Source organism: Gracilinanus agilis, chromosome 2 (genome assembly GCF_016433145.1).
Source record: "Gracilinanus agilis isolate LMUSP501 chromosome 2, AgileGrace, whole genome shotgun sequence".
In the NCBI taxonomy this organism is placed as follows: Eukaryota; Metazoa; Chordata; class Mammalia; order Didelphimorphia; family Didelphidae; genus Gracilinanus; species Gracilinanus agilis.
The window spans coordinates 529,417,536-529,489,211 of record NC_058131.1 but is presented as its reverse complement, the minus strand read 5'-3'; the positions used below and the strand labels follow the sequence as shown (position 1 = coordinate 529,489,211).

Below are 71,676 nucleotides of genomic sequence, written 5' to 3'. Positions count from 1 at the left end.
GAACACTAAAAGTTTGTAGGTCCACACCTGTCCCTGAGATCCTAGAATAACACAACACTCAATATCCCAAGAAAATAATACCAGCAGAAGCCTAGACCTTCCCTCTGGAAGTGTGTAGAGCCTAGCCTTAGCATCTAAAATTAGAAAGTAGGCTAGAAGAATTAGCAAACAAAAGGAATTCCCTCATAAAGAGCTATTATGGTGGCAAAGTCACTCAAACCAAACACAGAAGAAGAAATTTACTCTAAAATATATACAAACAAAGCCTCAGAGAAAAACAAAGGTTGGGCACAAATTTAACTAGAATTCCTAGAAGAAATGAAACAAGTTTAAAATTTTCTTCCCTAAATGAAATGAGAATACTTGAGGCTAAAAAATTAGAAAGGAAATGAGAGCTATGGAAGAAAGAATGGGGAGGGAAATAGCATTTTGTCACAAAAGGGACAAAACCTTGTACAAGCAACAAACTTCCTGAAAATTAGAATATGCCAAATAGAAGCCAATGACTCTATAAGGCAATACAAAATATCAAAATGAAGCAAAAAGACTGAGAGAATAGAAGAAAATGTAAGGTATCTCATAACAAAAATAACATGGGAAATAGATCAAGGAGAAAAAAAAATTAAGAATCATTTGTGGGGCAGAGCACCAGGCTGGAATGAGGCAATACATAGTAAGCAACAGGGGGATGCTCAAAAGGAAAGATAATTGATTTGGTGATGGAGCAGAGTGGAAGATTTGGGTTCAAATCTGGTCTCAGACACTTCCTAACTGTGTGGCCATAGAGAAGTCAATTACCCTAGCTGCTTAGCCCTTGACCTTCTGTCTTAAATTTGTTACTGAGATAGAAGGTAAGGATTTTTAAGAATTATATACTTAGTAACTACCACTACCACAAATCATTTAACTAAACAAATGCTTAAAAAATATTACATGCAAGACCAAAACTCTAAATTGTTTACAAGTTGTTTAATAATATGTAAATTGTATACGTATGTTAATAGAAATATCCTCTGCTTTTGAGTTCCCTTTGGATTTGTTTTATTTGGATGTTTTTTCTCTTGATTTTGTGGCTATTTTTTTTAATGTAATCATGGTATGTATTATTCTTATTGTCTTTTCATATCCATGTATTTCCCTTATTTTCTTTATATTTCCAATATTTGTCATTTCAATAACATAATATAATCCATTACATTCAAATATTATGATCTTTTTGGCCATTTCTCCCATTCACTGCATTTATGTTATTTCCAGTTACACTGTAATAATAAACAAAGTTTCCATTAATATTTTCATACAAACATAGCTTTTTACCTTCTCAACAATGACCTTAAGGCCTACCACTAGTAATGGAATCTCTAGGTCAATGAGTATGAAAGTTTTATAGCTTTTAATGTATAATCCCATCTTGCTTAAAAAAAAATTTCACAGTTACTCAAGCAATGTAACATTAGGTCTGTTTCTCCATGTTCCTATCAGCATTTAATCTGATAACTTTAGACTGTCTGGTTTTCAGTTAGCATATATCACCAGAACCATATTTTGCTAAATTGGCCCATAGGCAGCAGACACAATCTGTTGCCAGGACCACACTCTTTCAAAAACAAGTCTTTCCAGTTTGGTCACACCCAGTAGAACTTTTATTTCAGTGCCATAGCCTCTCGGGGATGCAGGGTTATATCCATAACATGATGAGTGTTAAGATAAGACTTTCACAGAATATTTATACCCTGTACTCTGTAAGCCATTGTTGTCCCACCAGAAACTATGTTTGGATTATGTCTGCTCATTCTTAGCTCTCCTACCAATCTCATGCAGGTGTAAGAGGGCTCTTCAGATATCTGTCTTATTTCTCTTATCTACAGTTCTATTCTTCTTGATTTCTTTCTTATTTATTTTTTGGTTAGATTTATCTAGTTCTGAGTGAGAAAAAAATAAAGTCCACTGCTATTATTATTTTGCTATTTTGAGAATTTATTTTTTTATATACTGTATAATTTTTATATCAGGGCCCTAGATTATAATGGCTATATTAGGGAGAATTCCTGACCTAGGTCTCAGGATTTGGTTCCATTAAAAAATCTATAGATTTTCGCATTCTCTTTGTCCTAAGGTTTATGTTCCTTTCACAGACTTAGGCTGACCAGAAAGGCCTATATAATAATATCTTTAATAATAAAGGACTATATAATAATACCTTTCCTGCAGATATGCAAATCCTCACCTGTCAGTTTGGGGAAGGGCTGAGAGTCTGATGGCCTACCTCTTAATTAGCAATCACTAATTAAAGATATCTTGGGATGTTCAAAGGAAAAGCTGAATAATGAGCTCCCAAAAATGTATATATGTACCTGGACCAGGTTTTTCCATTTGCCTTATGATGATTGAGTCATTTGACCATAATTAGGGTATCTTGACCAATCAATTAATAAATTATCTTGAAATTAAGAAAATTGGCCTCTTGAGATCATTTTAATCACTAAATTATCTGTTTCTATCTGTATCTCATTTAGTTTTTTTTTCCTTTTAAAATCTGGGTGTTATCTAACTATTGATAATGCTTCATTTTCCATAGTAAATCCCCACCCAAACCCCACCATAATATATGTTCATCCCTTCCAATTATATCTATTTTAACCCCAATCTGTCAGTGATCATGACTACCACCCCTGCCTTATCTGGATCAGCTGAGGCATGGTATATTCTACTCCAGCTGTTTGTCCCTCATTTTCAGAGAGACAAACTCATTTTCAGAGAGACATTGGCACATCTTGTTTTTTTTTATCCTTTCTACTATACATTTTCTTCACATGTTTGAATTCATCCCATTACATTCGATATCAAAGTTACTAGTTGTGCATTTCCCTGTACTCCATTCCTCCTCACTGTTTGTCCCCCTCTTCCTTTCTTTCTGCTGTATCCCTCCTCAGGTGTCCAGTTTCCTTTGACCATTACCTCTACTATTCACATCCCTTCCCCAAAATCCTCCCTTATCCTCTCTCCTTGTCCTCCTACTTCCAAACTGGTCCACCTTTCCAAAAATCACTCTCATCCCTTGCCCCTCATCTTTTATTTCTTTCCACCTTTCCAAAAATCTTTTCCTTATCCCCCAACTGTACCATCCTGTGGGAAGCCAATAAGAGAATAGATAAAAATCTGAGACTCCTCTTTTGACCCCTTTTGTGATCCTTGTGATTTCTTGTTGAAAAGTATTGTGGCCTTATTGAAGAGCTTTAGGTTCCTAGAGGGCCAGCATTTAAAAGGTTAACACTCTCCCCCTTTGGCCAGGAATGCAGCTCTGCCTGGTATAGCCAAGGCCAAAACCTTAGCAGGGGCAATTCAACCCTGAGAAAAATATTCCCTGACTTGGCTTTCTGATAAGAACCCAGTCAAAATTCAGCCTTGGCCTTGGTCTGTTCTGAAGCCAATGAGACCTTTTGTGTTTTGATATGACATAATTTATAACTTCTGTGCATCTGCAAAGTTTGGGGTGGGGTTCTTTTGTGTGAAATGAGTCTTGAAATATATATAATAAATCCCATGCTCCTGGAGACAGAGCTAGAAGCATGAGCTAAAAGATGTTCAGTGTCCGTTATTTCCTTATCAACTAAACCAGGGGTCGGCAACATATGGCTCTTTCTGCAGGAGCTATAAAGTCAATTTTTTTTTTCAGGCGCTGTTACAGGAGCACACACTGTTACAGGAGTGGCACTGTGAGCACTGTACGGCTCTCACGAAACCACATTTTTAAAAATGTGGCGTTTATGGCTCTCACGGCCAAAAAGGTTGCCGACCCCTGAACTAAACTGTCCTTATCAGATTATCAGAGATGATAAAGAGATCTCAAGACCATCCTACTTCTTATTCCCTCACCTTACCCCCCTACCTCTTGATACTCACCTCCTTTCCTTCCCTCCCCTTTCTTATCTCTTTGTCCTTTTTCTCCAGTCCTTCCTTTATCCCATCCTCATTCCTTCCCATTTCTCTATACATTAAGAAAATTTTTACTGTCCTAATTGTGTATGTTGTTCTCCCTTTACCTCAGGTCTGATGAGAGTTGGGTTCTAGTACTCCCAGTCCTCCACTCCTTCATCCCCTTTTTCATAGCAAATCCTCCACTCTTTTCTCCTCCATATGAGATAGTCAATCCACCTTTACTCCTCCTGATTTAGTCCATTACTATTTTGGCTCATTCTATTACTTTCCCTCAACCTTAAGTCTTCTCTCCATATCTGCCCCTTCAAACTACCCAGGCAATGGTGCCATCCCCTAGATAACATTTTCCCATACCAAAATAAAAAAACTTGACCTTTTGGGTTGCTTATGATTAGTTTTTCATTATCATTATTTGTTTCTTGTAGATCAAGTTCTCTGCTGATTTCTGGGTTTTTCTCTGGGAATAGTTGAAATTTCTTTAATTCATTAAATATCTATTTTTTTCCTTTTGTAATTATGCTCATTTTTACTGAGTATGTTATTCTTGGTTTAAGTCCAGTTCTTTTGCTCTGTGAAATCCTGTGTTCCAAGCCCTGTGTTCTTTTAATGTTATGGTTACTAAGTATTGTATTATTCTGACTAGATCCCCAGGATTTTTTTTTCTTGTGGTTTGTAGTATTTTCTCCTTAACCTGATGACTATGGAACTTAGCAATGATATTCCTATGCATTTTCATCTTTGGCCTCTTTGAAGTGGTGATAGGTGGATTCTTTTGATTTTTATTTTACCCTCTTATTCTAGAATTTTGGGTCAGTTTTCCTTGACGATTTCTTGAAGTATGGTATCTAAACTGTTTTGTTTTTTTTATTGTAACTTCCCAACAGAACAATTATTCTTATATCATCTCTCCTTGATCTATTTTCCAGGTCAGGTGTTTTTATAATAAGATATTTCATATTCTCTTATATTATGTCATTCTTTTGATTTTGCTTTATTATTTCTTGTTGTCTTAGGAAATCATTAGCTTCTCTTTGTCCAATTCTAGTTCTTAATACATTATTTTCTTCCAGAAATGTCTGGATCTCTGTTCCCATTTGGGTGATCTTTCATGAGTTTCTTGATTTTCTTGGCATTGCTCCTATATTTTTTTCTAGTTTTTTCCTCCACTTCTCTCATTCCAAGTGAGAAGATAGGATTAACTCTCCCCTTATCTATTTTTAGCTAATCAGATCAAGAACTTAAAGTACCCTTACTTGCCATTAAGTATGAGAGTTCACAAGTCACTTACTAGAGTAAGCTCACGCCTCCTAAGGCCCCTGTACCCCCACCTCCTCCCTCTTCCCCGCCCCCCCCCAACAGTGCCAGGCAAATTGAAAGATGGCCATTGGTTTTTGGGAAGAAGAGGGAGTGACAGGAAGGACATGGGGAAAAAAAGCATAAAAGAAGAAACCAGCATGGTCTAGCATGCATTCCTTTCCTAGCTTTTGGAGAGATTGGTTCCAGAGATTCCTGGTGTCTGGAGTGGCTGAGTTTCCTGCCTTAGTGTTCGTTTTTTTTTTTTTTTGATTTTGACTATTTCCCCATAGTTACGTTTCATGTTCTTTCCCTCTCCCCCAAGTCCCCCTAACCTCCCTTAACCAACACACAATTCCACTGGGTTTTACATGTATCATTGATTAAGACCTAATTCCATATTATTGATAGTTGGACTAGAGTCATCATTTAGTGTCTACATCCCCAATAATATCCCCATCAGTCTATGTGTTCAAGCAGTTGTTTTCTTCTTTGTTTCTCCTCCCTCATTCTTTCTCTGAATGTGGTTAGTTTTCTTTCTCATAAGTCCCTCAGCCTTGTTCTAGATTCTTGCATTGCTGCTAGCAGAGAAGTTCGTTATGTTCAATTGTACAACTGTGTATCAGTCTCTGTGTACAATGTTCTCCTGGATATGCTCCTTTCACTCTGCATCAATTCCTGGAGGTCATTACAGTTCACATGGAATTCTTCAGTTCATTATTCCTTTGAGCACAATAGTATTCCATCACCAACAGATACCACAATTTGTTCAGCCATTCCCCAATCGAAGGACATTCTCTCATTTTCCAATTTTTTGCCACCACAAAGAGCACAGCTATAAATATTTTTGCACAAGTCTTTTTCCTTATTATCTCTTTGGGTTTAAACCAAGCAGTGCTATGGCTGGATCAAAATCCTGCCTTAGTTTTGGAGGAGGCTGGGTTGGTGGAACTCTGGCTGAGGATTACCCAGAAATCCACGTGGAGATCAGACTTGAGGGAGCCCCACCATGACTGAGCCAGACACTAGAGCAGCACTTAGGGTGGTAGACTAGCTCTACCTTCTTCTTACATTTTTTCCACTTTCATTCTTTCCACCTCTTTGTAAATAAAGCTGCTAAAAGTCATTTTGACTTAAGCTATAGTATTTTTAAATCAGCGACCACAATATTACTTTATAATTCTCATGTTTAGCATGAAACCTAAATTTAAACTCTTACACATGTATACAACAAAACAAATTTTTGCACTGACCTTGTTAAAAAAAAAAAAGATAATTTAAAAACTGCAAAAATAGGGAGACTATCAGTGTATAACACTGTGCTATACTGTCAAACACAGTAGATGGAGCTAGGTAGTACAGTGTGAATAAAACACTAGGCCTGGAGTGAGGAAGACCTGAATTCAAATCTGATCTGAGATACTAGCTATTACCTTGGAGAAGTCACTTAACCTTGTTTGTCTCAGTTTACTCATCTGTAAAATGAGTTGGAGAAGGAAATGGCAAACCACTTCAGAATCTTTGCCAAGAAAACCCAAAAAGGGGTCACAACAACATACACATATATATATATATGATATAATATTATTCATGTAGTCTATAAAAATATGCTTAGCTTTATTATTTAGTGAGATAACTGGTTTACATCTGGATTCTGGAATATCTTTTAACCTGAACTCTTCACCTCCTTAATTTTCCACCCTTTCCTAATCTTAAGAAATTTGACTTTATGCCAAAATTCTAAAAGGATTTGATTAATAATAACAACACAAGATTTTTGAAACAGAATATTGTACACAGTAACAACAATAATGTATGATGATCAGCTGTGAATGACTTAACTAACAAGGCAAGGATCCAGAACTACTCCAAGGGACTCATAACAACAAAAAAAATATCCATCACCATAGAAGGAATAAATAGAGTCCAAATGTAGATTGAAACATATCAATCATTTTCTCCATGAATTTTCCTCTAGCAGATGCAAAATGTGTCTTATTTCTCAACATTGCAAACAGGGAAATACATATTATATGATAATATATGTACAACCTATATCATATTACCTGCCATCAGGAGATTTTTGTACAAAGCTAATGTGAGAATTTCTTTTGAATAAGCACATTTATTATAATTTGTTACATATAACAAATCACATGTATTATGTATTATATATGTGTTATATATTCTATTGTTATAAATAAAACAAATGGAAATTTTAAAAATAAAACAATTGAAGAAATGCTCAAGTATGGTTAGAAGTTAATAAAAATAAAGGTGTATTTTTTTCCCCTTTTAAGTTCATGAGCCTCATCAAATCTATCCTTGTACCAACACACAAACACCAATTGGGGGCGGTCTATAGAGCCAGAGTGAAGAACTGTTTGTTGTTTGCTTGAGATCATATACCTGAGAAATGACTAGGCTTGGACATACCTAGGTATATCTTATTCATTATTAAATAAGATACTTTATTAAACCCACTTTCATGTTATCAAATGGAACACTGGACTTGGGAGTCAGGAAGCCCCGGCTACAAATCCTATCTTTAGATACTTAATAGCTCTGTGTCCCTCAAAAAAACAACGAATAGCCCAGTGACTCAGTTTCTTCATCTGTAAAATGAGGACTTAGTCTTTCATGCTCCTTCCAGATCTAAATCTACAACCCCCGTAATATTGAAAATAACTTCAACTACATGACTTCTGAAGGTGGCTATGACCGCACCTCAAGGTCTCCTCCAGCTCTTAATCTCTAAATCTACAACGCTATTATAATCCCTTCCAAAGCGAATTTCTACAGTCTCATCCCTAGGCTTTCCCAAACCTACCTCTGACAATGTTGTCGAGACCACGCCTGACGTACAACATGGAGACGCCCAGCTCTAGCGTTCCGTACACTATGGCTGCCGCCTAGACTCAGAGCCCGCCCCCTCACTCCTTCCACCGGAAGTTTCTGTTTGAAATAGTGGAGGCACACGCGGCTGGCGGTTTTTGTCACTATTTGAGTAGTGATGGAGAGCGGGTCCAGATTAGGAGCTGGGGACCCAGCCCCTGCCATTGAGCGTCCCGGGTAAGAGTCAGGTTGGACAGAGGCGGAGGCCCGGAGTCTTGGGGGGAGGGGAGGAAAGGCGGCTTCAGGGGGTTGACGGGGTGGACGGGTCAACTCCCGGGAGGTCCCGGGGACCAACCCTGTGGGAGAGCCGCCCTCCGCACAGCTTCCCGCCAGCTGGCCGGGGCTCTCGCCGGAGCGCTGCACCGTTTCCAATGAATCCTTTTTCACTGCAGGATCCAGCCCGGCCCCACTGCGAGAGTCAGCACGGCCAGGTCCTCGTTCGCTAGCTCGGGCCCCGCGGCAGCGTTGGGCGGTGGTCAGCCCGTGGGTGAGTGATGGGCGCAGCAGGGTCTTGGCTTTGCAGACTAGCGTGGGATAGCAGACACGACTCTGCGTACGGCCTCTGCACTGACATTCAGACTACTATGCTGTGCCTTAGGAGCTGGGAATACTAACACGTGAAGGAAATCCCTGCTCTCCATGAGCTTACATTTAAGCATCTTGTTCTAGGTCTTCGATAGACCATGGATAACACAAAGGAAAAAAAAAAAAAAGATCTGTAATGGGGTGGAGGGTGGGAGGGGCTGCGGGATATAGGTAATAATAACAATAACTAGGGGCAACTAATGGTTCAGTGGATAGAGCCAGCGCCAGAGCCGGGAAATCCTGGATTCAAATGGGGTCTCAGACATTTCCTAGCTGTGTGACCGTGGGCAAGTCTCTTAACTCCCATTGCCTAGCCTAAGATGTTAGTTAATGGTGGTTTTTTTAAATAATCATAACAATAACATATAACCCTTACTATGTGCCAGGTTCTTTCCAATTACTTCACTTGATCCTCCCAGCAACTCTATTATTATCCCCATTTTACAGATGAGGAAATTGAGGCAAATGACTTGCCCAGAAAGTGGCTGAGGTCAGATTTTAATTCAAGCCTCCCTGGCTCCAGAAGGACCTGCAAAATATAGTAATTAGGAAAAGGCTCTTGGGCTCCTTTATTCTCCCTTTATTACAATTTCACTACACAGTCTCATCTCTCAAGTATTTAGTTAAATGTCTCAGATCTGCGTATCTAACCCTGATCTCTGCTTATCTCCAGCCTCACTTTTCCCACTACCTATACTAGATTCAACATGTCCAAAAATGAACTCATTAGCTTTTCTCCCAAATCTTCCCAATTACTCTTGGATGAGAGCCTCCTAGCTAATCCTCACTCACTAACCCCTCCCCTCCCACATGTAAACTATTGCCAAGACCAGTTTTTGCCTTTGCCCACCTGGCATCTCTTACTTATGTCTTCACTCCTCTGATGCTGCCATTAGCCAGGTGCAGGCCTGGACTCACAAATTTCTTCTGCTCTAGTCCAACCTCCACTCAATTGGCAAATTGCTCTTTCTAAACATAAATCTAATCACATCACCTAATTTACCCAGTAAACTTCAGTGACTCCCTATCACTTCTAAGATAAAATATGAAAACATCTTTGGCATCAGTGTTCTTTATAACCAGTTTCCCTGCCCCCAATTCCTCACCCCAACCTGGACAACAAGAACAGTTTGTCCTTTTTGTCTTCATACCTAGAGCCCAGTACAGTACTTTGCAAAGTGCCAGAAAAAGAGAGTCAGTGTAGATACTCTGAGAACTTTCTGACTTAGACTTTATTTTTGTAACTCTTACCTTCCATCTCAAAATCAATACTCTGTATTGGTCCCATAACAAAAAAGCAGTAAGTAAGGCAATGGTGGTTAAGTGACTTGCTGGGGGTTAAACAGCTAGAAAATGTCTGAGATCAAATTTGAACCAAGGACCTCCTGTCTCTAGACCTGTTGATTTTGATTTTTTTTTTTTAAAAAAAACTCTAGGGGGCAGCTGGGTAGCTCAGTGGAGTGAGAGTCAGGCCTAGAGACAGGAGGTCCTAGGTTCAAACCCGGCCTCAGCCACTTCCTAGCTGTGTGACCCTGGGCAAGTCACTTGACCCCCATTGCCCACCCTTACCAATCTTCCACCTATGAGACAATACACCGGAGTACAAGGGTAAAAAAAACAAAAACTCTTACCTTTCTTCATAGAATCAATACCGTGTATTGGTTCCAAGGCAGAAGAATGGTAAGGGCTAAGGCAATGGGGGTTAAGTGACTTGCCCAGGGTCACACAGCTAGGAAGTATCTGAGGCCAGATTTGAACCTAGGACCTTCCCTTTCTAGTCCTGGCTCTCAATCCCCTGAGCCACTAGCTGACCCCAGCTTAGATTTTTAAAAGATATATGTTGAAGATAAGATACAAGAGAAGACAGACGTTAGAGGATGAATCCAGAAGAGTGGCAGCTACCAAGCTGTACAAATATAGATGAGGCAGAATGGAACTAACATGGTTAATATGGAGTTGAAATTGAAAATAAGTAAGGTTTTGAGTATAAGAAAGTATCTGGCTGTCCTCAAATCCCCTGGCCAGGACTACTACTACTGAAAAAATTGGTAGTTGTAATGGCTAAATTGATGTAAAGAATCTTGGGGAAATTGTAGAGAATGGGTGGGGTAACATATAATCAGAGGCAGCAATTGGCCTGATTTTGAAAAAGGGGAAGAAACAAGAACCTTCCAATTACAGGCTAGAGAGCATTAAAAGGAGAGGGACTGGATGCTGGGAGACAAATTGGGAATCTTTTGTTACAATGCAAGTGAAAAATGACATGAGTTTCAGTGAGAGAGGTGGTCATGTGAATAGAAAGATTCAAATCCCACCTCTGACACCCAGACTTATATGAACTTGATACAAAGTAAAGTGAGCAGAATCTAGGGAATAATCTATACAGTAACAGCAATTTTATAAGAATAATTAATTTTGAAAGACTTAGCAATTTTGACAGTAACCCACTACAATTCCAAGGGACTCATCATAAAAAAAGACTATCCACCTCCAGAAAGATAACTGATCAGAGTACAGATTAATATTTTTCCTTCTTTCTTTTTTTTGCTTATTTTAGAACAAGATTAATGTGGAAATTTGTTTTGCATGACTGCATTTGTAATGGTTTTTGTTTTTCTTGTCTCATTGGTGAGGGAGTGGGTAGAGAAGAGGTAGAGAATTTGTAACTAAAAAAAGAATTTTTTAAATCTCTGCTTTAAAAATAAATTTTAAAAAGTTGTATTAATAAAATTCATTTTAAAAAAGAATGAAAGAAAGTGGTTAAAATGAAATGACCCAGCAAGTTCTGAGATATTGCTATTGTAGGTTTAGGGAGTTTAAGCCTATTCTCTGCCTTCCTGTCTCCATTCCTTTTTTTCCATCTTAGTCCTTTTACAAGTGTCAACTACTTAGTTACTTATATCCCATTTTCCAGTCTTGGAGATCCTCAAATGAGCACTCATAGAGCCCATGTACTATCTCGAGAAGTATTACTTAGATGTGGCCTTTTTTATCTCAAGGAGATAAAATTTGGTGACTCAAAGTTCCTCTTCGTAGGACAAGGGTGACTAGAATAGAACGTTGCAATGGAGTAAAATACTGACCCTGATGATTTGAGTTAAAATTGGGTCAGTTGATCGAGTGTTCACCCTCTTTAATTTTCCTTCACAGAAACACAATCTCGGGCTGCTTTTAAGAGTCAGATACCCCAGAGGTCCAAAGAGATAGAATTCCACAAGGCTCTCAACTCAACAGACCCAGAAAATGAATTGAATAAAACCACCAAGCAGAGGTCAGAACATAGAAATAGACCAATTGCATTCAAATGGATAATTTTTTTAGAAATGATTCAAATGATCCAAACTTGAAAAGGGGGGTTTTCATGGCATAACAAATGAATTGTTGTACACTATTGTTGAACTGTCAGTTCTTATTCAGTCCCCTAACTCTTTTTTTTGGACCTTTCTAGAAAAGCCAAATGGAAAATTGTAACAGATGTTTCAAAGCCTTCCTTTTCTATTTCATCACAACCTTTTATATGTCCTTACCAAAAAGTCTTTGTAGTATAGTATAAGTGGTACTGGAAACAAACTATTTAGTAAGCCTCGTTTGTTTTAATGGAATCATAATTTCGAAGTTAAACTGATCTTTTTGCAGTAGGATGTTAGCCCATTTCCTTTACAGTAGAAAATGGAGAATTCCTACCAAAAAAGGCCTTCTAACAGTTTGAAGTGAAACAAATGACTCTTTACTTCAGCCCTGATTTTTGGAACTGGTTAGAAATAAGTTTGGGGGATCTCAGAGAAAACTCCCTTTATTGACTGGTGTGGCTTGAAGTCCCCAATCTTGCCTACTGACTTGTGAGGGTCCCTGTGTTTGTTTCCATTATATTCACAGTAAGGAAGAGTTAAATGACTGCTAAGGGCCCTTCCAGCTTTTTAACAGTCAGTGGTTCTCAGTTCAAATGACTCGAGTTGTTCACTGGTTTATTTCTGTATTGTTGACTCCCTAGGCAGATGAAGACTATGGATCCTGCTATTAAGAAGAACATTAGAAAGAGGTGATTCTTGAAGCAAATGAAACTGTTTTTCTTTTCTAGTTTAGTGTCCTTTTATTCTGGGCCTATTTATTATTAAGTAGTGCTGTCATCTCTAACACCTGAAGAGTGGTTTTATGTTTTTTTCCTTTTGGGAGGGAAGGGGTTACTTTTTAAAAAAGAAAATGCAATCTAGATTCAAATTATCATTGTAGCTACAGACCATTAAATCGACAGAAAGCTGAGGAAGAGCTCAAAGAGAAGAACCAGCTGTTAGAAGCAGTTAACAAGCAGTTGTACCTGAAGCTGACTGAAAGCCAGGTAAGAAGCCAGTCATGTGCAACAGAAATTATCTGGAATTCTAAGGGATGGCCCTCCGAGTGGCCTGAAGACACAGGGTTACCCAGAGAGAGCAGAGATGGAGAAAATCAGACTTGTGCCCCAGCTACCCAGAAAGGAGAGGTCATAGAGACCAAGTTGGACAGGCAGGATTGATTTGAAATTATGATCTCACAGGAAGAGCTGAAGGTGCTGACTCAAAAGGTGGAACTGCTGGAGGAATCTCAGGATAGCTACTTGGCAATTTTGGAGAGTGGCAATATTGACCCAGGTGAGAGGCCTATACCTAAACCTTTCCACGAAAGGTTTCAGGGTTATCATCTATAGCTCTAACCATGAAAGGGTTGGGCTCCACATTGTTAATTCTTATAATGAGTATTGGAAGTGGGTTGGGATAAAGGGGAAGATGGAGAACTTCAGTATCAATCAGTTCACTGGAGACATGTTTATCAGTTACAGGCAAACAGATCCTGGAAAACCATCAAGAAACAATGAAATGTCAAAAGGACTCTATGGTGAGGAACTAGTTTTAGAAGGATAGGGAAGCAAATAGAACATTTTCATATATAACACACGAAAAGAGGGCTTTGGGGGAATAACACACACACACACACACACACACAGTCAAAATAGTTCAATTGATCAGGCTTGCATCTTGTTAAACTTAGTAAGTATAATTGACATTTTGATTATTCATGTTAACAGAAGGGAACATTAGTGTCTAGTCCAAAATAATTTCTCTTTAAAATCAGAAAGTGGTTATTTATTGATTTTTTTTTTATCAGTGAGTAAGTCTGAATCCCATCATCTAGTTTCCATTCAGGTTCCTTAATCAATTCTCTGACACAAGGATTGGCCTTTATTTTATTTTCTTTTAGTTGCTCTTGGAAAGTCTGAAAGATGAACTGAAGCTTTTTAACCAGACAGCTACAAAGCAGATGGAGGAGTTACAGGTAAAAGAGCTCTCTTGAGGTTTTGAGTTCCCTATCTTCTCTTCCTTTTATCCCAATGCCATGATTTGTCAAGAACTCTATCCCAACAACTGTGGGATGAGAGATTGTATGCAGCTCACTGGACTGACAAAAGATGATCTTTTGACAACACATTTGAACCCCCTCTGCTTTAAAGCTTGAATATACATTTAAATTTTTCAAGGAAGAGGTCTTACAGGGAGAAACCTAGAATTCTGGATTATCCAAGGGATTCCTTCTGACATTATAGCAAAACTACATTGAGTTTACAGTGTTTTGTGTTCTATGTATTTTAGTTTTAAGAATTTGGCCATCTTGGTTACTGCCATACTGACTTTGTAGAACCCAGATGGTCAATCATAAAAGTGAAAATTTTTCTAATGACTCCTTTTTTGTAGGCATTAAAAGTGAAGTTGAAGGTGGAAGAAGAGAAGAGATCTCATTTCCTAGAAAAACGGGCAGCATTTAACAACAAAAAAGATGATCTCACAGCCATCCTTAAACAAATGGAACAATTACTAGCACTTTGAGCAGAAAGAGGGTTCATTCCTTCAGCTAAGGCCAAACTAAGAACATTCTCTTAAGTTTTCCTAGAACAGGACTTCTCTTTACTCTCCCAACTAAAATATCTTCAAAAGCAAAGTTGGGATCTCCCAGATTTGTATTGAGGGGCATTCCTGCCTTTTAAGCATGTGTTGGCCAAGCAGGCAGATAGTTGAATCTTGCATAAGTGGACAACCTTAAGATCCAACAAGGAAAGCTAGCCCTTGAGCTACCTTGCTGTAGTTATTAAGTAGCTCAGGGACAAAATCAGAAAGTTAAATGTTTGAGTGCCAGAAAGATCAAGAAGGATCATTCTCAGACTGAGGATTAGAAATCTAAAATGTTAAAAATTAGGCAAACGAAAGAGGCCTGAGTCCCATGTTGTCATATTCTAATTCAAGCCATATTTTGTTGGTTAGACCCACCTAGGTGGGACTTAAGTAGACCTTCTGGCATAAACTCTGACCTTAATGTTCTTTTCTGTTCCCCAGCCAAATTTCTGGACTTGAAATGGGTTAGTATAGATTTCCCTAAACAAAGAGGGTAGATATATGGATGGATGGTTAACATCTTCCTGAAATAACTGAATAGAATAATGGACTTGGAATGAAGTCATTACTGGGATCCTCTTGTTCCAAATCACCTGCTGTTTGTTCTTTTTTATTTTTTTAAACTAAGATAAACTTCTATAAATAAATATTTTTTAGACTGGAATAGAATATAAAAGGATCATTTATTGAAACACTTAATGTATGCCACTTTCTGTGCTACACTGGATATATAATTAGAAAACTGCTTTCAAAGAGCTCCCATTCTACTTGAGAGAAACATTATATATTAGAGGGTTCAGTTTTAGGGCTGACGGAAAGGTCCTTAGGGCTCAGTGACAGGCCAGATGGTAAGACTTAATGGGCTTCCACCTTGCCAGAAGGATTATAATTGGTAACTACATGCTATGAAAGTAATGTCTGAAGATGTGAAGAGACTACGCTCAGATCCTTGGGAAAGGGATATCCTTGCAGGAGACAGGATAGATTAAGTATCCCTCCAGGTTGGTACACTCAAGAGAGGACTTGGGATTGGGCTGTGTAATGATAATTGTGATGTAGGAGTAATTAGCTTAGTTAGAAATGCAGTGTAGTCAAATAGAGAGTTAAAGAAGAACATTTGAGATACTAGGGTACTTTAGGAGATTTCTATGGAACTGATGAGGTCAGAGATAGAGAATGTTTTCAGTTAAGTAACAGCAGCTCTACTTCTGGGAGAGAGACTTGAGAGGGTGGTTGTTCTTAACTTTCCTCTTAAATCAACCTTGGAGAGTTTGTGGAAGATTTACAACATCTAAATCTGATCTAAAATTGTTCCTCTGGGTTCTCCAGAGAACAGTTGCTTAGACAAACAACTTCCAGCTCAGATTATCAGAGCTGATCTTTGGCCAGAGGGAAAGGAAGATCTCTATGATATTTTGTTTTTGGAAACCCTTACTATCTTAGAATCAATACTGCATATTGGTTCCAAGGCAGAAGAGCAGTAAGGGCTAGGCAGTGGGGGTTAAATGACTTGCCCAGGGTCACATAGCTAGGAAGTGTCTGAGCCCAGATTTGAACTCAGGACCTCCCATCTCTAGGCCTGGCTCTCAATCCACTGAGCCACCCAGCTGCCTTGATAGAATTTTATATATATATATATTTACATAATTTAGTTAGTCAGTGTAGATATAAGGAGGATTACCATTTGGTAATTATCAAAGAATTCCTGTGAGGGAAAGATTTGGTGGGGAATTTATACAGAATTATTAATTAATAGGGAATCTTTTATAAATAACATTCTTTCCTTTACTTCCTTTTACTTTCCCTTTATATAATTATTTAATAGTTACAATAAATAAGTTTTTTTTGATAACTGGCCTGAAAAAGATTTTTCTACAACTGTCTGGAAGCCATATTTTTTCCAACAAATTTGAGAACCTGTTCACACCTGATAAAACTTTTGGTATCGTCAATATACCAATAACCAATAAGGGTCAATGACCCTTTACAATAGCTAGGATGCCTGGGGAGACAGTAGCATCCATTCATAAAGGAATGTCAACAATCTTTTAAAAACCTAACGTCCCTCTCCACAAAGTTGACCTTACTAGACTATTTTTCTTTTTTTTATTCTTCTTAAACCCTTAGCTTCTGTCTTAGAATTGACACGAAGTATCCATTTGTAAGGACTAGGTGGTTAGGGTTAAGTGACTTGCCTAGGATATCACAGCTAGGAAGTATGTGAGGCCAAATTTGAACCCAGGACCTCCTATCTCCAGGCATGACTATCTATCCATTGAGCCACTTAGTTGCCCTATCTGACTATTTTTCCCTGAGTCATTAATAGTCTATTAATCTAACCAAGAATTTTTGTTTTGTCTTGAGTCTCTGTGACCAGCTCGGTAGCATCTGGTGTTTCCCTCTCTTCTCCAGAGCTATTGACACTTACTACCAACATTCTGCTTAAGCTCTGTGTGTAAACCTTGCTGTCCCTATCAAAAACACCCCCTTCCAGCTGATTAGCAGCAGCACGGCACGGGTCCTGGAGAGGCCAAAGGGCCATGCGCCTAGGCTAAAGTCACTTCAGGTTTTCTATAGTCTATAGGACAGTACTCAGGGCAACAGAGTCTCTGAGACTCTTTTTACAAATACTTTTTATCAATAACGGGTGTGAGAGAAAAATCCCCTTCCCCCCCTTATAGGAGGACTAGATTTAATGTTGGCAGTAGTCTTGAGATAATCATAATTGTAATTCTAAAAGAGTTAAATAATGTTAGTGTTAAGGGAGGCCTTTTGTAATCGTTTTAGCATGATGTATTAAGGGTTTGAATTAAGTAAATAACTGCTTTAACATAAGCCTTAACCTTCAGTTTTGGCCATCAGGCACTCTGGGCAGTCTTGGCCTTGAACTTGTGGCATGGCCTTCAGGCTCTCCCCTCCCTCCACTTCTATCACATGCCTCCTACGTCATTGTCAAATGACTTCTACCTAGGAGAAGTATTTCCTGCTTGCTTCAGCCAATCCACATCTCTGTTTTTATCACTGTCCTGAATGATTTTTGTACCAGTAGGTAAGTTGTGTTATTCTTTGGGGCATAGAAGGTCTGTCACAGTGCTCGGGGTCTTTTGGTCTTGACCAGAAGTCCGGCTTTATTGTTAGACTGGCCCTCTTACAATAAACCTGATTTCTTTATGGCTTGGAGACTCGGCTTCTCTTCATTGCAATTCTGTGGTTAGAAATACACAATACCGGGAAGAAGGGAATACAGCATTTCAAAATAGACCAAAACACACAGAGACTGTCCCCTCTTTATCCAAACTGGATAGCTTGACAAACTGCATATCAACCTAAGAAAAAAAGGGAAATCTTTGAAATTTTGATCTTGTGATCCAAAGTTAACTCAAAGACATAATGTTGATATATACTAGTTGTATCATAATTTATCCAGTGAACTTCCACAGATTTCATAACAAATATCATTTCTATACTCAACAAGCAAACTTTTAATCCTTCCCCTTAGGCTGAAAATGTTAAGAGGAAGGGATTTTTGATGTTTAAGAAGAGGAACTAACTTCCAAATTATCTCTAGTCTCAGAAAATAATTTAATATACCTTCATTTTATATATTCTTCCCAGGAGCTTCTTTCACAGAGTGGATAAGGGCTTACTAAAGGGCTTACTTTAGAGATCTGGCAATCTTTTCAATGACAATGAACAACCCTGAGTGCACACATTTTAAATTCTTGAGTCAATCTTTAAACAGAAGGTCACCCTGCCTCAGATTATAAAATCGCAGCATTCAGCTATACACCTCCAGAAAAAGAACTTTGAGAGTCAGAATGCAAATGAAAGCATACAATTTTTCAGTTGTTTTTGTTTTGGTTTTTATAAGATTACTCACAAAAATGAACAATATGGAAATTAAAAAAAATAAGATAGCACAGAGCTGATACAGTGTCTCTTGACATGGTAGGGAAAGATAGAGTACAGGAGGAAGATCTTTTACTTTAAAATCAAAAGGTTGTCTCAGGGTAAATACAGGCTAGTGTTAAACCTACACTCTTGGGCTATGCCCTGAATGACAGTCCAGTGCTTCATGCTACATAGATGGCAGGAGAGGCAACTTCTGAATGGCCGAGAGAAGCCAAACATGACTCCATACAACTGCTGTTAGCAACTTCCTTAGTTTTGCTGAGGGTGTGCTTTAAGAGAGAACTTTCAGAGAGGTGATGAAGAGAGAAATGTTTGAAGTTCAGAAAGGAACCTTCAGAGCCACGGATGCATATAGGAAACTGGACCCATCATGGTACTTGGCTTCTGGGATTTGTCAATCTAGTGGACCTCTCCTGAGTGAAATGGTTCTTTCTCTTTCCTGGATTGAGCTGAGATCTTTTCTCTCATCCATCTGAAAAGTCCATTTATTCTTGAATAATCTTTGGTATATTATCTATAAATCACCTTTGGTTTCTATTTGCTAAAAAAAAAAAAAATCACAGCATTCAGATCAAAAAAAGGAACTAACTTTCTAAAGATGCATTTGTAAATGCACCATAATCTAGATATCATCCCACAATAAAATAGTGTTCCTATGCAAAGATATTACTCATAAATACAATACTAACAAAATATGAATATAAAATATGAAATATGAAACAAAACCTATTGCCAGTTAAATGACATTCTAATTAAATGAATCAGGTCAGCTATGTAAATCATTTTATTTCTCAAACAACTTTTTTATACTTTTTGCATTCAGAGAAGGGGAAGGAAAGGGAATAAGCTCACTAGGTACTGTTAAGTGCATTTTTACAAAAATCATCTTATTTGATTATCACCACAACCCTACAAGGTAGATACTACTACTATCCCCATTTTACAGTTGAGGAAACTAAGCCAACTTTTAAATATTGCCACATGATTCCAACTACTTTACATGTCTACAAGAATAAAAAAAGATCATTGAAATAAATTATGAAAAATATTAAAATTAACTGATTTTCTGAGGACAAAAAAGCCCTTGTCCAAACGGAGCTCACAACTTTCTAGACATCTTCCCAGTCTCTTCATTCAATAAGATATCTAAAACTTTATGCAAGTACTCTAATTATTCCTGGGTTTTTTCTTTGGGTCAAGTTGATAAATGGCAATGATAAGGACTTTGTGTTGTCCCAACTCCGATAAAAATCACTAGTTCTATATTTCTGTTCTATATGTTCTTTCCCTTTCTTTCAATGGACTCTTTTCATGCTCTGCTGATTCAGCACTACATCCTTCATTTCTACTCTGTCAGTCATTCATATGTTTATTTTCTAATCGTATCCTAAGCCTGTGGTGGCAAACCTATGGCACATATGCCAGAGGGGGCACTCAGAGCCCTCTCAGTGAGTGTGCACGCCATTACCCCAGCACAGAGTTCACCAGAGCTTGTCACTAGAAAGCCAGAGAGAGGGGCACAAGAGCCAAGCCACTCCTCTCTCCCTTTCCACGCACACCTGAGGACATTTCTCACATTACCCTCCCCTCTAAGAAGCTTGCCATCACTGGCCTAAGTCAACTTCACAACTAGTTTTCTTATACAACTGAAATTTATTGCAAAACTTTTTCTCATTTTCCCAAGCCAAACACTTCCCATTTGGTTTCTTATTAAAGAGCTTGCAAGTACATGGTCTATTTCCATTTCAATATAACCTTGATTCTATCTGCCAAATCATTCACAGAAGATTACAACTATCCATTTTCAAAATATTTTTTTTATTTTTCTAAATTTACCTTTAACTTAAACAAGTTATTTGCTGAGTTGGAGAGTTGTCCATCCCTGAGGTAGGTCGTTCTCAAGAATCAGGTAAGACTGAAAACTTCCAAATACAAAATCACTTTTCCCTTTGCTTTTAGGGTTAATAGAGGGAAAACTTCTAGACTGGCTTTAATTCAGTTTAGGATTGGTGTTAAAAAAAATGTGGATATAGAGAATCTGGGTATTATTTCTCTAAGTAGGATCTTACCTACTAATGCTGCCTTGTTTCACCTGGCTGGGAATGCTTCTGGCCATTTCATTAGCTAATCCATTATCACTAATATGTATTTGAAACTTTGGGATTTGGGCATTGTGACAAAGTCTATCTGCAAGCACTCAAAGGGAGTGTATGCTAGCAGCTTTCCTCCCAAAGCCTTTGCTTTTGTGATGGCTTGGTTGTATTGCATGCAGACTTTGCAATTGTCACACACTCTCTTGGCTTCTGTTGTTATCCCGATTACAATCCAACTTTTTCTAATTGTGTCAACCATCGCTAGAATTCCATAATGACCCCTTTCTGTGAATAGCTGTGCACAATGTGTGGTGCAGTATTTTGGCAAAAATGGTTTTCCCAAGATAGACATCCACACTCCATTTACTAGATTTGCTTCAAGATTTTCTTGCCAATAATGGTGTACACAAAATGGATAGTGTTGAGACAATAAATATAGCTTTTGCAGATCCGTTGTTCCTATTCCCCTTTCTTCAGGTTTCTTTTCCCTTAAGGCTATGCCAAAAACTGTTTTTAAAAAATGTGGATATATATTGGATCTTGATCTTTGAGAATGGATGGTATAAATCTCAGAAATAGTATGGGTGGAGGAGGGATTGTATGCCCCGCACACTCTCCTCTCACAGTTGTTGCTGGTATAATCTATGCCTCTCCTCCTGACAAGCTTGGTTGGATAAGCTTGTCAGTTATTCCCTTCTAACAGTTAGCCCAGGCAGGGAACTCCTGAGAGGTTGTGTGGATGGTTAACCTCTCAAGGTCCCCACCTGAGGTTGGATTAGTTGTTGACAAGGGCTATTGATTAGCTATTGGATAACTTTATAATCTGACTGCATATTGATCTCCCCTTCCCAAAGGCTTTGGTATAATAACCACTCAGGAAAGGTACTTAATGTTAAACACTATATTTTTATCTATTGATGGAGTTAGGAACAAGGTAACAGGATTGAGGATTTAGGAACCCTATGGCTAATTAATCTAATAATATAAATTGTTGATCAAGGTCTGAAGATTGCTAGGTTTGTAGAAACTGGAGGTTCTTCACCCTCTCACTAACTCTGACCTGACTTGGCCACAGCCAAGCCAGAGATTAGGGAAGGCTATTGATGATGTTGATTGATGAATCAGTAAACTCTCAGCTCTGCTAACAATGATGTTGATTGATCACTAGCTCTCTCAGTAGGATAACAGGTCACAGGTTTCAGGCCTACCCTTTCACCCTTCATCTCTCACCTTCCCAATTCCCTGCTCCAATCTGAGCTCCCTTGTCTTGTCACTTGGGGATATGTATAGGGCTGGGGCCACCTGCTTTTTGCCCTTGGCTCACAGCACCTGGGGACATTCCGAGATTCTCAACTGCCTGTCCTGTCATTCAAAGAGAGAGAGAGAGGTATTTCTATGCAAATTCCATAAAGTTTCTGTTTTTAGCTATCCTAAGTATCTGTACCCCCAAACATCAACATAAATAAAACATTAAAACCACAGTCCTATCATAATTTGGAAGTACATATTAGACCACACTTCAGGCACAAATTCAGTCTCTAATTATTTTACCATACTACCATAATTTGCCACAAATTTCTGCAAATAAAGAAAAGGATCTCTTTCCTTTTTATTTGTCTTTCAGTCTTTCTGAATTTTCACTGTGGGCAGAATTACGAAAACAGAGATCAGACTATTATCTTTTGAAAGTTTTGAAACTTGAGCAGAAACGTTTTCACTTTTTTTTTTCTTACCCTTTTCCTTTGGCTGAGGAGGGCACAGAAAAAGTCAACTGCATTTAGGCACAGAATCTATGAAATGCTAACAGAATAAACTTTACATTACATATAACACAAAACAGTGCTCACTTTAGAAAACAAAAAGTTACTTTCTGTCTTAGAATCAATTCTAAACATCCATTCCAAGGCAGAAAAGTGATAAAGGTTTGGCAATTTACATTAAGTGATTTGTCCAGGGTCATACAGCTAGGAAGTATCTGAGACCAGATTTGAATTTGGCACTTCCCAACTCTAGGCCTACCTAGCTGCCCTAACACTGACTCTTAAACTACCAATAAATAGTCTTGCTTTTTTTTCCCCAGTATATCAAGTCTTGCCAAAAATAGGGAACTTCTAAAAATCCTTACAAAAAAATAAATTTGTCAGGATTATAAACTAGAATTTTCATTAGTATATCTGTTCCATGTGTCACAGTTACTAAACACTTTAGACAAAGGACCTAGAATTTTGCTTAATTTGGGGTTGGGAGGAGTATAATGATAAAGTCTATCCTCAGGCTGAGTTACTAAACACTTTAGACAAATGATCTAGAATTTTGTTTAATTTGGGGTTGGGAGGAGTATAATGATAAAGTCTGTCCTCAGGCTGAGTTGGGACTTCTATCCTGAGAGATCATCCAGAGAGGTTTTTTTACCTTTCACCTATTAGAGTTATCCTCATGTTCTTCCTTCATCTCAGGGCTGATGACAAAGATTCCAAACTAAGAATAGAGAAAAAGAGGGGCAGTTAGGAAGAGTGGTGGGTGAATAAAGGACCAGGCCTGGAGTCGGGGAAGACCTGGGTTCAAAACTGGCCTCAGATACTTCCTAACTGTGTAACAGCAAATCACTTAACCCTAATTGCCTAGCTCTTACCACTTTTCTGTCTTAGATTTCATAGAAAGACAGAAGGTACAGGTTTAAAAAAAATAGAGAAAAAGTAAGTAGATAGAAGAGACAGGTTTCTTATTCATCTGTGAAGTACCAAGTATGAGGCCAAGGGTTCCCTTTTCTCTGGTTCAGAGAGTCACTTAGAAACAAAAGGTCCTTCTGTTAGAGCCCAGAGTCGGAATGCTTGGAAGGAACCTTTGCTTTCTATTTTCAAGTGACTGCAAGTTTCAAGTCAAGAAATTGGGGCAGCCGACCAAGTTAAAGTGTACCAGCTCTGAGTAAATAGTTCATACCTTAAGAAATGTTCAAAGTGACAGGGAAAATCAAAGGAGATGCAAAGCAGTCCATATGCACAACTAAACTCTGACAAGGGGGCAGCTGGGTAGCTAGTGGATTGAGAGCCAGGCCTAGAGACGGGAGGTCCTAGGTTCAAATCTGACCTCAGCCACTTCCCAGCTGTGTGACCCTGGGCAAGTCACTTGACCCCCATTGCCTACTCTTACCACTCTTCTGCCTTGGAGCCAATACACAGTATTAACTCCAAGACGGAAGGTGAGGGTTTAAAAAAAAACAAAATTCTGACAAGAAGGGTTGCCATAGTTAAGAAATCTGAAAAACAGCCTACTACTTCCAGACTGAAAGTCTACCTTTATTTAAACAACTCTACAGCCTGCATTTTTCTGCCCTCTAAGGCTACTTTCAAATATTGGGAAAGAAATGAGTCCCCCACATCCACAGCACACAGGCTTTCTTCCTCTCCACCATATAGATTTAGAGTTAGAAGGCACTGCAGAGGCTGGCCAGTCCAACCTCGTCTTTGTGGTTGTTGATGTTGTTAATATTCTTTAAAAAAATTATTATTCACTTATTTTAACATTCTTTTCTTTTTAAAATTTTGAATTCCAAAAAAGTGTGGCAGCAGAAACACAGAAGAAAAACAGCTGCTTGAGCACATGGGTCGATGGGGATATGATTGGGTATGCAGACTCTAGTCTAAACGATCACCCCAGTGCAAATATCAATAATATGGAAATTGGTCTTGATCAATGACACATGTAAAACCCAGTGGAACTGTACATTGGCTATGGAAGGAGGGGTAGGGAGGAGGGGAGGGAAAGAATATGAATCATGTGACCATGGAAATTTTTCATAATTAAGAAAAAAAATAAAAATAAATATTTATAAATTTTGAATTCCAAATTCTCTTCCTTTTTCCCACACCTTCTCCATCCAGTGAGAAGGCAAGCAAAATGATATCAATTAATTATACATGTGGAATCATGCAAAATATTTTCATGTTAGTAATATCACTAAAAAAGGGGGGAATAAAGCAAGAAAATTATACTTAAAATTTGTATTCGGAGTTCCTCAGTTCTCTCTCTGGAAATGGATAACATTTTTTCAACATGAGTCATTTGGAATTGTCTCAGATCTTTGTATTGATCAAAGTAGCTGAGTTTTTCAATTAATCATTACAACATTGCTGTTATTGTACACAAAAAACTACTGGTGTTTCTCACTTTGCTAAGGTTCACATAAGGTGTTGCCATATTTCTCCTGAAACCAACTCCCCTTTTCATTTCTTAGAGCATGATAATACTCTCTCACAATCATACATCACAGTTTGTTCAGCCATTCCCCATTTGATGAGAATCCCCTCAATTTACAATTTTTTGCTACCATAAAAATGTTGATATATTTTATAAACATTTTTTTCCTTTTTCTTTGATTTCTTTGGAACCTAGTAATGGTAGTAGACATGGTTTTATAGCTCTTTAGACATAGCTCTCCAGAATATTTGGATCATTTCACAATTCCACCAATAATTTATTAGTGTACCTATTTTTCTTTAATCCCGCTAGCATTTCTCATTTTTAATAGGTGAAAGGTAGTACTTCAGAGTTATTTTAGTTTGCATTTCTCTAATCAATAGTCATTTAGAACATTTTTTCATATGAACATAAATAGTTTTGATTTCTTCTGGAAACTGTTCATATTCTTTGGGGCAACTGGATAGCACAATGGATAGAGTGCCCAACCTCTGGAGTAAGATTTATCATTCTAAATTCAAATCTAGCCTCAGACACTAGCTGTGTAATCTTGGGCAAGCCACTTAATTTTGTTTGCCTCAGTTTCCTCATCTGTAAAATGAACCAGAGAAAGAAATGAAGAACCACTTTTTTGCCAAGAAAATCCCAAATGAGGTCACAAAGGGGAGAAGGGGAGTGGGGAGGTCAAAAAAGGGAGGGACGAAGAAGGGGGAGGGAATTCATTAGTCCTTAAAAATAAAAAGAGGGGAATAATAAGGGAAGAGGTAGAAAGGGAAGTAAATCAAGGGAGGGGACAAGAGTTATTGGCTTAAGCAAACCACTGGTTTAAAAGGAAATAGTGTAAGAAGAAGGGGTAGAACTAGGAGAGGATACCAAAATGTCGGGGAATACACAACTCATAATTATAACTCTGAATGTGAATGGGATGAACTCGCCCATAAAATGGAAGCAAATAGCAGAGTGGATTAGAAACCAAATGAGGTCACAAAGAGTTGGATATAACCCAAATGACTGAACAACATATCTTTTGATCATTTATCAATTGGGAAATAGCTCTTATTTTTATAAATTTGACTCAGTTTCCTATATATTTGAGAAATGAGGCCCTTACCAGAGAAACTTACAGCAAAAAAAAAATTATATTACTCCACTGTTTATGATATCTTTTATCAAAATGTAGTTTCTCTGATTATCTCTTTTATAGGTCTACTTTTGCTTTGTCTGATATCATAATTGCTATCCTACCTTTTCTACTTATGCTGAAGCATAATATATTCTGTTCCAACTCTATTTTAACTTTGCATATGTCTTCCTGTCTCAAATGTATTTTTTCATTTTGTTATTGTCATGCAAATTCCATGCTGGTCATTGTTGTAAGAGCACACTCATACATGACCCAAACCCCAAAATAAAACCATTTATACACAGATGTGAAAGGTGACTCAAACAATTCTTTCTCTGGAGATGAATAGCATTCTCCATCATAAGTCTTTCAGGATTATCCAGATCAGTGCATTGCTATTCATAGATAGTCATCATCCAATATTGCTATTACTGTGTACAATGTTCTCCAAGTTCTGCTTATTTCACTTTGCATCAGTTCCTGCAGATCATTCCAGCTTTTTCTGAAATTATCTTTTTATAATTAAATGCATTTCTTATAAATAACATTATTAGGTTCTAGTTTCTAATGCATTCTGCTATCTTCTTCCATTTTATAGGGCAGCTCATCTCATCATTTACATTCATTTATGATTATTGTGTTTCCCTCCATTATTTTTTTCTGTTTCTCTCTCTCTGTCTCTCTGTCTCTCTCACTGTCTCTCTCTATCCTGTCTCTCCTGAAAAGACTTTGCTTTTGACTACTGCCTCCCTTAATCAGCCCTCTCTTTTATCATCTTCCCTCTCCCACAACCATCTCCTATCCACTTTCCCTTTTATTTCCCTATTGGGTAAGAGATTTCTATGCCCAACTGAGTGTATATATATATACATTTTCCCCTCTTTGAACCAATTCCTATGAGAGTGAGGTTCAAACATTGCCCTTCCTTTTCCCTCCACTATAAAAGCTCTTCCATACAAGACTCTTTTATGTGAGAAAGTTTTCCCCATTCTACCTCTCCCTTTCCCCTTCTCCCCATGCATCCCTCATTCTTACCCCTTTATTTTTTTTAGATCATCTCAACATAATTAACTCACGCTCCTGCCCTCTATCTATGTAGACTCCTTCGAACTGCCCTAATAATGATAAAGTTCTTAGAAGTTAAATATATCATTTTCCCATATAGGAATTAAAAAAAAAAGTTTAGCTTTGAGTCTCTTGTGATCATTCAGGTTTACCTTTTTATGCTTCTCTTCAGTCTTCTGTTTGAATGCCACATTTTCTATTCAGCTCCAATCTTTTCATTAGTAATGCTTAAAAGTCCTCTATTTCATTAAATATCTATATTTACCCCTGAAGGATTATACTCAGTTTTGCTGGGTATGCTATACTTGTTGTAATCCTAACTTATTGTAAATCCTGACTTTTGCCTTCTAGAGTATTATATTCTAAGCCCTTGAAGGAAAGGATTTTGACACAGAGTGGAGAAGGAAGAGATGAAATAAGATTGCCAGCCAGCAGCAGTTGGAAGTTTAGAGAGAAGCACAGACTTCTGGGAGCTTCTTGGAGGAGGGGGAGTTTAGTTGGAACCCTGGACTGAGAGGAGCTCCAAATCCAACCTCCGAAGTGAATCCACAACATTCCCAGAGGATTTCCCAATCCTAATTATTGCCATATTGACTGTGAAGAGACCTTGTTTATTCAGTATCTGGAGACCTGAGGGCTGACAGAACATTCAACTGTCCAAGAGGGTTTTATCCTGGAGGGCAGGCTATGTCAGTCCCCAAGAGAGAACCATCTTCCTCTGTACCTTCCACATCTAAACCCAGTGGGATCTCTGTATCAATGGATTAGATTAGTTAACATTAGAAAGTCAAGAAGATTGAGACAACTTTTAGGCTGATCCTTTAGCTGTTGGCCAAAGCTAAAGGGAACCTGCATATCTCTCTAAGACTTTAGATAGAGGTGGGCGGCTGGGTAGCTCAGTGGATTGAGAGCCAGGCCTAGAGACAGGAGGTCCTAGGTTCAAATCCAGCCTCAGACACTTCCCAGCTGTGTGACCCTGGGCAATTACTTGACCCCCATTGCCTACCCTTACCATTCTTCTGCCTTGGAACCAATGCACAGAAGTTAAGGGTTAAAAAAAAAAAAAGTAAGACTTTAGATAGAGAACTCCTGCGGTACCTCTTTCCCTTAATTCACCCTTGTTAACCTATCCAAAATAAACATCTTTGATTACAGATTAGCAGTCAGATTAATTCAAGAAAAGTAGTAGAGGCTAAAGAAAGCAAAAGGTTATTTGAGGGGGAAACCTTTCTTCAAACTTGGGGAAAGCCAAATTCCTAAGTTGCCCATTACTGGTTTCCTCTAGTGAGATGGTGTGATCAGAAAAGGAACATAGGGGAAGGTTAGGTAACACAAAATCCCCAACCAACCATCAATCTCCTTTCCTTCTGTGTTCCTTAATCTAATTCATACCTCTGCATTTACCTCTGCAATCATCATATACAGTTAGGCACAGAGGGCAGCCATTAGCTCTCTGGCCAGTCAGGGATGGGGAGTATCCTTGGGCTTGGTTCACTAGCACAAACCAAGTAACATCATTACAGAGATTCTCTTTCCCTCATTTAACACCCTCTATTTCTTTAACATGGAAGCTACTAAATCTTGTGTGGTCCTGACTGTAGCTCTAGGGGTATTTGAGTTGCTTCTTTCTGGCTTCTTGAAATATTTTCTCCTTGACCTGGAAACTCTGGAATTTAGCTATAATACAGAGTTTTTATTTGGGGATCTTTCAAAGGGTGATTGGTGGATTCTTTCAATTTCTTTTTTTATCTTCTCGATCTAAGAGTGGTAAGGGGTAGGCAACGGGTTAAGTGACTTGCCCAGGATGACGCAACTAGGAAGTGTCTGAGGCCAGATATGAACCTAGGATCTCCCATCTCTAGACCTAACTCTCAATCCACTGAGCCACCCAGCTGCCCCCAAATCTAATAATTCTTAAAGTATCTCTTATTGATCTATTTTCCAGGACAGTTGTTTCTCCAGTGAGATACTTCATGTTTTCTTCTATTTTTTTTTTCATTCTCTTGATTTTGTTTTATTGGTTTTTGATGTCTCATGATGTCACTAGTCCAATTCTAATTTTTAAGAAATTATTTTCTTCAGTGAGCATTTGGGGCTCTTTTTCCATTTTTTAAGATGCTATTATTTTCAGCATTTTTGAGCCTCTTTTACCAAGCTATTAATTCTCTTTTCATAATTTTCTTGCATAATTCATTTCTTTTCCCAATTTTTCTTATATTGGTCTTATCTCTTTATTTAACCCTTTCAAGAATTCTGGATAGGTTTAGGTCCAATTAGCATTTTTCTTTGAGGCCTTTTTCATATTGTTATGGTATGTCTTGATCTTCCCTGTCACTATAGTACCATTTTGTGGTCAGGTTCTTTTTTTTGATGTTTTCTCATTTTTCCAACCTATTTCTTACTTTTAAACTTCATGTTCAAGTTGGGCTTTGATCACTTGGGGGATGGAAGGTTTTTGGGGTTGCTATTTCAAAGTTTCTTCTGAGTGTCTGCAAGTTTTCTGTGCTTCTAAGGTGACTTAATCTGGGGAAAGGTGTGGTCACTGCTCTCCCAGTCTACATTCTGATCTTTATCCAGAGAGTACCCTGTTCCCCTGAAGCTACAAGGGCTAGCTAACACTCCTCTCTACCTTGGAACTGTGACCAGAATCCCTACTCACTTATGACAGATACAAGCATTCCTCTTTTTCCTGAAACTATGACCCAGAACTACAATAGGCAATTAGTACCAACTGCACCCAGTGCCAGCAAAGGATCCCATGCAAACTCATTCTGACTGGTTGTCTGATTCTCCCTTACTGTCTGTGGCCTGAGAGTTCTCAAAGCTGCTGCTCTGGTCACCTCCAAGACTGGTGCTGCCACCCAGGCACTCTAATTCCAAATTGGCTCCCACCCTGTTTTCTCAGACCTCTCCTGCCAACTTCCTGCATTGATTTAGGCACTGACTCTGACCTTAGTTGGCTCTGCCACTCCAGAATTTGATTTGAGTTATTTAAAAGTTGTTTAAAGAGTTCAGCTAGGTTGCAGCCTCTAATCTGCCATTGTAAGGACACGAGATTTGTAAAAGAGCACACTATCCTGCCAACTGTCAAATGTAAGGGGACAGATCTGTTCAGAACTAATTATGCCAATTGTAAGGTAGGCTACCCTCTAAAAAGTACTGAGATACCAAAGAAAGAAGGACCCATGTCATCTTGGTTACTTATTGGATTTTGTTGGGGTTAATCTGGTTAATTAGAGGAGTGTACTCACAAGAAGCCAGTTCATGGCAGACCAGGCCCTAGGTCAGATCATATATAGAAACAGAACAAAGAAGGGATGCCAGGGATGGCCCAAGTCACATGCGAATTTTCCCATTTGATATTTGGAGCTTCTTTTGCTGTTTACATCTTATCAAGGTAGTCAACATACTTTGTGCAGTCATGGGTCATTTTCTCACTCTAGCTACCACCATACACCCATCCTGGCCCCAACCTTCTTCTGACAGAGGGACTTGCCCACACACAACATAGTAAGGAGTTGAATTAGGTTTGAATCTAGGTCATCTGATTCCAAGTCCAGCACTCTCTCCACTATTCTGTGTTTTTGGAACAGGAATGTCATAGGCAAGATTGAAACCTCCAAATCTAACTCTCCTCCAGCCCATGGACTGTCTTTTACTTATCTCTGTAGCCCTCCAGACTCAGTCTAAGTGATAATTTCTTAAATATAAATGTTCTTGGAAATCTCTAGGCTAATTGTTTGTCTAGGAAGGGGAGAAGGAAACAGTTGATTTAAGCTAGGCTGCTGTGGTCTCCCAGATGACTGAAAGGGAACTTTTAGTTATTTAAAATTAAAAAAACTAATAGATAGCCCATCTCTGCTCCCTTGCAAGCCCAATCCCATTTCAGGTTGCATTTTGCTACATTATTTACTTTAATGTCCAGTTTGTCTTCATTTTACCTTTTATTAAAAAATGATGGCTGAACAAAAATATTTATAGCCCCGATTTTTGTGGTGGCAAAAAACTGGAAAATGAGGATATGCCCTTCAATTGGGGAATGGCCGAACAAACAAATTGTGGTATAGGCTGGTGATGGAATATTATTGTGCTCAAAGGAATAATAAACTGGAGGAATTCCATGTGAACTGGAGAGACCTCCAGGAATTGATGCAGAGCAAAAGAAGCAGAGCCAGAAGAAACATTGTACACAGAGACCAATACACTGTGGTAAAATAGAATGTAATGGACTTCTGTACTAGCAGCAATACAATGACCCAGGACAATTCTGAGGGATTTCTGGAAAAGAACGCTCTGAACCCACATTCGGAGGAAGAACTGTAGGAGTGGAAACACAGAAGAAAAGCAACTGCTTGAACACCTGGGTTGAGGCGGACATGATTGGGGATGTATACTCGAAACTACCACACCAATGCAACTATCAACAATTTGGAAATAGGTCTTCATCGATGTCACATGTTAAAACCAGCAGAAATGCGCATCAGCTTATGGGGGTGGGAGGTGGGTGGGAGGTGGGATGAAGGGGAAAGTAAGAGCATGAATCATGTAACCAGGTTAACTTTTCTAAAAAATAAAAATTATTAAATGTTAGGAAAAAATGATGGCCGAAAGGTGATTCTCAGACTGACACCCCACCCCACCCTCGCCCCCAAGCCCAAAAGGTCAGTCCTAGAGAAGCCAATATTCTCTGGGAATGTTGCGATCTGATAACAGTTAACCAAGGAACTGCTTTGATTTTCTTTGAGGAATGACGGGCAGAGCGAGGGTAGGGCAGCCTTAAGAAGAGATGATCTCCGCTGGGATGACTCTCCCGAAACTTGGCCACCGCTTGCTGTTGGCACTTCTCTGCTTTTTTGAGAGGGTAGGAGGCCTAGCCCATAGGTCCCAGTTGTTAATTGGTTTGAAGATACATTGTGTGAGTGGCGGGGGAGGAGTGGGGGCAGAATGCTGTTTGGAGCACAGGACGCTGATAGGCTACTCGGTACCCACCCCCCCTCGCTGATTGGACGGAGGAAGCTTATCTTAAGATTGGCGGAGTTGCTAAGTATGCGCCTGGCCTACTGGTTGAGTTCGGGATTTGGAGCTGTGATGGCGCCCGCTGCATCTCTTGTTTGCGCCCGCCTGCCTTGGTGGAGATTGCGGCCGTCTGTTCCCTTCGCCTTACGGCGGGGTTATTCGGCGAAGAGTGTGGATGACACGATAAACGGGCTGAACCCGGAGCAAAAACAGGTAGCCAAAGAGTTCCCCGGGACCTCGCTGCGGGGTCTCCCCGCTCGGGAGGCCGTCCTGGGTGGCCGCCGGACTCGGCGCCGTCCCCGGAAGACCTCCCTCAACTCCCACCGCTGCCCGCTGGAGCCCAGAACACCCGGACTGGGCCCAGGCCCAGCCTCAGTTTTTCAAATGTCAAATGATCGGAAGTAGATGGTCGAAGCTAGGCCTCCTCCGCTTCGAGCCTGGATCTGATAAGTGAGGGGAGCGCCTCGGGGCCTGCCTCCAGGGGAGCGACCGGGGCACGGCTGGTGGACTGTCCGCCTTAACTGGATGCCTAGAACCCGGAACGCCGCAGACCCCCAGTTGGAGCCGAGGCTCCTCCCAGGCAGCTTTCACTTTTAGATTAACATTAACATTAAAAGTCACTCTTGTAAGAAAGGACTTTATAGGACACTCTGAGAGCATATGGGACATTGGAAATGGAAGCACATTTCTAACCCCCTTAGAGAATTTGGCTGTGGTACTCTCCAGTCATTATGTAATAATAATGTTTATATAGAGCCTGGTTCTACTGCCCACAGCTCTCTCTTCTCAAGTACATTTTACTCACTAGGACTCCAGAGCTCCCTGCTCCCTCCTGGCTCTAGGAAGATTTGCAGTGACTGGTTGACAATTAATTTTACCAAGACTGAGAATTTAGAGACCCTTCCGCTAGGTGGCATAGAGGGTAGAACACCTGGCCTGGTCAAAAAACTCATCTTTGAGTTCAAATAATACTTCAGATACTTAGTAGCTGTGGGACCCTGGGCAAATCACTTAACCCTGTTTGCCTTAGTGTTCTCATCTGTAAAATGAACTGGAGAAGGAAAGGGCAAACCACTCCAGTATCTTTTCCAGGAAAACCCCAAACAGTGTCTGGAAGAGTCAGATACAATTGATCAAGGGTTAATCTATTCTTCATTCTGTAGATCCACTGCACTTGAACTCAAGTAGCATTTTCCATGCCATTTCTTATGCTTTCCCAGATGGACAGTTACTCCATTCTCCTTTGTTAACCTAGGCTAATATTTAATAACAATAGTGCCTAAGTCTGGAGGTCCAGAATTCAATTCTTACCTTAGCTACTTACTGGCTATATAGCCTAGGCCAGCAAGAAATTTAATTTCTCAACCTTAGTTTCCTTATGTGTAAAATGAGGGTAAAAATGGCACTTACCTTACAGGATTGATGTGAGGATCAAATGAAACAATATTTGTAAAGCATTTACAGACTTTAAAGTGTGATAATTCAGAGCTTACAGAGGACCACTGGGTTACAACATGGTCCAGTGGAAAAATTGCTGAATTTAGAGCTCAAGAGCCTGCTGAGTTTGAGTCTTGGCTCTGGCATTTCGTAATTTATGTGACAGTCAAATTAAGTAACCTGTTTGGGGCCTCCAGTTCTTCATCTTTAAATGAGAGTGTTAGACTTGATTATCCTTAAGATCTCCTCTTCCAGCTTTATATATATGATTTTCTGACAGCTACCCCTCTGCCCATGTGACCTTGGGCAGAGGTTATCTTAAGAAAATTTAATCAGTTCTAGATCATACCCAAAATATTGATCATCTGAGTTGCTGTCATGGCAAACTAGAGAGAGAAGTCAGAGAATAGGTTATAATCTAGGCTCTTCCACTTGTTATTATCTTTATAAACTTGGGCAGTTCACTTCTGTTTCCTTAAGTATAAATATAATAAGGGAGTAGGGCTTGATCACCTTTAAGGTCCCTTCCTCTTTCTAATCTCTGCTCCTGTGATCGTTTTGACAATTGTGGGACTAATTTAGAGATTTTTATTCTCCTGTGGAATTACATTTCATTTCTAAGCCCACACCTCAGCATCTGAGTCAGCATCTGTTTTAATGTCTCTTTTCAAGCAGAGATTGTTTTTTTAGTAGGTCTTAGTGGGGTCACTGGCCTCTAGATGATGAGAATGTGGAAAGAATACATAGTCCACAGTGAGTAGCCTCTTCAGCAATTGTTATTCATCTAGTTCTCTTCTTCCTTTTTAATTCCTAGCTCCGAGAAACCATGTTCAAATTCGTTCAGGAACATTTAGCCCCCAAAGCCCATGAAATTGATCAAACCAATGAGTTCCCGGACCTTCGGGTAAGTCCAGAATTTTGTTCTATATCTTCACTTCCTCTCGGAGGAAGACTTGGGAAGAAGAAGCAAAATGTGCTGTTCTCCAAGATTGCTGAGTTGGGATGGTTAGGGACTCCCCTTGTTACTTGTGATGGTTAATTTAATGTTGGCCACTTTGCTGAAATCTATCGAGTAATGATAGCTAACTTTCTTTAAGTGGCCTGGCATTGAATGTTTTTCTTCTGTACAATTGTTTTTCATGTCAGATGGTTGCTTGGTTTTGCAGCTCCTTTTCTCTTTGCAGAAATTCTGGAAGCAACTGGGAAACCTAGGAGTGTTAGGCATCACAGCCCCCGGTAAGTTTGTCCTCTGAAGAAAACAAACTTTCCTACTGTCTTTATGCCCAGTATTCCCAGAAGGAGTGGGAAGAGTTAGTTTTTTGTGGCAATACAAAAGATTTCTCCCTTCATTCTCCCTGACTCTGTTCAGTGTCCTCAACTTCTGCCTGCCCCTATTTAGCACATCTCTTTCTATCTAGCATCTTCTTTCTTCCTCTAAAACCCTAGAGTCACCATGATCACCAGCTGGTCTGTGATTGGTTCCCAATCACCTACAGTGGCTCCCAGTACCCTCCTTCATTCTTGTGTCTGGGCTTGGGAGTAGTCTTGGTATCTCAGAACTTGAAATAGCCTGGAACAAATGATATCTGGCCTCCTTCCTCCTCCCCTCATCTTCATCTTTGACTTAACCAGAATCCAAGCAATGGATTAGCATTGAATAATACCAATTATAGAGATGCCAATCAATGTATAGCATTGAATTCAGGCTTTGATGGAGATATGAGAACTGAATCAAGAAATGAAATCCAATTAATTTAGCAGAATTCAACCTCCATTGCTCCCTCTTTTCCAAAGACTAGAAGACTTTGTGCTAGATTTCTTTTTTTTTTTTTTAAACCCTTACCTTCCGTCTTGGAGTCAATACTGCTCCAAGGCAGAAGAGTGGTAAGGGCTAGGCAATGGGGGTCAAGTGACTTGCCCAGAGTCACACAGCTAGGAAGTGTCTGAGGCCAGATTTGAACCTAGGACCTTCCATCTCTAGGCTTGGCTCTCAATTCACTGAGCTACCCAGCTGCCCCCTTTGTGCTAGATTTCTGCCCAGGTGACTTTTTCTCAGTGGCACTGTCCGAGAAGTGTGAGATGAGATCAGATGACTGCTTTCTTATCTTAGCTTTGCCTCTTCATTGGAAGACTGCCCAGCCAACAGTTTCTTTGCTTTGAATATGCCAGATCCAATGTGTCATTTTACCATTTGGCCTTAGGATGCACTTAGCAGCAGGGAGATTGTCTTTTCCCATGATTGACATGGGAAATCCATAGGCCTGTCCTGTTCTATTTGTGCTCTTACTGAGCTTTCCCTCTCACAAAGACCTTGCAAAAAGCACTCTGGGGGAACAGAACAGAGATAAAAGAGCTTATAGTTTTTGAGGAGAGGGAAGACATATGCAAGTTACATGGTAAGCGTCTTGGGAGAACAACAAAAGGCTATCCAAATCTCAGTTTCCATATCTGTAATATAAAGTATTGAACTAGATAGTCTAAGACTGCCAGTATGCTGTGATCATTTCTGGCTGGGCTGATCCAGTACAGTTGTGTTTTTTTGTTTGTTTGTTTGTTTGTTTTAAAGAAGGTAGCTTCTAAGTTGAGTCTTGAAGGACAGGTAGAACCAGCAGATATGGAGGAGGGCTTGACATACATAGTAGAGGGAACAGCATAGCAAACAAAGATAAAGAGAGAAGAAAATGTTTAGGAACAACAGCACATGTTTAATTATCAGCCAGGGTTCTTTACAGAAAGCTGCTAGGTCAGCTGTGGGGAAGAAAAGAGAATGAAGAGGGAGGAGAGGCCAGTGACCATCTGTCTCAAAGCCTTGAAGTCAGGGAAAGAACAATGGAAGAGGATTTCTGTCCATTTTTTTTTAATGCTACAGGAGCTTAAGCTTAGTAGTTATGAAACTCTGAATATGAAACCATTCTTCTTCTTGGTGGGTAGCCAGGAGGCTTTCCACTTCCCACCCCTACTTGAAACAGCCTAATCTAGGACTTAGAGAACACGAATTTCACGACCCTCGGTACATTCTTTGCCCAGTTGTTTGCAACAGGTTTCCCAAACCTGAGGATTTGTAAAGCTCCTATATCTTTAAACTCCTGACCTTGGATACAGGAAGTGTACCTTTTGCCTAGTTCTTCATGTGCTCAAAGCATGAATGTGCATTGAACTGAAATGGTGAGTCAAAGGCTCCCTGAAAGACCTTAATATGCCCTTCTTTATGATCTAATCTGCCTTTTCTACATAGCTCTACTCCTTTTTTTTTTAATCTTTCCATTTCAGACTCTTCCCTACCCAAAATGTGGCATCTCTGTCACCAGCCTAGTTTCTGCTTTCCTAGTGTTATAAACTGATGCCATGAAAACCTGTCACCTTAAGCCTATCTACCCTCGACCCCTAACCAATATCTCTAGTTGGTAATATCTCTGTAACTCCTTTCTTCTCTAAATTCCTAGCTTCAAACTCCTGACTCCTAGTCCTCTATCCACTCTGCTACCTAGCTAGCTGCCTCTCAGGGTACAGATTGATTAAATCTTCATTCATTTTTTAAAAACATGGCTAATGTTTTAATGGAATTTCTTTTGCTTGCATATATATATATGTTTATGACAATTTTATTTTTGCTTTTTTCTAATGAGAAGGGAGGACAGAAGGAAAGGAAATAGATTTTTAAAAAAGAAAAGATCATGCTGGACACAAATTGGAAGTTCCTACTTTTGTAATATTGCAGGAATAGGCCAGTGGATTTGGCATACTGAAACAAAGAAAACTGCAGGCTTGGATGCCCTAGCTTAAGGAAGCAAGATTCATAAAACAAAATAGCTAACTGTACCATCCATCATGCTTTGGCTTTCTCATTGGATTTGAGGGAGGCAGAGAGGTTTAAAGTGGCTGAGGTTTTCTTAAAGAGATTAAAACAGACTATCTTTCTCTCTTTTAAAAATTTTCTAAATATAACTCAAAGTGGGCAACGAGGAGGCTCAATGCACAGAGTCAGACCTGGAGACAGGAGTTTCTAGGTTCAAATCTGGCCTCAAACACTTCCTCACTGCATGACCCTGGGCAAGTCATTTAACCCTGATTGCCTAACCCTTATCTTTTGCCTTAGAATCAATACTTAATGTTCATTCCAAATGGAAAGTAAAGATGTTTTTTTTTTCTTAATGTAACTCAAAGTTAACTAAATGAGTACAGTGGACATTATCTTAACTACTAGAAAACTGAAGTCATACTGTAAACAAATTAGCCATAACTATATAATACAAACAAAGACTTTCCTCGAGGTACAACATGAAAGAGCCTTGAAATTAGACAATCATATTTTGCAATTTTTTTCACTGAATAAGTATATTTTAAATTTTTATTTATAGCTTTTCTTTTTATAGCACTCTAATTTTTGGTTATATGCCTCCCCACTTCTTTAATCCATCAAGCCATCCCTTCTAACAAAGACTGAAAAAGAAATTGGTGGGAGAGGGAAGTCAATTCAACAAAACTAGCCAGCCCTTAGTCAGGTCTTACAGCATCTGCCATGTTTTGCACTCAGAGTCTTCTACCTCTTTAAGAGAGAAAAGTACATTTTCTCATTTCTCCTATGAGCTGACTGGTTGGATTTAAAAGTAAGTTACTTGAAAGCCCCTTTGTAATAACTGATCTCAACTCTCACCTGACCAGAAATTCCCATCACTAGAATCATTAAGCACTGAGGCATTATTACCCCGAGGTGCTTCTTTGTCTCCCTTCCTGCACCAAATGCTACATTGTACAGGTAACCCTGGACTATTGAAGATTTTGCCAGACCCTGGCAAGCAGGAAAGGCTTTTTAAGAATGGTCTTAATGACAGGATACCAGAGCATCTGAGAATCAAAGGCTTCTGGTTCCACAGAAGCTTCGTACCCCTATGGTATGGAGATTCTCTTTGGGGGAGCTGACATTTTTAATGCTCTTTTCTTTGTTTATGTCACAGTCACTTTCCAAGCCTCCCCATCACTAAGAGAATCTTCTCATGCACCAAATTGGTACAGCTGAACAAAACAAATTAATGTATTGGCCACATCTGAAAACATATTCACAGCATCTTTCTCCTGAAGAACTCAAAGCAGTTGTATTCTTATGACTGCCATTATTGTATCTTTGCTATCTTTTACTCTTCCTCCTCTTCTCTCCCCCAGCACAGTATGGTGGCTCTGACTTGGGCTATCTGGACCACGTAATAGTGATGGAGGAGATCTCCCGAGCCTCTGCAGCTATTGGGCTTAGTTACGGAGCCCACTCTAACCTCTGTGTCAATCAGCTTGTACGAAATGGAAATGAAGCCCAAAAGGAGAAATACCTCCCCAAGGTAGAGATATGAGAGAGGGGTGGGTGCAGCAGGGTAGGGTATACTGACACTCAAGTGGGACTCAGGAATAACCCATCATTCAAAAACTTTCCCTGGTGGTTTGGTACAGTGATCGTTTCATAACTATCCTGTCCTGAACCTGATTGTGGTTAGAATAAAGCTCAGCACTCCACAGCTAATCTGTGGATAGTGTCAATATGTGAGGCCTTAATGGAAACAGAGATAGATTGGCATGATTCATTGGACCCTTAGGAAAGGGACAGAGGTTCTCTGTAATTCTTGAGAAATGAGCCTTTCTCTTCTTGGGCCCTCACCAGTGCTCAGAAACAAAAGGAAAGTTTTCAGGATGAAATCCAAAGAAGCCACAAAGAAAGCATCAGGCCTTTGGTACAATCAGTAATTGCTAGAAGAACCTTACGTTTTCCTCATAGTGATTTTGTGATGTCCTTTACAGCTCATCAGTGGGGAACACATTGGAGCTTTGGCCATGAGTGAACCCAATGCTGGTTCTGATGTTGTGTCCATGAAACTGAAAGCTGAAAAGAAGGGTGAGATGATTCTTGGCTTCAGCTATGGGCAGCTATACAGCAAGACAGGGTCCACAGAAAGTTCTGGGCCCCAGGGAGTGGGAAGGTAGAGAGGAATGAATATGGCATGTCAGAAGAGAAGCATTTGGGTTGGGCTCCACATTAATGTACTAGGACCTGTTCCTTGGATTAGGAAATGTCCTACTCTTAAAGGGATCTACAGTCTCTCGATGGGTAAGATGGAAATGAGGAATCTGGGCTGACTAGTCAAAGCTACATCTTCTTAGGGGATTACTACATCCTGAATGGCACAAAATTTTGGATCACCAATGGGCCTGATGCTGATGTCCTCATTGTCTATGCCAAGACGGATCCGGTTGCTGTGCCAGTTTCTCGGGGTATCACAGCCTTCATTGTGGAGAAGGTAAGCAGGGGCAAGTGTGCCTCCCAGAGGGATGGTGTTTCCTCTTGGCTCTAGAGTCAAGAGATTGGTTCTTCTGCCAAAATACTCTTCTCTGCCAATTGACCCTCCTTCTTAATACTGTCTAGCCACATATTACATTGTAGGTCAAGTCTAAGATTCTTTTAATTAGGCAACATCCTTTCCTATGTCTTTTCCTATGCCTCTGGATTAACCTCTCTACCTATCTCAAACAAATTTGCTTCTGATCCCCTTACAGACTTGTCTTTAAACTTTCTCCTACACTATACCCCATGCTTAGAATTCCCACTTGCTACACAAAACTATCTCCTCTCAAGCAACATTCAAAAGGCTATCCTTTCCTTGAAGCCTTTCTTAATTAAGAAACAGTCCAAAAGAAAAAAAAGCATAATTCCCAAAGCTTCTTCCCCTAAAACCCAATGTTACTATGTTATTTAATATTCTCTTGTCTTTTTTGTCTATCTCCAGAATTATTGAGGTGTGTTTAACCTATAAGTTCCCATATGGCACAGTCTGGAGTGTACATAGCCCCTCATGCAAATATAAAGATATAAAAAGCTCAATTAAAATGTTTTGTGTTGCTGGCCAAAGACCAGTCTCTTTTTTTTCCTGTCCTTTGCTCCACCAGAAAATTGGGGGACCTGAAAGGAACAGGAATCTGTCTGTTAAAATAAGGAGACCTCCAAACACCTCCTGGAGGAAGGTCATGAGGCTTAGTATTCTCTGCATTACCTAAGAAAAAGATCACCTTCTCTCCTTGAGAGTTAAGTGGAGCAAATTGCTCTCTGTATTTCCTCTCAGCTTCTTCCTAAGATGCTTTGATCCTTTGTAGGGATCTATCCTAGGGGCATTTCTTGTTCTCCATATAGAACATGCCTGGATTTAGCACATGCAAGAAACTGGACAAGCTGGGAATGAGGGGCTCTAACACCTGTGAGCTGATCTTTGAAAACTGCAAGGTCCCTGGTGAGTATCTCTGAGAAGGAGCCCTGGTTCTAGCCATTCTACTCAGAGATGGTAGGATAAAAGGTTTAGAGCTGAAGGGAATCTTGTAGGTCATCAAGGCCAACCTTCTCATTTTACTGTCAAGAAAACTGAGGGCCACAGAAGTTAAATAATTTTCCCATGGTCATACAAGCATTACAGCCAGGTTCCAAGTCCAGACACTCTGATTTAATATCCACAGGTTTTTTTTTTTAACTCTGCATGCTGCTTTCTGTGCCAACTCACTCCTGCTTCTTGGAAAACCCTATTAGACTATCAGTGACCTGTAGTTAGGTCCTAAATCTGCCACTGTTTTCATGGGTCCAGATATTAGCAAGTTGTCACTCCTGATCTGACAATTCTAGGCAGTCATGCCCACTCTCCAGTGTCTAAGGGGATAAATTATAGTCCTTATGCAGAGAAGTAGGCTAGGTCTTGTCATCTTGACAGAGAAATAGTTTGAGGGTTCTTCTAGTGCTTGAGACCTGTTTCCATTTTTCTTTAAAGTTTTGCATATAGTTGTTTGAATCTCATTGTCCCCTGTTGATTCTGTGCTTTGTTCTTTGTCATCATAGAAATTTTTGAGAGTTATGGGTTTCTTGTGCTGTTTGCTCATTTTCTCAGACTTTTTTTGCCTGTCGACTGGGAATTCTGAAAGCTGACCATTCTGTCTTCTCTGCTATTGGCTTACCAGGCTCTACGCTGTGTGGTGCCATAAACTGTGAGGGGGGTGAAGGGAGGAAGGTAGGAAGGTTGGATGGAATGGGAGAAAGGAGAGAGAAAGGTAGAGGAAGGGAAAGGAAGGTAGCGGTCCCCAGCCCTGGCAGGGGGAAATTGACCAGAGCTCTTCCGGGGCTCAAATAAAAGATCAGAGAGCAACTTTAGGGTTTAGAATAGCTAAGTTTTATTTAGATTAGGAAAGGGAAGAGGTTAGGTGGGGGAAAGGGTGTCCAGGATCAGAGTGAGTCAGAGAGACTCCAGGGTCTAGCCCCCAAAAAGGCGCCAAACTTTCTCTTTTATACTTTCTCCAACACCTCCCACAAAGGAAGTGGGAGGTGTCTGGGGAAGTTGTAGAAGGGAGTCCTGGGAGTTGTAGTCTCTCAGGGCTTACAATAATTTTAAATGCCACAGCTGTGAGCTATTTGCCCTGGGACTAGGTCTTCACCACAGCAATGCAGGGGTGGGTCTAAGGTGCTCTTTTGTTGGTGTAGCCCAGGTCTCAGGATCCTAAAGTTGACCTATGCCCCAGTCATGGAACCTGGTGCAGTAGGTGGGGGAATGGTTTGCCATTACTCCTCTGAGTGAAGGTTGCTTCTAGTTCTTCCTTATCCCATGAAAATTGACTCTCTTTGCCTACCTTTCCAGTCGTGATCAGCAAAAGAGTCCCCTTACTCTGTCTTGCTGTTGGTTTTTTACTTCTGTCGTTCTGAGGTGCTTTTCAAAGATTGATTTGGAAGGACTGTCAGAGCAATTTCTACTTTTGCTGCTACTTAGCCTCCATCTTGACTCCTCTGAGAAATAGTATGTGGGACAAAAAAAAAAAAAAAAAGAGTCTGTACTAAACCAGTACCTTGAATCTTTGTCTATACTGACAACTTGAATTATTCACTGGCAAGGATGAAAAATGTCAGAATAGAACTATCCATTTAAATCCAATGTAGGCATGCTAATTTATCATTCTAATTCTTTCTGCCTTATGTAAGAGATCAACCAGAACATCTATGAAAAAGTGACAGTATGGAGAGAGAGTATCTGAAAAGGCCCAGGTTTGGTTTGATCATCCCATGGCCCAGGTGGCATACTATTGGGTTTTGAACTAGATTTCCCACCCAGGCCACCTGCCTCCCAAAATGCTACTTCTGTCACAAAGGAATAAGTGGGGATGGATATGTGCCTATCCATCACTGATATTTTTTAAGAGTTCAAAGCTCAACTCAATGAAGCACATTATCTCAGTAAACTCAGGACTAAAGGCCATTTTTACTAATGGCACAGTCAGATTGTTCCCAAGGATATCCAGTATCCTGATGTATCAGCCAGAAGAATGTTCAGCAAAATTCCTGTGTCACTGAGCATCTAGGTGAGTGACTTTTAGGAACTAAAAGCTGCCTTCCTCTTTCTGTGACCCTGGAGTGCTTCAGAATGATACTTTCCTCACAGAACTGAAAGAGACCTAGAGATCCCAGTCCAGCCCCTTCACTTTACAAGGGAACAGAAATGTGTTCCTCACTCTGAGATGTGAAATGTTGATTAGGTTACTCATAGATGTCAGTGCCATGGTTATAAGCCAACGATTCTGGGTCCTGACCCAGTGCTCTTTCCACCACACTAGAAATCCTATGGGATTTTCCAGATCTGACCCTGCTCTTATAAGTTCCTAATATCTTCCTAGTCTATACCCATTATCCTAACCTAGATGATCCTGGGGACTAGTGTGTAGGAAGTGTAGCATCAATGTGGAAGTCTGGTGTCCATAGAGGGAACTCGGAGTATTCTGTTATCATGATCCTAAATATTGGTAAAGGGGGCCATTCCACTGACAGTTTTAGAGCTAGAGGGATCTTAGAGATCGCTCAGTCCAACCTCCTCAGTTTACAATTGAACATACAGGCCCAGCAAAGTGACCTGATTTACCTGGTCTCACAAGTCTGCTAATGGCCACCAGAGGTTGATCTGACCAACAGGACATTAGAAGGAAGCAGAGGTAACAATTTAAGCCTTATAGGTGTAAAAGACTTTGAGTCCAATATGAAGTGGTGGAAAGAATACTGAACTTGGAGTCAAGAAACCTGAGTTCAAATTCCACCTTAGATGAATGAATACTTACAAAGATACAAATTGCCTAGATTAACAGAAGAGGAAATAGGATATGTAACCCCATTTCAGAAAAACAAATTGAACAAACTATCAATGAACTCCCTAAGAAAAAATCCCCAGGGCCAGATGGATTCACCAATTAATTCTACCAAACATTTAAAGAATTAATTTTACTACTATACAAACTATTTGGAATAATAGCTGAATAACAATAGCATCCTACCAAACTCCTTTTACAACACAAGTATGGTACTGATACCTAAACCAGAAAAAGCAAAAACAGAGAAAGAAAACTGTAGAACAATCTGGCTAATAAATATTGATGAAAAATGTTTAAATAAAATAATAGCAAGGACAAAGACCATACACTATGAGTGGGTGGGATTTATACTAGGAATGCAGGACTGGTTCAATATTTGGAAAACTATCAGCATAATTGACTCCACTAACAAAACCATCAGAAATTACATCCCAATAACTGCAGAAGAAGCCTTTGACAAAATACAACATCCATTCCTATTAAAAACACTAGAGAGCATAAGAATTAATGGAGCTTTCCTTAGAATGGTAAATAATATATATCTAAAATCATCAGTGAACATTCTCTGTAATGGAAATAAACCAGATGCCTTCCCAATAAGATAATGGGTGAAGCAAATATTGTGCTAGAAATATTAGCTTTAGCAATAAGAGAAGAAAAAGGAATTAAAATAGACAACGAAGAAACAAAATGATAACTTTTTGCAGATGATATACTTAGAGAATCCTAAAGATTCAACTAAAAAACTAATTGAAATGATTAACAACTTTTGCAAAGTTGCAGGATACAAAATAAACCCATAGAAATCATCAGCATTTCTTTATTTCTGTTGCCCAGCAACAAGAGATAGCAAAAAAAAATCCATTTAAATTAATTGTAGATAACATAAAATTCTTGGGTGTCTACTTGCCAAGACAAACTCTGGATTTACATGAACACGATTAAAAAACACTTCACAAAAATAAAGTCAGATCTAAACAGTTAGAAAAATAATAATTGCTCATGGGTTGGCCAAGCCAATATAAAAAAATCCTACCTAAATTAATCTACTTATTCAGTGCCATACTAATCAAATTGCCCCAAAATTTATTTTACAGAACAAATTCCACCTCAGATATTTGGTAGCTGTGTGACCCTGGGAAAGTCACTTAACCCTGCTTGCCTCAGTTTCCTCCTTTTAAAAATGAGCTGGAAAAGGAAATGGCAAAGCACTCTAGTACCTTTGCCAAAAAAAAACCCCAAGAGTCACAAAGAGTCAGATGTGACTGAAAAGTAGCTAAACAAGTTCCTAAGCAAATCAATGTATCTCTCAGAACTTCTATTTCCTTATCTTTAAAATGGCAAATAATATAGTACTTGGCATTAGTAGCATCAAATAACAAAATTTTTGTAAACTTTAAAGAAAGGTTACTCTTAATTGCACAACATACCGTCCTGCAAATATCTCTCGAAAATTCTTACTTCTTACGTCATGCATCTGGAACCATATAGGATGTGTGCTACTAGCAAAGTACACATATGGGTACTATGTATACTATTAGCATGAAGCAGTGGTGTCTGTTGACAGCCCTCAGTAGTCAGTCCTCTACTTCCAACTAACTAGAGACTTTTCCCATTAGTCTCCAACATCCTGGGTCACCTGAGTAAGGGTGTCTATGTGCTGATGAGCGGACTGGATCTGGAGCGCTTGGTGCTGGCTGGTGGGCCCCTGGGGTAAGTATGCATCACCTAGGTTGATTCTCCCTTCTAATCAGCTGTTCCCATCAGCACTCTGTCTCTAAGACCCCAGATTCCTCACCTCTGGGAGCCAGTTATTCATTTTTTGGAACAAAGGTGCTATCGGTCCCTCCCCACCTCCCTTCCCCATTCCATTTCTTAGCATAATAGCGGAATGTGCTTCAAAGCAAGAGGGCCATGAAAAGCTGTGTGGTTCAGCATCGAGGCTAAAGCAGAAGGCCTGAGTTCTAAACCCACACCTGCTACCAAGGTGTGCAAGTAGCAGATCTGTTGCTTTTTTCCTGGCCTCAGTTTTCATTTCCGCTGCTAAGAACCCTCAGAGGAGAAGATAGGCAAATGATTTTTTTTAAACCCTAGTATCAATTCCAAGACAAAAAAACACCAAGAGATAGGTAATAGGGGTTAAGTGACTTGCCCAGGATCATACAGCTAGCAAGTGTATGAGGCCAGACTTGAACCCAGGTCGCCTGACTCCAGGCCTATCCACTGTGTTACCTAGCTGCCCCTCACATGTGATTTATTAAGTCATAGTCATAGAACTGAAAAGCAGCCTGGCGCAGTGGATACAGGGCTAGACTGAGATACTATATTCAAGTCTCACCTCACACATGGACATTCATACCAGCTGTAGGATCCTGGAAGTCACTTAACCCTCCCACTGCTTCCAGTCTTTCAGGCCAGAAGTTGCAGGTGAGTTCCCAGGGCTGAATCTGTGAAGGGAGTTTTCACATGGACTGTTTCTCATACAGACAAAATCACAGATCCAGATACTTACGTGTCTTCTCTACCCTCCCCCTGCAAAAAAACAGAAACAAACAAAAAAAGTCATAGCTAGAACAACCCTTAGAGATCTTCTGATATGGCTAGTTACTGAACAAGAACCTTATTTTCCACATGAGAGAACTGAGCCTCAGCAAAATTGTTAGTGGCAAGAGTTGGCATAAGAACCAGTCTTTTGACTCCTGGTTCAGTGCTTTTTCATCTGTGATATACTGTCTGTCAAGTACTTTGACATCAGAGGAAGAAAGAGATCAGAAGAGCATGGGATGCCATGCTCCTTTTTCTCCCTCTGGGTTCTGTGACTTTGCCATCACTGACCCCCACCTCCTGCTTCGGTGGCATCACCGGTCCTACCTCATATCTCCTACCCTGCTCCTTTGCCAGCTGTCCTCATTCAGGGATGGGCAGTGAAGGGCTCCCTTCCCTCCGGCAGGATCATGCAAGCTGTCCTGGATCACACCATCCCCTACCTGCATGTGAGGGAAGCCTTTGGCCAAAAGATCGGCCATTTTCAAGTGAGTAGGACGTGACTGGGGAAGTGTGCCCTGCTACAGAAAGAAGCAATACGTGGGATGCAGACACTGATGCTTTCTCCCTTGGCTGAGCTTCCCTTGAGCACCCCAAGTACTTTGCAGAAGCAGCAGCCCGGTGGCCTTGGAAATTGTTCTTTAATTATCTCCATGGGGCCAGACTCCTGTCCAAGAAGGGTCACATGGGACACCCCACCCACACCTCCACACTCCTCGCTATGTACTTTCATGTGGGAAATGGGCTAGACGTGCCTTTGCTCCCTTACCGTGTATGCACTTGTTTTTTAGGGAGGCTGTACCATATCAGTTCAGGGTTTGTCCTCTAATGTTGGTGTGAGAACATTTGGTTATTGTTTGGGGCAGTGGTGGGAGGTGGAAAAGAAATGTCTCCTGGAAGGCATACTTGTCCTAAATGGCACAGGGGCAGTCTGACCCCCTTGAAAAGCTGTATAGAAGGAAGTGCTTTTAAAGACAGCCTAAATCTTTGGGGAGAGTGCCACGTCCCAGGTTTTAGCCAGTACTAGTACCAAGCAAGCTCCCTTCTTCCCCAAGGACTCCTCCTCCCTGCTGGAGCCTAGAGCCACTCCTTTTCCTCTGGGGAGCAAAGGGGCTGGAGAGATTAACCTGGACACTTGTTTATGCCTAGCTGATGCAGGGGAAGATGGCAGATATGTACACCCGCCTCACAACCAGCCGTCAGTACGTCTATAATGTTGCCAAAGCTTGTGATGAAGGGCATCACACTCCCAAGGTCGGTGCCTCCTCTGACAGGGAGAGGGGGGGTGGGCTTTCAACTCTACGGACTTAATGGTGGAGGGAAAGAATGCTGAAGAAGAGGCCTTCTCTGGGTGCCAGCCTCTGGGCATCCCCCTTCCCTGGCCCAGGCAGAGAGCCGACCAAAGGGGCCTCCTCGCTCCTGAGGAGCTTCCTTGGGGAGGGTCCGGCAGGGGCTCTCTCAGAGGTACAGAGCGATGCTGATCTCCCACAGGACTGTGCAGGTGTGATCCTCTATGCAGCAGAATCAGCTACACAAGTGGCTCTGGATGGCATCCAGTGCCTGGGTGAGTACACAGTCAGCCACCTCATGGGAGCAGCTCCTCCTCCTGCCCAGGTTCTGGGCCCAAGTTAAAGATGCTCCTTGGGGCCCTCGTACTGTTGGGTCCCTGACACGAGGGAGGAACAAGAGAAGGATGCAGTGACTGTCACTCAGGGAGTCATCTGGGCTCTCCCCTGTGCAGACACACAAGCAGAACTGCCCATAGTTATAGGAGAATGGGGAACAAGAAGCAGCATCACCTCTGCCGATCTGGACACCCAGGCACCTTAGCCTTATTCATCCCACCCCATCACCACCCACTCCTGCTTTGGGCCCAGAAGGAGATGATGGCAAAAGATGGATATTTTCCTCACATCCTCATCCTGTCCATCCTGTTCCCACTAATATCTTCTCATCCCTTCTTGTTGCAGGTGGCAATGGATATATTAACGATTTCCCTATGGGACGCTTTCTTCGAGATGCCAAACTATATGAAATTGGGGCCGGGACAAGTGAGATTCGGAGGCTAGTCATTGGCCGGGCCTTCAATGAAGACTTCAAGTAACCCCAAAAAGTCTGTCCCCCTCCCCAACAGAGCAGCCAAAGTACTTTCTATGGCAAGCTGGGTCATCACAGCTTTCCCACACCCTGGAGCAGCAAAAGGCCAGTCTCACTGCTTGGTCTACCTACCTGGCTGGAGCTCAGCCTCAGGCAGGGCTTCCTGAGACATGTCCACTGGGGATGATGACTCCTTGGCGGAGGGCATCCTGGAGGAGGCCTTGACTTAGCTTTGGTATCAGCCACTGGAGTTTTCCTAGGCTTAAGGCTTGCAGTTGGCTTGATACACAAACTGAATCAACTTGTGCTGGCACTGCTGGAAAAGGATCTTGGGATTATCCTAGGGCAGACCACTGCCCCACTCCCCTCTCCCCAGCAGTTCTGTATTTCTATGTTTCCCTCCAGCCAGAGAGGGGCCTGGCTGCCTGGGGGAGGATCATCCTCAAAGGTTTTCTCACAGAGGGATTTTTTCTCTCCAAAAGAGAAGATTGCCACTTGGGCTCCTCAGCCTTACAATTCCTCTGTCTCTGTCTGTCTGTCTCTGTCTGTCTGTCTATCTGAGGAGCAGATATAATTGCTCCAACAGTTGCTGAGTTTTTCTTAGCTTTCTCTCTTCTTTTTTAAATTGCTGCTTCTATATTCAGTCCATCTGTACATACTCGACAATGGCCTCCAGCCTTTCTTCCTCCATGGGACTCACCTGTGGTCAGAGGTGAGCATATCTGCCCTATTTAACTAAAAATGTGCAATGAAGCTATTGATCAGTCACATAAATTCCTCCTGAAAATCATTACGGACCACTAATCATTGGCCAGCCTCCCTCTTAATTTGTGGGGTTTTTTTCCAGTTTGTGGTGGCTATACCCTTCCCTGCTCCCCATGATCATCTTAGTTATTCATTTTAGATACTATTAGATATAATTGGAATTCGTTTTTCAGGCTGCCCTATTGTTCCACCCTCCTACCTAACGTGAAAAGTGGGCTTAGCTCCCCTTCCTGCTCAGCAGTCTCAGATCCCAGAAGTTCAATGGTAGGAACAGGTAAGGTTAGTTTCTTCTAGACAAAGCATTCTTATTTTCCATTTTTTCCTCAAACAAGTACTCTGTTGCTATGATAGATGCAGAAAGAGCTGCACCACAACTAGCCAGCTACTTCAATCCCTTGATCCTTTCCATTGCACATAACCCGAGGGGGCAACTGGGTGGCTCAGTGGATTGAGAGCTGGACCTGGAGATGGGACATCCTGGGTTCAAATTTGGCCTTAGTATTAACTCTAAGACAGAAGATAAGGGTTTTTAAATATATATATATAAGCCTACAAAGATTTATTTACCATATCCCCCAAAACCAAATAGTTGGGATATCTGCCCTAAGAAAGCAGTTGTCATTTACAAAGGTACTGAACATCCTGACCTATTGTTTCTTCTTTTTTAAACCCTTGCCTCCTGTCTTAGTATCAATTCTAAGACAGAAGAGTGGTAAGGACTAGGCAGTTAGAGTTCATTGACTGGCCCAAGGTCACACAGCTAGGAAGGGTCTGAGGCCTGATTTGATCCCAGGTCCTCTGACTCCAGACCTGGCTCTCAATCTGCCCAACCACCTAGCAGTCCTGTGACTTAACTTTCTGATGACCTTAGAGCTTAGCAAAGAGGAAGGTTCTAGTTCAGAGTGGAAGAGTAACTTGAAAAGATTGTACTATTGGTCTAAATAGAGGCCACACTTTCCCCTGAAATAATTTATATACAGCTAGAATCACACATTCAATAAGAGAAGAGGGATGGAAGCAGCAAAGAGAAAAGTGAACAACTTAATATGAATTGAAAAATATATTTAATATTTTGTCTTACTTTGTTGGTGTATATCTATTTCACCCCTTTTCGGAGCCATCTCACATTCGAGTTATTCCTCTCTCTCTGGGCTAAGGCTGCAGCAGTGAAAGGGTCCCTGTCCCCAGGGCAGACTCCATGGGAGCCATCAGCATCCTTGACCCTCTTCTCCACACCAGAGACTAAGTCGTGCCTTCCTGACTCCACCTGCAGTTGTCTCAGTTCACTGGTCAGTGGCATTTCCATTTGAACAGTGCTGGCCATGCTGCATGCTCTGCCTTTCCCTGAAACCTCGTGTTGCAGTGGTTTGGCATCGGCCATTTTGTAACATACATGGGTGCACCAAATCCATCTGTGAGAGGATACCAGGCATTTGCCTCTCTCCTAACTTCTTACTCTGCCTGGTGCCCTGTCTCCTGGTCACTGTGGAATTCCGGGTATGGGCCTCAGACTTGTCCTCAGCCTCACTAATAGCTTTAGAGATCCCTGCAGGATCCATTCCTTTCTCCTCCAGGAGTTAAGAGTTCTGTGAGTCAATGTAGGATTGTTTCCTACCTTCTTGCCCCTGCCACACATTTTTTCCACAAGGAAAACCAGGTTTGGATGACCATCAAGGGTAGTCTTGAGTGGGAAGAAGGGAAATCACAAAGGCATAATGTGTTCCTGAAAGTGGGAACTTGGGTCACAGTGAGGAAATTTCCAGAGAGAGAGAGAGAGAGAGTGTGTCTCCCCATTGGCTCTTCCTGGTTGCATTAAAGCTCTTTGAGGGTTAGGATTAGTAGCCTGCTAAGAGCTAACTTTATTTACAAGTGAAGATATTTGAAGCAGCTAAGTGGTGCAGTATGTGGAGTACTGGACTTGGAGTCAGGAAGATCTGAGTTTAAATCCTGTCTTAAGGCTATGTGACCCTGGATAAATTAAAAACATGCTTAGTATTTTGTATTACTTGCTTAGTGTATATCTAGTTCACCCCCTTTCAGAGCCATCTTATGTTTGAGGAATGTTTCTAGATAGGCTCAAGCCTGTTTCCTCGTGTGTAAAGGGTGTAATATAGCACCTACCTACAATGTTGATGTGAAGCTCAAATGAGATCACAAGCATGGTGCTTTGCAAACCTTAAAACTACTCTATACATTTAGTTGTTCAGTGGTTTCAATCATATGCCATTCTTTGTGCCCCGGCATGGGGTTTTCTTGGCAGAGATATTGGAGTGGTTTGCCATTTCCTTCTCCAGCTCATTTTACAGATGAGGAACCAAGGTAAACAGGGTCAAGTAACTTGCCCTGGGCCCCTGAGGAAGTGTCTGAGGCCAGATTTGAACAGGAGATCAATCGCCCTGATTTGAAGCCCTGCACCACATCCACTGCGCCACCTAGCTACCCCATTCATTAAATACTGGCCATGACCATTGAGGCTGTAAGGGAAAAAGGGAGGTTTTGAGTTGAATATTTAAAGATTGGTCACCAGGGGGAAAATCCCCAATTAAGGAATAACCTCAAGTCAAAATTGACTTTTGTGGAAATTTATTTACAATTGAGAAGAGGAAGAAGAAATAAGGAAATAAGAATCTAACACAGTAGGTAAATTGCTACAATCCTCTAGATCTAATTAACCCAAGAGGAGAGTCAGAGGGGCGGGGGGGGGGGCACGTTGGGGGGTGGGGAAGGGTGAAGACAAATGAAGCAAAAGTTTCAGTCACAGAGTCTCTGTTAAAGGGAATTTCCTTAAGAGAAGCTCAGGAAGATGTGGTCTTTAAACTCACCACGTGGAATTCCAAAGGAAGATTTTAAGAACAGTCTCACCAAGGTCTCAGGGTCCCAGCCAGCACTCCTCCATGAACCAGAAGAGCTTCTTCACCAGAAGACCTCCTTCTCCAGAAGACTTCCTGACTCACTCCACTCTCTCTTTTTAAAGGGTTCACTTATGCATTACTTCCTGTGTCTTCCTCCTAGTTTGCGTGTCCAATCACAACAGACACTTCTCTTAGGGATTCTGATTCATCACCTACTCTAGCACATGTGGGTTACAGACCTCCCAAAAATGGAGATGTTTTCACCTTTGGTGATTAAATCTAAATATGGGCAGTGTAGATTTAATCTAATTATTACAAGGCCTAGCCAGAGAGGGGGTCATTTGCCCAAAGGCTCCCAGCTAGAGAAAAGCAGAGCTTCAGGTCAGAATCAGCTTTCTGAGCTGAGAGAGCAGAGGAAAAGGGGAAATCTGAGAAGTCACAGGTCTGAAACCATCTCGCTGCTGGACAGACCTGTGGTCAGGGCACCCACCAGCCTCTTGTCTCACCCCTTCCTCAGCTTTCTCCTACATTGCAACAAGTCTGAGCCGTTCTGTTCCACACTGCTCCTTCCTCAGACACATGTTACCTACCACACTAAAGGGGAATGTGGAGAAAGAGGAAGTCATGTTCTTAACTTGACACTGAGCAGGACTGGGGCCTGGCTTCTGTCCAGGGAGAATAGCCAAGCATTGTGACAGTCCTTTGGCTTTTTGCCGGCTTGAGTTTCTCTGTTAACGCTCCAGATTTTGTGTCATTTCTCAGATGTAACCCTAGAATAAATCACACAATGGACTGCCCCTTAACTTTTCCTCCCTCTACTGTGTTTTGAAAAGTACAAGTAAAATCAGATTTCAGTGACCACCAAGACTAGCCTTCAGGAGGAATCTGGGGAGGAATCTGGAGAGAGAAAAGGCTTCAAAGAAACAACATGAGGGTGCATCTGTGACAATACAAGTAACCGCAGGTTTAAATGACCACCGAGAGCCTATGGTCTAAGGGTCAACTGAAGTGTCATTTTCTCACTTTATTTTTTATTTTGCCTCTTTTTTTTTGCAATATGGCGAATATAGAAATATGTTTTACATTATTTCACATGAATAATTAATATCATATTGCTTGTTGTCTCAGTGGGTGGTGAAGAGGTGGGAGGGAGGGAGAGAATTTGGAACTCAATTTAAAAAGAATGTCTAAAATAACTTTTTTAGAAGAGTCAGTGGTTTAAATCAACCAAAGGTGTAAATTACTATTCGGCAAACTAAGAGAGGTGGTGTTAAAGCAGCGACGTGCACATCTGTGTGACTTTGAGAAAGCCTCCATGGTTGAACCTCAGTTTCCCTATCTGAAATAGGAGGTGATTGAACTGGAAAATTTCTAAGGTCCTTTCCAGCTCCAAGTCCTATAATCTTACTCTCATAAGTAGCCGAGGCAGATACACATCCTGATGCAATATCCATTCTTCATTAAATTACTTTCATTATTGGGTCATTATTGGGCTCTTCTACATACTGGACCTGGGCAAATCCCTGGTTCATCCACCTTTAAGGAGCGTACACTCCAGCTTCCATACCTAGAACTGGACTAGGAGCCTGAAACATTGGAAATAGAGCTGGGAATCCCTCTCTACAAGATGCCCTTGCCTTCCTTAACCTGGGAAGTGGGGTTGGGGACCCTTCAAGGGGCCCTTCTTTCCTTTAATCTGGAGTAGGAAGGGCTGGGAAACCTCCTAAAATGCCCTTGCCTTCCTTAAGCTGGGCGAGGGAGGGGTACAAATTTTTTAAAAAATTATCTGTTTCAATATAAGTAGTGCTTTTTTATAATCCTATATGTTTTATTTTATGCATTTAAAAACATTTTGAGAAGGGCTTCATCAGGCTGTCCAAGCAATCTGTGGCATTTAAAAGGTTAAATTGAACAGGCACCAGGGAGGGCAAGCTGTAGCTTGCACAAAGATGCTAGGATTCCAAGCTAGATGTGACTTCAGCTGTTCAATTTAGAGAAGGCAGAACCACCTCATCTCCTAGTCTCCTGGCCTCTAGCTAGACTTTGCCTAGCACTTTAGCTTCATCCCTGGCCAGCTCTGTTCAGCTCTCTTAGTACCAGGCTCTGGCTGGGCTCTGCTGCCAACCTACTCTGATGGCTGGGCTATGTGGAGCTTGCCTGCCCCCTGCCGGAATTTCAGAAGATTTTGAACAAGCTCCCCCTCCCACTGAAACTTCCCAGCCTGCCTGGAAGGTGGCCTCAGCACCCATCCTCCTTGGCACTGCCTAACTGCACACACACTCCACCCTGTAAATGTTCAGATCATAAGAGTTGGTATTTGCATAGGAGAGCAAGGCTTACAAGGTAAGGGCAGATCTCATTTGATTAGGAAGGCAAGGAAGCACATTGGGATTAACGGTCTTACATGTCGGCTGTAGCTCTCTTGAGCTATTCCTTTGCACTCATCCAGCCTCAACCCCGTTGGCATTATATTACATGACACCTCGTGTTTTAGTTATTTATGTAGAGTCGTCTTCTTCCCCCTTTAGAGTGGAAGCTCCTTGAGGGAAGGGACATGGACTTTGAAAATGCCAAAAGTGCATAATAGGTACCCAACAAATACTTGTTGAATGATGGGCTTATTTTAAAACACTCCCTCCCAGGATTGGTCAAAACAAGACTGAGCACTCCATTCTAGCATCTGTTCCCTGCCTCTAATTCACCTATGACCCTGTCTATTCTAGTGGGCCAAGAATCTACACATATTTCTGACCCTGACAACTACTCATGGATAAGTCCCTAGCGTAGCAGGGATTTTCCCTTTGAAAATTAAAGTGGGAGGCAGCTGGGTGGCTCAGTAGATTGAGAGCCAAGCCTAGAGACAGGAGGTCCTAGGTTCAACTCTGGCCTTAGACACTTTCTAGCTGCATGACCCTCATTGCCTAGCCCTTACTTCTTTTCTACCTTAGAACCAATATACAGTATTGATCCTGAGATGAAAGGAAGGAAGGAAGGAAGGAAGGAAGGAAGGAAGGAAAGAAGGAAGGAAGGAAGGAAGGAAGGAAAGAAAGAAAGAAAAAGGAAAGAAAGAAAGAAAAAGAGAAAGAAAGAAGAGAGAAAAGAGACAGAGAGAGATTGAGAGAGAGAGAAGGAGGGAGGAAAAATAAATTAGAGAACACTTCAGCCTAGGGAAAGAGAAAATACTTCCAAGGAAAAGGGTAACCAGGCCTTTGGCCATTCATGTAGTGCAAAGGATACACTGAAGATCCAAGAGTACTAGAGACAAAGTGAACCTCTATCCTAACCCAAAGGACTTGGGGTTGAGTTGGCTCCTTCAACATTCACACTCTTTGCCAGCCCTTTCAGGGACTCCCACCTCAAATAAGATGGATCCAAATTTACACAGAGAGAGTTATGATACTGGGAATTTAAAAAAATAGCTTATTTACTTTTTTTCCCCAATTAACAAACATTTATTTTCTCTCCTCAACTCTCCCAAGAAGGGGGGAGGTGTGTTGCAGAAAAACAAAGCCCTTATAAAAAGCAAAAACAAGTTCTACATTGACTATAATCAAAAATGTGTGTCTCTGCATATTTAGTTCCCTCATTCTTTGGGAATTATATTTGGTTATTGCATTGATCAGTGTTCTAAAATCTTTCAGGGTCGTTTGCCTTTGTACTGCTGTTATTGTATAAATTTTTCTGGTACTGTTCACTCCTGCATCATTTTATACAAGTCTTATTAGGTTTCTCTGAAGCTGCCCCTTTTATCATTTCTCATGGCACAATAGATAATGTTTCACTATATTCATACATCATAATTTGTTCAGTTAGTCCCCCAATATCATCATTAAGTTTAAGTTTCTAGTTCTTTGCTACCACAAAAAAAAGAGGTGCCATAGATATTTGTAACCATATGGGCCTTCTTCTCATCTCTTTAGGGATATAGCCCAAGGAGTAGTATCTACTGGGTCAACAGGTATACTCAGTTCAGTGACACAGGGGACAGGTTCCAAATTGCTTTCTAGAATGCAATTCACAGCTTCCTCAATAATGCATTAATGTGCCCAAAGCTTCTCTGGCATTTGCCATTTTCCTTTTTTTTTTTTTTTTTTTTTTTTTTTTTGTCATCTGTTGGTATGAAGAAAAACTTTGCAGTGGCTTTCATTTGCATTTATGTAATTATTAGTCATTTTAAACATTTTAATATAGTTATTGATAGTTTGAATTTCTCCCTTTGAAAACTTCCTTTCCATACCTTTTGGCCATTTGTCAACTGGAAAATAGCTCTTGGTCTTACTAATTTGAATTAATTCTATAAGAGAGTATTTAAATACTCTGCAATTTGCAAGCAAGAAAATAAGAATGAGGCATAGATTCCTTAGACAGCTAGGTGGCGTAGTGGACAGAGTGCAGGGCCTAGAATCAGAAGATCTGTGTTCAAAGCTGACTTCAGACATGTAGTAACTGTGTAACCCTGGGCGGATTACTTAGTCCTGTTTGCCTCTATTTCCTCATCAGCAAAAGAGCTGGAGGGGCAGCTGGGTAGCTCAGTGGATTGAGAGTCAGGCCTAGAGACGGGAGGTGCTAGGTTCAAATCTGGCCTCAGACACTTCCCAGCTGAGTGACCCTGGGCAAGTCACTTGACCCCCATTGCCCACCCTTACCACTCTTCCACCTAGGAGCCAATGCACAGAAGTTAAGGGTTTAAAAAAAATTAAAATTTAAAAAAACAAAAAAGAGCTGGAGAAGAAAATGGCAAAATCATTCCAGGATCTTTGCCAAGAAAATCACAAAAGGGATCATGAAGAGTCTGACCCAACTAAAAAAACAAACAACAACATAACTCCATGGAGCTAGGATAGAAAGAATAAGGGTATTCACTTTCCTTGATGGGCCCACATAGATTTGTTTGTTTTTGTTTTCATTTCATTTTATTTTTTTAAACCCTTACCTTCTGTCTTAAACTAGTTATTGAGTATAGATTCTAAGGCAAAAGAGAGGTAAGAGCTAGGCAATGGGGGTTAAGTGACTTGCCCAGGGTCACACAGCTAGGAAGTGTCTAAGGCCATATTTGAACCTCCCATCTCCAGGCTTGGCTCTCTATCTACTGATTCACCTAGTTGCCCTTTGTTTGTTTGTTTTTGAAAGCTGATACAGTGCCATAGTTATGCCACCATAGCAGTCAGTTATAGAAATTCTTTGCCCAAGGAAAGAGAAACCCATAGCAAGAGTAAGAATGACTGCTTTCTTCTCTATTGCCATAATATGCATCATCCCAGACTTAGCACCTAACCTTCTCCAAGATGGACTAACCAAAAACCTGTAACTAGGTTTACCAATAATAAAGGTGAAAAAGAGAAAGAAAATAGCAAGGAGAAACAGAAAGTACTGACGATGTCATATATGCTTCATTTACCCACAAATAAATGACTCACAAAGGCACACCCTTGGCCTCAGTTTGACGTAATACAAGAAAAATCACAACTGTCCATACTCTGGCCTGAAAATCCTATTGCTGCACACATATACCAAGGAAATCAAAGGCAGAGCCAAAAATCCAATATATACCACAATATCATTGCAGCATTTTGGTGGCAAAAAAAAAAACGGAAATGAATGGAATGGTCTTCAGTTCATCATCTGTGGATGCAATGGAGCATCATACAGTAAAAAATGAGGAATATGATTCCCCAATTGACAAATAGTCAAAGGATATGAACAAGCACTTTTCAGATGAAATCAAAGCCATCAATAATCATATGGAAAACTATTCTAAATGACTCTTTACTAGAAAAATGCAAATTAAAACAACACTGAGGTAACACCTCGCACCTATCAGATTGCCCAATATGACAGTAAAGGAAAGTAATAAATGTTGGAGGGGATGTGGCAAAATAGGAACACTACTGCGTTGTTGGTGGAGTTGTGAACTAATCCAACAATTCTGGAAGCAATTTGAAAAGAGATAATAAAAAAGGAGAAAGGATCTACTTGTACAAAAATATTTATAGCTGCTCTTTTTGTGGTGGCAAAGGGGTGTCCCTTAAAGGGATATCCTTTGATTGGGGAATGGTTGAATAAATTGTGGTATATGATGGTGATGGAATACTATTGTGCTATAAGGAATAATGAACAGAATGATTTCAGAAAAAAAGCTGGAAAGACCTATGTGAACTGATGCAGAATGAAATAAGCAGAACTGGGAGAATATTGTACACAATAACAGCAACATCAGATGATGATTATCTGTGAAAACTTGGCTACGATCAGCAGTGCACTGATCTGGCCCAATCCTGAAAGATTTATGATGGGGAATGCCATCCACCTCCAGAGAAAGAACTGTTGGAGTTGTCTTTCATATCAGTGTATTTTTTGGTTTTATTTTGGAGGTTTCGGAGATGTATGAGTTTGCTCTTACAACAATAACCAATATGGAATTGTGTTTTGCATGACAATAAAAAGTGGGAAAAAACAAAGCAGAAAACAAAGGAAAACAAACAAAAAAGAAATGAGGGATATGAAGAATTCAAAAAAACTTTAGTTTGGGAGGATTCTCAGAGAGGTTTCAGCTTTGGCTGCTACTAAGCCACCATCTTGGCTTCACCTCCAGAATTCAAAGAAACTTTAGGAAGATTATATGAAGGATGCAAAGTAAAAAACAAAACTGAGAGAGCAAAATACAGGACCAAATTATGTAAATGAAACAATCACCCAAAGCCATCCAACTCAGTCACTGAAAAGTTAGCGATGGTCCCAGAGAAGAGACGGAAAAAAAGCTCTCTCTCCTCACAGAAGAAAGATGGCAAGCTATGAGGACAGAATATTGCCTACGTCATTAGGTGCGATTCCTAGAAATGAGATGTTTTGCTTAGGTTTTTCCTGTAACTAGGGAAAGTTTAATCTGGATCAGATCATGATATAATTTGTTGTGATTTTAAAAGCATCTTAGGGACAGCTAGGTGGCGCAGTGTGCAGGGCCTGGAGTCAAGAAAGACTCATCTTCTTGAATTAAAATCTAGCCTCAAGACACTAGCTGTATGACTCTAGACAAGTCCATTAATCCTGCCTGCCTCTGTTTCTCCATCTGTAAAATGAGTTGGAGGAAGAAATGGTACCCACTACACTATCTTTGCCAAGAAAACCCCCAATGGGGTTATGAAGAATTGGACTGGACTGAAAAATAACTGAACAACAACCACAAAGGCATCAGTAAAACTTATTTTTAAAAATATACACCCTTCTCAGGTACACTTAGATATTTACACTGACCAAGAGACCTCCCGCTGCCAGATCCATGAGCCCCTCAAATAAATTCATAGCACTGAGAGGTCAGGAAGCCTGAGTTCTAGTCCTTCTTCTACCTACCAACCATCTGTGTGGCCTTGGACAAGCCAAATCACCTCTTTGTGCCTCAGTTTCCCCCTCTATAAAATGATGGAGTCAGGCCAGATGATTTCTACTTAAAAAAACAAGCAAACCTCGTACTTTCTGTCTTAAAAATCTATATTAAGTATCCGTTCCAAGGCAGAAGAGTGGTAAGAGCTAGGAAATGAGGATTCAGTGACTTGCCCGGGATTACACAGCTAGAAAGTGTCAGAGGCCAGATTTGAACCCAGGTTATCTCAACTCCAGGCCTGGCTCTCTATCCACTGAGCCACCTAGCTACCCCAGGCCAGCTCTACCACATTCTGTGGTTCTGTGAATCTGTAACATTTTCTTAGTGAACTCAGCTTCATTCCAGGACTTGCTGCAACCCCTCTTTGCCCTAATATCACAACTTTATCTCAGGGGCTTTGCCTGAAGTTTAGATCACACCTCTTGGTCTACTGGAAAAAGCATTGATTTTGGAACCAGAATTCCTGGGTTTGAATCCCAGTTCTGCTATTCATTGCCAGGGTGACATCCAAATAGTCCCTTCTCTGACCTCAGTTTTTTCATCCATAAAACAAAGAGATCGGACTAGGTGACCTCAAAGGCCCCTTCCAGCTCTGAGATTCTATGGGGTCCTTCAAAAGAGGAGTGAATACAGAGGGGCCCCAGTCTCCAAAAAGAGTTTCTCTACTTGTCTGAAGTGGAAATTCCTAAAACTGGACAGTCTTTCACTAGACACTTAGAGTAAGGTTTAAAATACAATTACCCCTTTCTTTGCATTCCTGGCCTAGCTCTGTCTGGGCCTTTCTTTCATCCAGCAGGTCTCCATAAATGTTTACTAATGAAGCCGTGGAAAGAAGATGATGGAGTCAGGGAACCCAAGTTCTGGTCCTAACTCTATCGCTTACTGTGTTTATTCTAATTATTGTCGAGTCCCACCTGCCTCCCCCAGCCTGTACAGGTGCAGGGGGGAGCTCGGGGGTCCTTCGGTCTGCCTCACCCACATTGTAGTGAGGTAGCAGAAAGCCTGGATGGGTTAAGTGCAAGTGGGAGAGCCTGGCTCCAATCCCTAGCCTTCCCATTTCAAAGCTGGTGTTCTCTCCACTCTAAGGCACTGTGGGACTTTACATTTTTCTCCATTCAATTTCATCTTATTAGATTTCATCCATCATTTCAGACCGAGATCTTTTTAGATACCGATTCTGCGGTGCAGGGGATGAGGTCTCTCTCCCAACTTCATATCACCCGCAGATTTGATAAGTTTGTCATAAGATGCCAGGAGCGTCTCAAACTCATCATTTCTGAAGCAGAACGAATTATCTTTCTACTGAACCCCCCCCCCACCAGCCTTCTTCCTAACTCCCTGGCTGCCTTTCTTCGCCTTTGCTCACCCTCTCTCCCAGCCCCACTCCATCATATCCAATCGGTTGCCAAGTCTGGTTTACGAGAAGGGTGTCAAACTCAAACGGGGGAGAGGAGGAGAGGCACCAAGCAAACTTCCTCTGTGGGTCGCATATTGACTTGGAAAATCACACGCACAAAAAAAAATTATGCTTTTATTAATACATCAAGACATTAAAATCAGATATGAATTACATTTTAATCTGATTCTGGCCACACTCAGAAGTGTTATTAGCCATATATATTGCCCACTGGTGACTTGTCTATAATAACTCTTCCATCTGTCCTTTTCTCTGCATTCACAGGCCACCACCCTAACACAGCCCTCATCAACTAGACAATTGCAATCATCTTTTTTCTCTTTTTAAAAAATAATGTCAGTGGTTTTATTTAAAATTTTAATTTTTATATATTAATATGCTATATTATTTCATAGAATGTATGAATTGACGTACTTCTTAACATATGAACTTTATTTTAAACATTTACTTTATTTTTTTGCAATTACATGTAAAATCAATTTCCAACATTCACTTTTATCAGTTTCAAGTGCCAAATTCCCTCCCTCTATCTCTCTAAATACTCCCTTTTCTAAAAAACCCTTCCCTTCTGTCTTTGAATTAATACTAAGTATCAGGTTCCAAGGCAGACAAATGGCAAGGTCTAGGCAATAGGGGTTAAGTGACTTGCCCAAGGTCACACTGTTATCTGAGGCTAAATTTGAACCCAAGACCTCCCATCTCCAAGCTTGGTTCTCTATCCACTGAGCCACTTGGCTAGTCCCTACAATAGTCTTCTAAATGCATTCTCTGTATCCAACCTCCACCCTCTCCAATCCATCCGCCACATAACTGACGACCTGATATTCCTCAGCACAGATCTGACCACCTCATCCCTCTGCTCCTGAAACTTCTGCAGTTTCCTATTTACCTCTTTTATAAAATATAAACAGTTCTATTGAGCATATTAGGTCCATCACAGTCTACTTACAATCTACCTTTCCAGGCTTATTACACATTTTTCTGCTCACTCTCTCTGTTTCAGACTATAATTGGCCTACTTGCCATTAATGGCATCCCATTTTCCACTTCCATTCCTTTGCCAGAGCTGTGCCCCATACCCAGAATGCCCTCCTTCCTTCTGTCTCCTAGCACCCCTAGGTCCCTTCAAAGCCCAGCCCAAGTGCCACCTCTTATATGGGGCTATTTTATCTCCCAAGTTGTTTCCCCACCCTGATATGTATACACTTTATATTTATTTGTATACTGTTTCCCCATTAAAGTATAAACTCCCTAGGTCAGAGATCATTTAGCTTTTGCTTTTGTATCCCCAGCACCTGGCACATAACAGGCCCTCGATAAGTACTTGAGGAATATAATTTAATTAACTTTGGGCAGGCCGAGCTTTTTAGTTCCCTCATCTGTAAAATGAATTCCCCCTTGAATGACTGCTGAGGTCCCCACCAGACCCAAAGATTAGTTAATCCTCTAAGAGGTGAAATGCAGCAAATGGGCACTATGTGACCAACTGCATTTCCTAGGGTGCCCAGAATCAGATTAAAATGTAACCCTATTTTATTTTAATAGAATAATATTATTTTAAGAAAATATTGTTAATTATTAATTAAACTATTAAAAATAATTTGATAAAATAGTAATTGTTGAATATTTTTAATTTTTTAATAAAAAATAAATCTATAAATGTAAGGTTTTCTAAATCAACATGCAGAATCTCACAGGGCAATTTGGGGGTGCCTCCCATCTCCATTTCTATTTGAGTTTGATACCACTATTGAAGTCAAAACTTGGCCACCAATTGGATAATTGTTGGATTGGGATTCAAAGATCTTGAGTTCAAATCCTACCTCAACTATTTATTATCTCTTTGACCTTCTGGAAAGTCACACAGTGGAATGACTTTATATTATATAATCTCAACTGAACCCTTGTCCAACAAGATAATTTTTTATTTTCTTCCCAATCAATTCCCACAGAGGATTCTCGAAACCTTTCCACACCTCCTTAAATTTCCAATGGCTTCCTTTCCCCATAACCTTCTCAGTTGAGAACCTTTCAATGAAAAAAATTGAGGCCCTTCCTAAGGGATCCTTATCTTCTTCCCTCCCCATGTCACCCAGATGTCACTTGTGGAGACCCTCCCAAAGCATCCCATTCCATCTGGCCTCCTCCAGCCAAGTGTCCCCACTCTCCCGATGAGCTTCCATCGCGCCCCCTCCCCCCAGCCTACCGACTGGCTTCCCACTGCCTGAAACAACCTCCAAAACCCTCACTTGAACTATCCATCCCCCATAGCTGTGGTCCATCTCTCCTCCTTTCCCCGGCTAAACTCCCTGAGTATAAATGGTGCCTCCATTTGCTTTCCCGTCCCTTCGCTCTTCATGCTGGCTCCCGTCCTCATCCTTCTCACGAAAGTCCCTGATGATCTCTCCATGCTAGATCCAACGGCCTCTTCTCGGACCTCAATCGGCTTGGCCTCTGGGCAGCCTTTGGCGACGACGGTCGTCCTTTTCTCTCTCTCTCCCGTTTCGGACAGCTCTCTCTTCCGGTTCTCCTCCCATCGCTGTCTCCGTGGCCGCATCTTCTTCCATACGGTCCTCCCAACAGTCGGCGTCCCCCAAGACTCCGTCTCATTCTCGTCTTCTTCTAGTTCCCTCCGCTGCTGCTCCCCCGTTTTCAGTTCTCCTCTCTGGGCACACGTGTCTGGGCTCCACTTGTCCGACCCCGACCTCTCTGCCGGCTCCGGCCGCCCATTTAGAAGCTGCAGACTGGTTGTTCGACAGACGTCGTCAACTTGACGTGTCCACAGCTGGTCCCCTTGTCTTACCCGCCTGGCATTCCTTTCTGCCTACCTTCCCTGTTACTGGGGAGAACACGGAGTCTCCTCAATTTTAGTGCGTTTCCCAGGAGATTATCCCCGGGGTAGCTTGTCCACGTCTCGTCTGGACGTAGTTGTTGGCGGGTCAGACTGTGAGCTCCTTAAGGGCAAGGATTGGTTTTACTTTTCTTTGTATCCCCAGTAATTGTACAATGCTGGACACATGGCGGCACGTGCGAGGTGACTGACTGACGGACGGACTTTATAGTTTCTTCGTCTATAAAGTGAGACTAGCCCTCTAAACTCTAAATCTGTGACCTTGGGGTTATTCATTTTGAGAGCAAGCTTGATGGGCGCTGGTGCAAGGTGCCTGCGGAGGTGTGATAATGGTGAGAGGAGGAAGAGGAGGAGAAAAGAGGAAGATCAGAAGAGGAGGAAAAACAAGGGAAAGGAGGAGGAGCAGAGGAGGAAAAAAGAGGGAAAGGAAGAGAAAAGAGGAAGATCGGAGGAAGAGAAGGAAAAAAGGGAAAGGAGGGGAAACAAAAAGGAAGAGGAGGAGGAGAAAGGGGAGAAAAAGAGAGAAGGAAAAAAGAGTGAAAAAGAGGGCGAGGAGGAGCAAAGAGAAGGAGGAGGAAGAGGAGGAGGTGGTGGCAGTAATGGTGGTAGGAGTGGCAGACATCCATCATTCATATCATTTTAAAGGCTCCAAATCACTTTGTGTATACAGAGGGAGTGCACCTTTATAGCCCAGTTTAAAAACAAAACTTAAAAATATACTAATAAATAAATAAAACTAAAAACTTAAAAATATCTTTTGCAATTCAGAGGGCTTATATCTACTTACAGAGAAAGAATAGAGGCAGAGGCAGAGCAAAGTCTACGAATTATCGTTTTAATTTATTTGTGTTTTTATTTTTGGGGTTTTGGTTTTACATGGGTATTCTTACAAAAATGAACAATATGGAGATACATTCTGTGGGATAATGCATGTATGACCCAGATTGAATTGCTTGCCAGCTCAGGGAAGGGGGAGAGATGGGAGGGAAGGACACAATTTGGATCCTATAGCTTCAGAAAACTTATATAGAAATTTGTTATTACATGTAATTGGTAAAATAAACTATCTTTATTGTTAAAAATTATACTGTCTTTTATAATATTCTGTATTATTTCATTTTATCCTCAAACAATCCTGTGAAGTAAGTGCTATTATCATTCCATTATAAAGATGAGTATAGAAAGGGACAGAAAGGCAACTAGGTGGCACCATGGATAGATAAAAACGTTAGGCCTAGAGTCAAGAAGGCCTGAGTTCAAATTTGACCTCAGCCCTCAGATACTTACTAGCTGTGGGATTCTGGACAAATCACTTAACCCTGTTTGCCTCTGTTTTCCTCATAAATAAAATGATCTGGAGAAGAAAATGGCAAACCGTTCCAGTATCTTTGCCAAGAAAACCCCACCTGGAGTCACAAAGAGTCAGATATGATTAAAACCACTAAATAATAGCATAGAAAGAAGCATCTAAGAGGGAATTGGGAAGAGCAGGGGGAAAGAGAGGCAAAGAACCTTCTCCAGAATTCTGTCTAGGGTTGACCTTGCTTAAAGCTGACATTTATATAAGGCTTCAAGGTTTAAAAAATTACATTACATGCACTCTCATACAATAATAATGTTTATACAAGTCTAGCATTTGTAGAGTGCTTTAAAGTTTGCAAAGAGTTTTACAATTATTATCTCATTAGAACCTCACTACAACCTTGAAGAGCAGGAAAGAGATGTTATTCCTATTCCCATTTTAGGAGACCGAAAGTTAAGTGACTTGTCTAGGGTTATACAGCTAGTAAATATCTGAGACTGCATCTGAACTTAGACCTCACACTCCATCCATTGCCCGCTTCCAACTGCCTACAATGACCCTGTATGGTCAGGAAGAAGGACAATAGTTTGTCCTTTTGCAGATGAGGAATTTGGGGCTCAGAGGTTAGATGACTTGCCCACAGACATAAAACTTGCAATTGTAGGAAGTGGAATTGGAACCTAGGTCTTCCTGATACCAAGATTAGCGCAGTTTGACTCACAGAATCACAGTTTTAGAATCAGAGAGGACCTCAGTGGCCATCTAGACCAATTCATCATACCCAAAAAAGAATTTCTATTACTACATATCCTGATGCCCAGTTTCTCAAAGACCTCCAATGAAGGGGAATTCAATACCTCCATAAGAGGCCACTCTCCACTTTTGTCTTTTTTGTTTTAAACCTTTCCCTTCTGTCTTAAAATCAATACTGTGTGTTGGTTCTAAGGCAGAAGAGTGGTAAGGGCTAGGCAACAGGGGTTGAATGACTTGCCCAGGGTCACACAGCTAGGAAGTGTCTGAGACCAGTTTTGAACCCAGGACCTCTCATCTCCAAGCCTGGTTCCCTATCCATTGAGCCACTTCGATGCCTCCCATTCTATTTTTGGGCAGGTCTAATTGCCAGACACAGCTTAAGTGGTGAAGTAGTTAAAATGCTGGACTTGGAGTTGGGAAGACACATCTTCCTGAGTTCAAATCTGACCTTAAACATTTACTGGCTGGTGACCCTGAGCAAGTCACTTAATCTTGTTAGCCTCAGTTTCCTCATCTGTAAAATGAGCCAGAGAAGGAAATGGAAAACCATTCCAGTATTTTTGCCAAGAAAATTCCACGTGGGTTCACAAGTCAGACACAATTGAAATGATTGAATTTGGGAGCAGGGACCAATCTTCCTTTTCTATTTCTAATCCCAGTGATTAGCACAGTATATGTGTACTTACTAAATGCTTTATCCATTTATTCATTCATTCATGACTCCTGGTTCTGCCCTCTCAGGCCAAATAGAACAAGGCTATTTCCCTTTCCACATGATAGCCCTTTACGCATTTGAATACAACTTTCATGTCGTATTCTTCATCTCTTTTCTGCTCCATTCTCCACTGCCACCATCTCCACCAAATCTTCTCTTCTCCAGACTAATTCCTTCAACTATTTTCCATATGAAATAAACTCAAGGCTTTTCACCATACTTATTGCCATCTCCTGGACAGTTTCCAGCTTATCAGTTTACCCCTAAATTCAGTACCTAGAATTGAACAGAATACTATGGATGTATTCTGTTACAGGCAGGACACCAACTGTGTGATCTCATTATTCCTGGGAATTATACCTTTCTTAATGCAGCCCTCTGCTTAATGCAACTCTTCTGGTTACCTACTACATTATTCTCCTACTTCATAAAGAGCTTAAGGTCCATTAAAACCCCCAGATCTTTTTCAGACCCACTGCTATCTCACTAAACCTCCCATCACTCCACTCCCCATACTGTACTTGTAAAGTCAAATTTTTTTAACCCAAGTGTAAGAATTTATATTTGCCCCTATTCAATTTCATTCTATTTGACTTAACCAACAATCCTCTATCTAACCTGTCAAGATCTTTTTGAATCAAGAATTTGTTATCCAATATGTTGAGTATTCCTCCCAGCTTTGTGCAAATTTGACGAGTATGCCATCTCTGTCATTATTGGTGTCATTGACAATTTTAAATAGCACAGGGCTAAGCCTAGATCCCTTTAGTACTCCCTCCTAGGTTGACCTCCCCCCCCCCAACTATTAGTGACTATTTTTTTTAATCCAGCCATTCATCCAGCTCCAAATGCAACTAATTGGGTTGTCTAGCTCAATCTTCTCCCCAAGAATAACATGAGATCAAAGGAACCAACCACCATTCCAGAGGACTCATGATGAAACATATTACCCTCTTCCAGATAGATGGAGAGGTGATGGAGTCAGAGGGCAGGAGGAAGCAATCTTTTTTTGGACAAGGAGAATGTGGGAATTTGTTTTCCTTGACTATACAGATTTATAACAGGTTTTGTTTTTCTTGCTTTCTCAATGAGGGAGGGAAGGAAGAAGAAATGGGAGGGAAACAATTCTGGAATGCAAACCAAATAAAATTATTTTTTTAAGTGAAGTGGGAAGTAAAATAGCATGATATCGAGATACTTTATCAAATATTTTGTTGAAATGAAGGTAAAGGGGCAGCTGGATGGCTCAGTGGATTGAAAGCCAGACCTAGAGATGGGAGGTCCTGGGTTCAAATATGGTCTCAAACACTTCCTAGCTGTGTGACCGTGGGCAAGTCACTTAAATTTTCCTATCCCTTACCACTCTTCTGCCTTGGAACCGATACATAGTATTGATTCTAAGACAGAAGGTAAAGATTTTTTTTAATAAAATAAGATAGATAAAGCACCAGGCCTGGAGTCAGGAAGATTCATCTTCCTGAGTTTAAATCTGGCCTCAGACACCTACCAACTGTGTGACCCAGAGAAAGTCATTTAACCCAATTTGCCTCAGTTTCTCATCTGTAAAATGATCTGGAGAAGGAAATGAAAAATTACTCCAGTACATTTGCCACTAAACCCTGTTTGCCTCAGTTTCCTCAGCTGTAAAATGAGTGAGAGAAAGAAATGGAAAATCACTCTAGTATCTTTGTCACTTACCCCTGTTTGCCTCAGTTTCCTCATCTATAAAATGAGCTAGAGAAGGAAATAGCAAACCACTCCTGTGTCTTTGTCATGAAAACCCCAAAAAGGGTCAGGAAGAGTCAAATATGACTGAAAAAACAACTAAACAATAACTGCAAAAAAATCTAGGTAAACTACATAACTGTGTCACAAAAGGAAATAATGTTAGTTCTTGATTTTTTTTTTAAAAAACCATACTGGTTCTTTGTGACCATCAGTGCCTTTCGTAGACAATCACTCGCTGTCTCTTTAATAATTCATTCTAGAATGTTGCAAGAGATCACTCAGTTTCACTTCTCCTCTTCCTCGGGAGGCCTATAGGTGGCGCAGCGTATAAGGTGCTGAGCCTGGAGTCAGAGAGCCCAGATCAAACAGGATCTCAGACTCTCAGATCTCCCCTCCTTCCAGTCGTCCCAAACCATTGCCTGTCCCTAGTCTTTGGACTCCCTAGGCCCTCCTCGGACAAATTGGGCAGACCTGGTCCCCTGGCCCAGCTAGGTCAGGCATAGTTTTGCTCTGTTCTTCACTAAGCAATAGCTCACACAATTATAACCCCCTCCCTGAGTCCAGGGGGATCTGTGACTGACCCAAGGTCATTTGTAGAGTAAATTTTTGAGAAGGGACTTGAACCCAGGACTTCCAAGTGCCTGGAGAGCCTAAACAGTGCCACGCAGAAGCAATCTCAGCAATTTCAAATCTCTGATTGCAGCTGGGAGTCAAGGCACAGAGGGACCTGGGACCACCCCCAAGATTTCTTCCTAATGAAGCTGCTTGTCCAGGAAAGGAAATAGAGGCTCCCCTTTGTCCTATCCTGAAGGCTGAGGCCTTTCTCTATATGGAAAGCCTGGCTTGCCTCAAACCAATGCTGTTGCATCTCCTTTTAAAAAGAAGTTTCACACTAGAAAGTGTAGGGATAAAAAGGCCTTTCCTTAAAATAATAAGTAGTATTTTTAAATTTTTCTTTATTTAATAAGTAATGTTTATTTAAAATCATCAGCAAGTAACATCTGCAGTGGGGATAAGTTAGAAATCTTCCAAGTAAGATTAGGGATGAAACAAAGACGCCCATTATCAACTCTATTATTTAATATTGTACTAGAAATGCTAGCTGTAGTGATCAAAAAGAAGTTTCATTCATGTGCTTTTTTAAAAAAATCCTAACTGTCTGTCTTAAAATCAATACTAAGTATTGGTTCCAAGGCAGAAGAAAGGTAAGAGCTAAATAAATGGAGTTCAGTGACTTGACTAGGGTCACATAGCTAGGTAGTTTCCGAAGCCAAATCTGAAACTAGGACCTTCAGGCCTGGCTCTCTATTCACTGAGCCACCCAGCTACCCCTCATTTATTACTTTTGAAAAATCTCACAGTCAGCTCTGGACAGACTTCTCCCTCATTGAGTTATCTCTTGGAACAAAGGGAAACAGCCATGCTAAACCGGCTGAAACAGTGGCTGTGCCTGGCAAGGTATGCCCCATTCCATACCCACAGCCCTAACCTTTTCAGCAAAAGAAGAGAGGCCTGAGCATATTTCCTCATGTCACTCATTATGGAGTGGTTTGCCATTTCCTTCTCCAACTCAATATACAGATGAGGAAACTGAGGCAAACAGGGTCATTAGGATCACGCAGCCCTCAGTTTTGTTTTATAGTTCTTTTTACTTACATTCATGCAATCATTTATTAAGCACCTCCACCGTGCACTAGAGTCACTCTAGATTGTTTTTCTCATTCTATTTGCATCACTCTGCTCAGTTCATACAAGTCTTCCTCGATTTTCTCATCTTTATTGGTTCTTAAGGGGCAATAAATATGCCATTACATTTACAGGCAGTAATTCGTTTGGTCATTCCCCAAGGGGTTTGGCACCCTTTCAGCTCTGGGACCCATGTGCTGCGCCCACACCGCCCCTCACCCTGTGGCCCAGATCTAGGCCCTGCCACATCACCCAGACCTTCACTCAGGCGATCGGTCGATAAACGTTTATTAATTACCAACTATGTGCTGGGTCCTGGGCTAACCACTGCCTCTGCTCTCCATGTTCTCCAAACAGAATAGCTTCCCTCTTCCTCCCAATCCAGTCTGGAACTGTTAGCAAATCAGTATTTCCATTGCTGCCCAAAAAAAGGGTGCCGGTCTATCTCTCGATGGTTCCACTCACCATCCCTGTAACTTTCCCAACCAAAATACTCTTTTCTGGTCACCACTCCCCTATGGGGGTTATTTCTGCCATTAAAATGTTCCTCTGGTCAGGTACCAATTTTTTTGGTTCTATATCCCCAGCATTTAACATAATGCTTAATATATATATACATATAAGTTATTTTTTAAAATTCATTCATTTATGCTGAAAGTGTCTCCCAGTACTGATGGGAAGGAGTGTTTCTAAAAGGTGTTTTCTTGGGAAAAGAGAGAAAAAAGACGACCCGGGTCTTAGACGTGCCCCATTCCTGCTCTGGGTTACAAAAGTCTAAAGTCCTTGGATGGGTCCCTATCCTACCCCTGAAAGTGAGAGATAAAGGGGCCAGTTGAGCAGCTGAGAGGTGAGGTGGAGAGAGTGCCCAGGCCTGAAGTCAGGAAGACTTACCTTCTTGAGTTCATATCCCACCTCAGACAGTCACTAGCCCTGTGACCCTGGGCAAGTCACTTGATCCCAAACCAAAAAATAACTCTGTAAAGTTTACAAATTACTTTCCCCACAGAAGCACTATAAAGTGTAATTAGTATATTGTTCTGTCATTCAGTCATGTCTCACGCTTCATGGTCCCATGGACTTGTCCATTTTTGTGCCTTGGCAAAGATACCAGAGTGGTTTGCCATTCCCTTCTCCAGTGCGTTCCTCCCTTACAAATGTAGAACTGAGGCAAATTTGAGTTAAGTGACTTGCCCAGGGTCATGTGTCTGAGGCTGGATTTAAACTCAAATCCTCCTAACTGCTGCCCAGGTTCTCAGGTTCTCTATTCACTGCACCACCTAACTGCCCCCACAATTGGTCCTAGCTATCCCTATTTGGTAAGATGAGGAAACTGGGTCTCAAAGAGGATATTGCATTTGGAGTCAGAGAATCTGGGTTTCAATTCTCTGTTATTTAAACCTGTCAGTCTGAAGGAATAAGCAAACAAAGGAATGAAGGAATGAAAAAGCATTCATCAAGCACCTTGTATAAAAACCCTTTGCTAAGCAGTGAGGATACAAGGAGAAAAAACCAGACAGTCCCAGCTCACATTCTAATAGGGTGAGATAACACATATAGGGGAGTGACCGTAGGCACTCCCTAGCCTTCATTTTCCTATCTGTAACATGAGAGGCTTGGTCTGATGACCTCTGAGGTCCCTTCCATTCCCCGAGTGCCTTCTATATATTCTGGAACAGTCCAGGCATGAAGGGAGAGGGGGAGGGATAGAAAAGAGTTATAATCAATAGCTCCCACCCCCTAGGAGTCTGCAGTCTAGTGCAATAGCAACGTAACAAATATTTGTGAAGCACCGAGGAAGACCCTGCCCTTGTGGAGCTTGTGTTGGACTAGGAGGACATGGCACCTGGCTGAGGAGTCTGCCAAAATGGCAGAAGTCTTGACAATTTCTCTCCCAATAGTCTCCTCTCAACCGCTCTTCTCCCTTTAGTTCTTGTAATAAATCACCTCTTAAGCTATAATAATAAAATGATAAAA

The 71,676-nt window shown here is 40.9% G+C and overlaps 2 protein-coding genes across 4 annotated transcripts; both read left to right on the top strand.

The window, feature by feature from the left end:
• Nucleotides 1–8,214: 8,214 nt before the first annotated feature.
• On the top strand, nt 8,215–14,584 carry KNSTRN (kinetochore localized astrin (SPAG5) binding protein). Its single transcript, XM_044662213.1, has 9 exons — nt 8,215–8,304; nt 8,520–8,614; nt 11,863–11,983; nt 12,704–12,751; nt 12,943–13,048; nt 13,244–13,337; nt 13,520–13,581; nt 13,945–14,019; nt 14,436–14,584. The coding sequence occupies exons 1-9, from the start codon at nt 8,246–8,248 to the stop codon at nt 14,565–14,567; spliced, it is 792 nt and encodes a 263-aa protein (XP_044518148.1). The 5' UTR covers nt 8,215–8,245; the 3' UTR covers nt 14,568–14,584.
• A 17,524-nt stretch (nt 14,585–32,108) lies between these two features.
• On the top strand, nt 32,109–49,044 carry IVD (isovaleryl-CoA dehydrogenase). Of its 3 annotated transcripts, none has more exons than XM_044665128.1 (12): nt 32,109–32,249; nt 34,288–34,377; nt 34,658–34,709; nt 38,634–38,803; nt 39,258–39,351; nt 39,618–39,754; nt 40,642–40,738; nt 45,233–45,326; nt 46,564–46,645; nt 47,307–47,411; nt 47,649–47,721; nt 48,128–49,044. In XM_044665128.1, the coding sequence occupies exons 1-12, from the start codon at nt 32,109–32,111 to the stop codon at nt 48,259–48,261; spliced, it is 1,269 nt and encodes a 422-aa protein (XP_044521063.1). In that variant the 3' UTR covers nt 48,262–49,044. The 3 variants fall into 3 exon arrangements, with proteins under 3 accessions (XP_044521063.1, XP_044521061.1, XP_044521064.1); XM_044665126.1 differs by having other exon boundaries at nt 34,288–34,446; nt 34,640–34,709; XM_044665129.1 differs by lacking the exon at nt 34,288–34,377.
• Nucleotides 49,045–71,676: the final 22,632 nt, after the last annotated feature.

What these genes read in the sequence shown, in the direction of transcription:
- KNSTRN (XM_044662213.1), top strand. Translation starts at nt 8,246, where the DNA reads ATGGAGAGCGGGTCCAGATTAGGAGCTGGGGACCCAGCCCCTGCCATT. An exon ending in GGGCGGTGGTCAGCCCGTGG is followed by an intron (nt 8,615 to 11,862) that starts GTGAGTGATGGG and finishes TTTCCTTCACAG; the next exon opens with AAACACAATCTCGGGCTGCT. An exon ending in TGAAGCTGACTGAAAGCCAG is followed by an intron (nt 13,049 to 13,243) that starts GTAAGAAGCCAG and finishes ATGATCTCACAG; the next exon opens with GAAGAGCTGAAGGTGCTGAC.
- IVD (XM_044665126.1), top strand. Translation starts at nt 32,109, where the DNA reads ATGGCGCCCGCTGCATCTCTTGTTTGCGCCCGCCTGCCTTGGTGGAGA. An exon ending in CTGGCTGGTGGGCCCCTGGG is followed by an intron (nt 45,327 to 46,563) that starts GTAAGTATGCAT and finishes TCCCTCCGGCAG; the next exon opens with GATCATGCAAGCTGTCCTGG. An exon ending in AAGGGCATCACACTCCCAAG is followed by an intron (nt 47,412 to 47,648) that starts GTCGGTGCCTCC and finishes GATCTCCCACAG; the next exon opens with GACTGTGCAGGTGTGATCCT.